At 39.8% G+C, this 72,089-nt stretch overlaps 2 protein-coding genes and 1 non-coding gene across 3 annotated transcripts; 1 reads left to right on the top strand and 2 right to left on the bottom strand.

Moving 5' to 3' along the window:
* The first annotated feature begins 3,885 nt into the window (after positions 1–3,885).
* On the top strand, positions 3,886–22,887 carry PTK6 (protein tyrosine kinase 6). Its single transcript, XM_001376074.4, has 8 exons — positions 3,886–4,356; positions 7,291–7,412; positions 11,413–11,576; positions 14,522–14,675; positions 15,336–15,497; positions 16,283–16,464; positions 20,799–20,952; positions 22,125–22,887. Exons 1-8 carry the CDS (start codon positions 4,121–4,123, stop codon positions 22,310–22,312), a joined length of 1,362 nt encoding a protein of 453 aa, XP_001376111.1. The 5' UTR covers positions 3,886–4,120; the 3' UTR covers positions 22,313–22,887.
* Positions 20,095–20,201, bottom strand: LOC130456577 (U6 spliceosomal RNA). Its single transcript, XR_008915648.1, has one exon. It is a non-coding gene; the product is annotated as a U6 spliceosomal RNA (small nuclear RNA).
* A 2,792-nt stretch (positions 22,888–25,679) lies between the features above and the next one.
* PPDPF (pancreatic progenitor cell differentiation and proliferation factor) lies at positions 25,680–32,430 on the bottom strand. Its single transcript, XM_056812825.1, has 5 exons — positions 32,099–32,430; positions 27,733–27,817; positions 26,937–27,014; positions 26,528–26,624; positions 25,680–26,149 (listed from the first exon to the last, which is right to left on the bottom strand). The coding sequence occupies exons 2-5, from the start codon at positions 27,785–27,787 to the stop codon at positions 26,035–26,037; spliced, it is 345 nt and encodes a 114-aa protein (XP_056668803.1). The 5' UTR covers positions 27,788–27,817; positions 32,099–32,430; the 3' UTR covers positions 25,680–26,034.
* Positions 32,431–72,089: the final 39,659 nt, after the last annotated feature.

Consider the following 72,089-nt stretch of genomic DNA (forward strand, 5'->3'; position numbering starts at 1 on the left):
ATGCTCACCTCTGGAAAGGTAAATGAGGTTATCAATTCCTTTAAGACCTCAGATCTTTATCACCATGGAAAAGGCTCTGCTCTTCTTAGCCCAGAATTAGCATAGTGGGTATTCTTATGTGTTCTTGGTTTTTACTTTTATCCAGCGACTTCCAGAAGAATATGTTTCTTACTAGCCAAGTCACTGAGACATGCAAATTCCATTCCTCAGTAGGTCCAATAATTCAAATATATCTTTCTTTGGGTAATTCTGGGATTTTGATACATTGTGATCCAAGTGAGACCTTGTCTTCCTATAGGTAAATGAAGACAGAAGATGTCAAAAGGAGCATAGTTGATCTGTTACTCCTCCTATAGCATCCCATGAGAAATCCATCAATGTACATGTAAATCACAGGAGTCACAAAATAATGCTTGAAGCCTGCCGAGTTCTTTAGAGAGCTGTCCAAAATGTTGTTGGAGCCCCAAGTTATCTGGAGCTCCCTTCTAGACAGCTTGCTGAGCATCAAGCTGTTCAATCATTACCTACCTGGCAGGGGTTGGGCATTGGAACGAGGAGGACCTTGACAGGCATCAGAAAGTACTGTCCTGTCTCATTACAAAGGGGCTAACATTTTCTGGTGATTGGAACAATCACTGGGGCCAAGAGAAAGCTTCCCTCCTGGGAGGTTTGAATTAGGCACAAACAGAAGCAAATTGGATTGGGAAGTAATTTTTTTGGAATGTCAAACTCCAAACACGATAGGCAGATATGGGAAATAAGGGACTGGGGAAGAGATTTGAAGCTAAAAAAAAGTCTATCTTCTCATAGGAGTTATGCTAGAAAGGAAGAAAGGAAGGAAGGAAAAAAGGGAATGAATTTTACAAATTTTGTCTTCATAACTGTCCCAGGAGGTAGGTTCTATTATGATTCATATTTTACAATTGAGAAAACTGAGACAGACAGAGGTTAAATGATTTTCTTAGGGTCATACAACCAATAAGTGTCTGAGTTAAGAGTATATGATATGCTTATTGAAAGGAAATGTATGTTTCCCTTGCATGACTTTAAAAGCAACTGAGGCACAGATTATAGTTTTCTCTTTCTGAGTTCATGACTTATAGAGATCAATTTAAGTTGCTGCTGATATTTAGCTTGTAGAAGACTCAACTGTGATATGATAGTTGTCTTCAAGGGTTTGAAGGGCTGTCATGTGGAACAGGGCTTAGACTTGTTATGTTTGGTTCCAGAGAAGTGACTGAAATTGTAAATAGAAAAGGTTTGGCTTTGTATCAGGAAAAATTTCCCAACAATTAGAGCTACCCAAAAGTGGAATGGGCTCCCTGGTGGTTTCCCCCTTCTTGAAGATTTTCAAGCAAAGGCTGAATGGCACCTTGTTTGTTTTTGTATTTTTTTATGTAGTTGGATTAAATATCTGTTGAGCACCCTTCCAGCTCTCAAATTCTGTAATTATGTGTAAATTCCTTTTAGGTCAAAGGAAATCAGAGGAGAGATAAGAATTTTAATGGGAAGTGGGAGGACCCAAGCTATATTTGGAGGTTTTTCCTAGACGTTCAAGTAGTGGGAAACCAGCCAATTTGTGACAAATTTACAAAATTTTGTGAGAGTGATTTTGTATTTTAAGTCCTAGAATGAAACTGAATCAATAGGTACCTGTGCCAAAGTACTAGGAGGAAGGGCTTCTGGGCATTGAAGTCTAACTCCTTGCTTTTCCTCCTCCTTTGTCCAGGGAGAGGGAAAGTGCTTCAGTAGAGGGGTATGTCCTTTAATGGTGGTGGTGGTTGTTGTTGAGTTGTTTTTTAGTCATGTCTGACTCTTTGTGACCTTATTTTGGATTTTCTTGGTAAAGATACTAACTAGAGTGCTTTGCCATTTCCTTCTCCAATTCATTTTATATACATGAAGAAAACTGAGGTAAACAAGGTTAAGTGACTTGACCAGAGTCACATAACTAGTAAGTGTTTGAGACCAGATTTGAACTCAAGAAAACAAGTCTTCCTGACTTCAGACCTAGTGCTGTATCCACTGCACCACCTAGCTGCCCTGTCATGGTATGGTTAACCATATGAGCTAACAGTCCCTTTTCATGTGGAGAGTGTCTGGCCCAACTCCATTGACTGATGAGCTTCTATTTAATATAATCATTTTGTCCCCATCTTTCCATCTTATCCACAGTGAAAGCCTGAAAGACTTTATAATGTGTTCTATTCTCATGATCTACTGGTAATTTGGTAATATTGGCAAAAAAGGAAAGGAGGTTAGTTTGAAATGACACCTTCTTGATGTGATCTTGCTGACCTTCACTCAGTCAATGACTCAGTCAACTAACCAACATTTATTAAGTGCCTGCCACGAACCAGTCAGTCACTGTATTAGTAGTCTCTGAGGATACAAAAATCTCTACCATATACAAAGTTACATTTTATAGATGAGGGTGCAACATGCAAATATAGGTATTTGCAATATATATACAAAATGAACACAAGAACTTTTTCTGGAGGGGAGAGATCAGGAGAGCCTTAATGTAGATGGTGGTGCTTCAGCTGAACCTTGGACGGACTTAGGGATTCAAAGAGACAGGTGTGAGGACGAAGTGCATTCCAGTCATGGGAGCAGCCTTTGCCAAGGTACAGAGATGAGAGAGGGAGTGTTGGCTATGAGGAACATTAAGAAATAGACTTTGGCCAAATCACAAATGGGATGTATAATTGAGAGCAACAAATAATAAGGCTGAAAATGTAGATTGGGACTAGGTTATGAAGTGCTTTAAATACAAAATTGGGGAGTTTATACTTGATCCTAGAAGGTATAGGAAGCCATTGGGGTTGATGGATGACAATGGTCAGATTTTAGGAAAGTCACTTTGGCAGCTGTGTGGAAGACAGAGTTGAAGTGGGAAGAGAATAGCCATTTCCTTTCTTAAATACAAACTATACCTTTTAATAAAAGGTTCTCAAATGGAACAGAATCATAGGACTTACAAATAGAAAGGAACATTGAGATAATCAAGTCTAGCCCCTTCGTTTTATAAATGAAATAGACCAATAGAGGTAAAAAGACCTTCTTAAGGTCATGGACACATTAAATAACAATGCTTTATGGTTGGAAAAATCCACTTTGTTTTTCTGACTTTAGAGAAGAATGAAAGCCTAAGATCTGCTTTCAGCAACCAAAGGGCTGTACGAAAGGAGGGAAGGTAATAGGACCAGATGGAACAGATTAGCAGGAAGAGTAGGTTCCAGGGCACAAAGATGGTATGTTCTCGAGAAAGAGCAAGATTTGGATGCCAGCTGTAGGAGTGAGTGAAGATTAGCCAGACTTTAACACTGATTCTCCTGATTTTTGATTCATAATTTACCTTCCCCCAGTCACTCGCCAGGTTTTGGTGATGCTTCAGAGATGATTTAACATGACTCACTGAAAATGACTATCCTCCCTGGTGCTCAGAGAAGGCTTACAGAGGGATACAATAAGTTCATTACTTTGACATAGTTTTTGTTTCTAAAATGATACACCTAGCTATTCAATTCCTTCTGGTTCTTTTTCCTACCTCAACCTCCTATTTGTCTCTTTCCATGAGTCCTTTGGTGAGTAGTTCATATCTCCCTGTTCCTTTTCTCCACCCTTTACTTCCTTCTCTTCCTTCTCTATCTCATGTCGTACCCTGTAACCATTTAGAAGTGACTTTAGGCCAGAAAGAGAAGAAAAACTAATAAAAATTGTAAATGTAAAAGCAGAAGGTCAGAGGTTTGCGTGAGTGAGTATGGGGAGCTTTGAGTCTTGGCTCAGTTGTTGTACTTTCTGATACTTTGATGACAAGGCAGTGGCCTACCTGCGATTCTGCTGTTGTTGAATATCAGTAAGGGAGTGGCTCTCAGGGCAAGTTGCCACTTAAGTCATAAGGAAGTGGTGCAGTTTTTATGGGGAGAGCATATAGCAGGATGAAAGCAGTCACTTACTCCTAGTTGAGCTCTATCAGGGGGAGGTCCAGAGATCATCTGGGTCAACTCTCCACTCTGAAAATACTTTAATTTCTCAGAGGATGAGAAATGTGTTCTGAGTGGAACTGCCCTGAGAGAAAGGAGGATCCCAGAGTCTGAATCCTGAAGTTCCTTTCAATATGGATTCAAGAAGTCTTTCCCATTTAGGTCCCAAATATCTCTACATTAGTCTCTGGGACTTTGAAGCTCGTACTGAGAATGAATTGAGCTTTCAGGCTGGGGACCTCTTTCATGTAATGGAAAAGAAAGAAGATTGGTGGAGAGTCACAAAGCTTGATGCTACTGGAAAGAGCCTGGAGGAAGGCTATGTCCCCCACAATTACTTAGCAGAGCAAGAGACAATGGAAACTGAACCGTAAGTAAGACCCAACAGAGGGTAAGGAGCCCTTGGCTCGTTTATCTCTCATAATGTTGATGGTGGGTCACATTCTGGGGTGGAGGGTAGCTTCCAGTGGGGCCTCAGTTGCTCCTTCATCATTGGCAGTGGGTCTTAGGATCATAAAATGATAGATATGATGCTTGAAAAGACCATTTTATAGATGAAGAAACTGAGTTTTAGAGAGGTCCAAGGTCAAGGAAAGATTTGAACTGAGTCTCTCTAATTCCAGAGTTAGTGCTCTGTTTCCATTACTACTGATCCAAGAGAAACAGATTGGTCCCATTAAACATTCTGCAACATTTTAAAAGGAAAAGCCAGAGAAGTCTGAAAGCAATTGGGCCTTTCCCTGACACTTTGGGAGGATGGTTTTTCAAAGTTGGCAGTTGTACCTTGAGCAGAGAAGGGTTCAGGTGTCCCAGGGGCTGCTAGTTTGATATTCTTCTTGGTTACTGTCTGCCACCCCAAGGAATTAGACCCTGCATATTACTGTATAACACTTGGCACTAATGTGAGTACTATGACTCTAGTACCTTAAAGAACTGTGATTTCACCAGCCTAGATTCTCCCTTCACCAGTATGGATTATAACTCCTCTCATGCCTCAGAGGAGAGCTTAAATAATTATAGATGATTTAATTGTAGGAAAAACATTATAAATAAAAAAGATCTGCCAGTGCTATCATCATAGTGAGGTGCCTGGGTGACTCATTGGATAGAGCACTGGGCCCAGAATCAAGAAGACTAAAGTCCAAATCTGGCTCAGTCACACTAGCTATATGACCCTGGACAATTCATTTAACCTCTTTTTACTTTAAGCCATTGGAGAAAGAAATGGCAAGCCACTCCAGTATCTTTTCCAAGACAATCCCATATAGGTTCAGGAAGGATCAGATATGTCTGAACAAGAGCAACAACAACATCACTGTAGTATTATTATAGAGTTGTTTGCAACCCAATCCTCTTTGGCATAAAAATGAATGAAGGTGAAAAAACCTTGGTGTAAGAGGCAATGTAGTATACTAGATGTTGGATCTGGAATTGGGAAGGCTTGGGTTCAAATCCTACCTATGATATTTACTGTGTGACCATAAACAAATCATTTAACCTCTCTGAATCAAAGACATTTAGTCTTATATTTCACAGGACAAAGTAGGGAAAAGTCTGATGCTTTTAGAGCTTTATCAGTTACTTATAGTTTTATATTTGGGTCTGGGAGGAGATGGAGGTACTAGCTTTGGGAATATCTCCTTCAGAGAAAAGGAGGAACTTGTCCCACTCTATTGTCATTCAGCCATAGTGGTCCAGACTTCCTGGTGAAGGATGAATGAGGACCAGTTGGTATTGGTTTCTGAGTGAATAGGGAAGCTTGAGATATGGAGAAATTCAATAGTGACTTTTGAAAGTCAAGAGAAAGAAAGATGTTGCAGAACTCACTTTCAAAACAACCATAAACTGGAATCTCAACCTAGTTAGTAGGGGAGGGAAATGGTGTTGTAATACCTTCCAGCTCTATAGGGTGGAGGAGAAAGGTGGAGAAGGCTGTGTTGCCAAACACAGATAGCTGTGCTGGTGGGTGACCACTCCTGGATTTTCCCCTCCTACATGGCTTCTTCAGGACTTCTGAGGAACCGATGCATCACTGGTAATAACACATAGATGAAGGATGCTGGCCCAACTACACTACTGTACTCAGGTGTCCCCAAATTAATTAGCAAATGAGAAATTGGATGTTTAAGATTGTATAGAGATGAGACCTGGGAATAGCTTTTCTTCTTCTCTATGTATGTAAACCCAGGAGCCTCTACAACCTGAGCCCTGATTTCTTTATGACCCTCTTGGCATCATTTATTTTCTCTTATGTTAGAGCCAGATGAACATTTATAAAAGACACTTGCTTTGACAATTTGATGACACAGCTCCTAGAGATTCTGTTGAATGCCTTCTGCTCTCAGGGAATACTGACTGTCAGTAAGGAAGTCTGAATTGTCTATGAAACTAATATGGAGATAAGGGTTGAAAAATCGTGCAGTTAGTACCATCCAAAAAGTTCAAAAAGGTAACACAAGCAATTAAAAGGCTTGGGGATGAATATGCTTGAGACTGTGAAACCAAGGCTACTTTCCCTAGCTAATGGCACTAAATCACTTTGTGGTTATTCCTGAGACTTGGAGACTGATGATATATCTGAAGGGGCTAGTAGCTAAAAGAAAGCAACACTTCCATAGTCACAGAATGTATATGTTTGTGCTCTCCCCTCCTCACCTCCAAAGCCTCCAGCCCCATGTGTTAGAACACTTTTTATGACATCTTACTGTCCTATCTCACCTCCATTCTTGATAACCTATTCCAATAATTATTCAATCATTTTCCCTTGGAGTACAATCTATATCAGAATTATATGATTCTTGGGTTATTGTTTAATATACCTCAAGTTTTCCTTCCTTCACTCTTGTAGACTATGGCTCTTCCACTCACTAGTTGTGTCTCAGTTTCTCCTAGTCTCTGCTCTGATGTTATCTTGCCATTTCAGATTATAAGGGGAAGTTGGTAGTAAAGCACGTAGGAAGAATTCATTCCATGTGGTATTGGTCTTGGGGCCAACTCAGGCCAGGGGCAGAAGTAGGTGATTAGTGGTGAATAGTAAACACAATAAATATTGGTTGAATTACATTGAATTTGCTTTATAGTCTCTCCAAACAGAGCTGTACTGTCACACCTTCTATCCCATAAACCACTAGGGTTGCTTCTGGACTGATATTTTATCATTTTAAGTTGGTACTATGACCTAGTAGATAAAGGATCAGAGAGCCCTTAGTTAGAGGGCACAGATGACCTTTTTTGTGGACCAGGGCATCTATGAAGGATTTGGTGTTAAGATCACTCTCTTTTTTTCTTTCCCTATATCTTGCAGATGGTTTTTTGGGCAGATCTCTCGTTCTGAAGCTTTGCATAGGCTCCTTGTAGAAGAGAATGGAACTGGCACCTTCCTCATCAGGATCAGTGAGAAGCCAGGAGCAGATTATGTTCTCTCAGGTAAAACTCTCTTCTTTTTATAATAGAACAGGCCATTGACTTGCTGACTTCCCTCTGGAAGCTGTTAGTATTTTATTTGGCCCAACTATTTGTTAAATTGATTGCCTCATTGCCCCCAATTTACCTGTCCTCCTACGGTACCGCCACCAATAAAAGAGAAGTGTTACCTTGATCATGCAGGACCCTTCTCTTGCTCCTTAATGGTAAACTAAGAGAATTATATTTCCCCAGACAAACTGGGCTACCTTAAACATGATATGTAGACAATGTGGTATGCCAGGAAGAATATTGGGCTTGGACCATTTGAATCTTGGCTTTGTTCCTTTCTATCCTTGTGACTTTAAGAAATTACTCCAATATTCTGATCCTCAGTTTCCTCCTCTGTACAATGAGGGCATTCGTTTAGATGCTCTTTAATATCCCTTTCAGATCTAGATGTCTAAGAGTTTCATGGTGCAAAGTAAGATTTGGAGTCACGGACTAGAAGCTTCAATCCGGATTTATTACATCTGTGAACTTGGACAAGTCATCCCACCTTGTGTGTGTGTGTGTGTGTGCGCACGCACGTGCATTTTTAAACCCTTATTTTCCATCTTACATCAATACTAAGCAATGGCTCCAAGGCAGAAGAGTGGTAAGGGCTAGGCAAATGTGGTTAAGTGACTTGCCCAGATCACATAAGCTAAGTGTCTGAATCCAAATTTGAACCCAGAATTTCCCATCCTTAGGCATGACTCTCTATCCATTGAGCCATCTAGCTTTTTCACTTCTTTTGACTTCAGTTTCCCTGTTTATAAAATGAGGAAGTTGGACTAGATGACTTAAGTCATTGAGATAGAACTGGAGGAAGTCATGAAATCTTGCTGACTGGGGCTATTATAAATGTGTGCTAGCTAATCTTGACTAGCTCTAAGAACAGTAAACCAATTTTACAACTTCTCCCTAATTATTTTCCTATCCCACTCACTACAGGAATGGTGGTTCCAAACCTTTTCTTTGGTCCTTAAGCTCACTCTCTACATATTCTCTCCTGAGGACTTCACTTCATACTTCACAATGAAAAATAATTGAAGCCTTTTGCTGAGAGCTCCTTCTCTCTCCCCCTTTCTTTATCTTATTCCTTTAACAGCATTCTACACTATCTCTTCTTTCCCCCCCCCAGATTTGATAATGAAGTAGCTCTTCTGTTTGCCAACACCAATCTCACTACATGGATCCTTGATCTCTTCTCTACTCATCTTATCTAGTAGATTGTTTCCACCATCATCCTTACCCTTTAATCTTATATTTTTATCAATCTGCTGATTTATTCTTTGCTGTCTACAAACATTCCCAAGAGTCTCCTGTTCTTTAAATACCCTTAGTAGATAATAACACGTTCATTCACTCTCTTTTCTCTATCGAAGCTAAACTCCTTGAAAAAGTCATCTATAATTGGTGTCTTGACTTCCTTTTACTCTTTTCTAAGCTTTTTGTAATCTGGTATTTCATTTCATCATTCTAATGAAACTACTCTTGTCAAAATTACCAATTGTAAATCTAATGGCCTCTTCTTGACCCTGGTCCTTCTTAGTCTTTTGTTTTTTTAATTTAATTAAATTAATTAATTTAGAGTATTTTTCCAGGATTACAAAAATCATGCTCTCCCCCCCTCCCATCCCCTCTCATAATAGATACACAATTCCACTGGGTTTTACATGTGTCATTGGTCAAGACTATTTCCATATTATTGATATTTGCAGTCTTCTTAGTCTTTTTTTTTTAAACCCTTACCTTCCATCTTGGAGTCAATACTGTGTATTAACTCAACTGGCAAAATGATTTCACAAAATTAAAGTCTGACCATGCCAGCTCCCTCATCAATAAACACCAGTGGCTCTCTAATTAATCTCCAGAATCAAGTATACAATCATCTGTTTGGCATTTGAAACTCTTTACTATCTGACCTCATCCTACCTTTCTAATCTTTTTATATCCTATCCTTTTCCATTCATTTAAAATCCAGATATTTTGCCACCTTGCTTTTTCTTGAACTTGATACTGTATCTCCAGACTCCAAACTTTTGTGATGGCTATTTGCTGTGCATAAAATTCTCTCTACCAACTCTCTCCCAACTTTTAGAGTCTCTAGCTACCTTTAAGACTCAGATCAGGGGGCTTTTTCTAATCTTCCAAGCTGCTAAAGTCATCCTCTCTAAGATTGCTATCTTCCATTTTACATTTATCTTCTATGATCCGATTATTATATATTATCTCTCCCATTAGAATGTAAGATCCTTGAACTCAAGGATTATTTTTACTCTTTCTTGTCATCTCCAGTACTAAACATAGTACCTGGCACATAGGAAATACATATTCAATGTTTAATTGGCTGAGGATCATGATCCCTTCCAGTTCTAAATTTTTGATCCTCTGAATTAAAATAGGCTCTGAAGCCTATTTTAAGCTTCTATGAGTTAAAACAAAAATTTATTGGGACCAGTTAAAAAGTGAGATCTAGATTGTCATTTTAATCTTGATGTCTTACTTGATTAAATATGGTGAGCATTCTTTAAATTCTAAGGGAGCTATGGCATTTCCCAAGGTTTACTCAGATTCATAATGAAATTAATACAAAGGATTATAGAAATTTTGATGCTGGTAGAGTCAAAGTGAGATGGTTTTTAGTATAATAATAATTCAGTTTACCTAATGCAGAATTCTGCACTCAACCTTGGAGGATGCATTGGACAGATGACAATGGGTAGAGCAGTGAACTGGTGGTCTGTTGGAGGGCTTGGGTTTGAATGGGGGCCTTGCTCCTTACCACTTGTGTAAACTGGGAAAGTCACTTTTCTGTGAGCCCACTTTCTCCTCTTTAAAGTAAGGGGAGACAAAGAATAAGATGAAAGAATCCCTGTCCTCAAGAAGCTTATACATTCTACTTAGGAGAGATGACAGATACATAAAGGAATAAATACAAAATAGATTCAAGGTAAAGAGAAAGGAATTTTAGGAGTGAGAGGTGGCTAATAGCTGTGGGGCTCAGGAATAGTTTCATGTGGTAAGTGACCCATGAACTGAACATGAAGGAAATTGGGGATTTGGGAAGGTTAGAGAGGAGGAGGGAGGAGATCTCAGGCATGGGGAACTATTTGTGTAAAGGCAAAAATGCATTGGTCTTGGAATGAGGAAGACACTTTCATGAGTTCAAATATGGCCTCAGACACTAGCTATATGGCCCTGGGAAAGTCACTTAACCCAGTTTCTCATATCTGTAAAATGAACTAGAGAAGGAACGGTAAACCACTCCCATATCTTTGCCAAAAAAAACCCTCAAAATGAAGTCAGAGTTGGACATGACTGAAATGACTGAACAACAATAAAAAGGCAGAAGATAGAGTGTCATGTGCAAGGGACTGTCAGCAAGCCAGATCAAAAGGAAAAGAGAAAATAGAAGGGAATAATATGAATTAAGATAGGCAAAAGCCAGGCTGATGATTTTGTATTTCATGATAGATATAATGGGAAGCTAATGAGAGTCATTGATTTTCTTTTTTAATAGTAGGAAATGACACAATCAGATCTATGTTTTAGGAATATCAGGCAGCTAGATGGAAGATAGAAATTTCCCTAAGACATTGGTCTAGAGTTCAGAATCACTTTGTCTCATAGCATCCTGTTGAAGAAGCTATGAATCAAAGGATTTTCATGATCTGAAAATGAGGAGATAGAGAGGCTAAGGATTTATCAGTTCTTACAGATCCTGGGGGAGAAGCTCCAGCTTCTTGACTTTTTACAAGGGACCCAGCTGCCTCTTCCACATTTCTGGACACAAATTGAAAGTTCTTTTCTTTTATCAATGCAAAATCCATTCCCTCTAAAATCGTGTAGGCTATGGACACCAGTTTGAATTTGTGCTCATCTACCAGTTTGGGCATATTTTATCTCCAATTTTTGAGAGTATCTGTCATATGTATGTGTCTCTTTTCTCTCCTTTTCTCTCTCCTGGATTTAAAAGTTCGGGATAACCAGACTGTGAAACACTACAAGATCTGGAGGAATGCTGAGGGAAAATACTATATGAACCAGACTGTGTCCTTCCCCAATCTTGCTGGCCTAGTGCAGTATCACAAAACTAAGACTCTGTCTCATGGCCTGAGGCTCACCACACCCTGCTGGAAGGTAAATTGAGGTCTGGATCAGGATTTTGTTTCAAGTCTTTTCTGGGAGAACCATCTCCCTGCAACGGGCTATGAGTACCCAGAATGGGCTATTTTCAGGGACTTGGAGAACTTTTGTGGTAAGCAATTTGCCTCTAAGCTTAGCCACTGTGTTCTGGTCCCTCAGCCAGTCCGACTAGATTTACAAAGCTTTCCTGCGATGTCTTTCTCACCTCTGCCCCTGCTCCCACCTGATTCTTAAACTGTTTTATGTCTTATGTTGGTGAATTTTTGTTTGGTTTGTGTTGTAAGATTGGGATGTGAGTCCCACTGACTGTAACCATGCAAGATTTTTTTCTCAATAAAATATGTCAAATACAGAGAGAATCTAGAATCAGCTGGTCTTTTAGGCTGTTGGAAAAGGGATGTGGGAATTGTGGTGGAGGGGCATGGGGATCTTCATGGTGCAAGAGTTTGGGAGCAAGAGAAGAACTGGAACAGGTGCAGTGGGTGGACCTGGGATCTTAGCCTTCACCTCTCCCTAGACTGGGCACTGTTGAAAAATCATTCCTCCTCTCTCATCTTAGGACTCTTGTGGTCTCAGTAGACTAGGGCCTACTAGAGAAGGAGGACAGGGGTGGGTGGAAGAATCAACAGATTGATTTATTTAGAATTCAGTTCTCAAATTCAGCATGAATCTCCATTTGTACATAAATGAGGAAACTTCCAAGATGCTTTCCCAATAACCAGTGGTGAAATTTGGAGAGCAAAATCTCTCTGTTCCTGAGATTTTTGCTTAAAGAATCCACTTAGCATAGTCTGGGACTTAATTGGTGTTATATAAATGCTCATTATTATTATTCCATTACTAGAGATAGACTCATCATGGAACATCTGTTAAGAAAAGTCCATTTCTGCTGAGAATAGGTACCTACATAAAACTGGGGAAAGATGAGAGGTCTCAAGTGCAACCTTATTGCTGAATATTCTTTCATTTTGCTAGGGAGCACCTGAATTTAGAAGTTTACGTAAGTAAACATCAATTCCCTGCAATAGATATATTTAAGTGCTATGGGAGTGCAGGGTAGTTTCTCGGATGCAGGAGAAATGATGATTAAAAAATAGGCTATCCTTGTTCTCTAAGAGCTTATCTTTTATGGGGATGAAAGTAGGGTGGTGGGATAGTTTCTACCACATGTAGACAGATAAGTAAATATGAAGTAATTTAAAAAGGGTGGAAGAATATTAGCAGCTATGAGGGTGGAGCAGATCAGGAAGGTAGGATGTTACACATAACCTAAATTTTAAAGGAAGGTAGGGCTTCTAAGAGCTAAAGGGGAGGATTCCAGACATGAGATATTACTTGAAAAAAAAGACATGGAGGCTAGAGAAGAAATGTTATGTTCAGACCTGTAGAATAGTTTGAACAGAATGGAGATAGTACAAAGGGGAATACTGTAAAACAAAACTGGAAAGGTAGGTGGGTATCAGATGGTAAAGGACTTTAAATGCAAAGCTAGGATTTCATTTTTTATTTGGCAGGCAATAGAGAGCCATAAATATTTATGAGTGAGGTGTGACTGGGAATAATAATTTTAGCAACAGTACAGAGGATGGAATGGAACAGGGAAAGACTAGAAGCAGTGAAACCAATTAGGAAGCAACTACAATAAATATTCCAGTCCAGAGGTCATAAGGATTTGAACTAGGATGATGGCTGTGTGAGTGCAGAGAAGGGAACAGACGAAGATGAAATAGAATGATAGATTTAGAGTTGGATGGGTCCTTAGAAGCCACTGGGTCTCAGTCCCTCATATTATAGATGAGGGAGTTCCCTAAGAAGATTTAAATGACTTGCTCAGGATAATGTGACTCGTCTGAGGTGGGGGTTTGAACCACTGATTTCAATTTCAGGATTCTTTCCACTATAATACATCCCAAAGGGTGGTGTGGAGATAGAATTAACAAGACTTGGGAACTTATCGAATATGTGGAATGAAGGAGAGGGAAAATTTCAGGATAACTCCAAGGTTTTCAAACCAGGTTACTGGAAGACAGAGTTCCCTCATTAGAAACAGGAAAGTTTAGAGGAATGAGGGGTTCAGGTAGAAATATGAAGTTCTCTTTTGAACATATTTAATTTAAATTGTTTCTGGGACATCCAGATGGAGATATCTAGCCAATAATTGGCATTTCAGGTCTAGAGCTCAGGAAAGAGATGAAGACTCTTTATATTGGTATAGAAACCATCCACATCAAGAGAATTGAACCCATCAAGAAAATTGATCACTAAGGGATGAACTGAAGAGAGAATGAAAACATAAATTATTAGGTGCCTATTATGTGTAGTCCTCTATAGGCTTAACCTACATACTTGCCAAGGGGATGATATGACTCTGAGATTGGTACTGTGCTGGTGTGGATGTTTAGGACATTTTTCAAAGGTAGATCAGATTAACATGAAAAATTTGGACTTCATGACAATTTGGAACTCCCAAATAAAAAAAATGGTGCCAAGATAAGAAAACTAATGGTGGCTCTTTAGAATTGACACAGAAGCTATTTCTTTTATTACTCTCAGTAAGGGTGAACATATAGGAAGGTTCCACAAATGTTTATTGAATGAGCTTCCATGGCACATTGTTAGAAGTGCTGAAATAAAATTTTTGGACTTAAGTTCCCATCCTGGCTAATACTTGTTATCTGTGTGACTTTAAGCAAGTCACTTGTCTTCTCTGGGTGCCAATTTTTTCATCTATAAAATGGGGGAATGAGGTGACCTAGATGATCTCTGGGATTTTCCAGCTTTACAATATCTGATTCCTTGGTTTCAGAGGAGTCCAAGGATGAATCTAAGCAAGGTGTACTCATTTGGCTGATTGCCAACACTTATTGAGAATAAGTTCTTAATCATGCTCTCTTCCCCTTGGGTGTAACCAGCCTCCAACCTGTTCTGTGTTTCTATAGCATGAGCCAAAACCATTGCCCCACTGGGATGACTGGGAAAGACCCAGGGAGGAATTTAGTCTGTCCAGGAAGCTGGGCTCAGGATACTTCGGGGAAGTCTTTGAAGGATACTGGAAAGGGAAAGTCAAAGTGGCCATTAAGGTTATTGCCAAAGGTAAGTCCTTTTATTCTTAGCTGGACAGGCATAATTTAATTTAGGTTCCTATTTAATCTATAATTGCATATGGGTAGTATTACTTCCTTGTTGGGGCATTTCTCTCTATATTCTTGTTCCTACTATTCCTCCTACTTTTTTCTCCAAGTCAGAGAATTTCCAGAGAATCTTTAAGAAAAAGATTTTATACTTGCATCCTTGATCCCATCTTCTCCTGTCTCCTCTAGTTCATCCTTTTGATCATTTTGCTCTCATCTTCAATCTCTTTTTATTGGCTTCTTTACTGCTGCCTACTAAAGCCTAGATCTCCTTCAGAGGCATCTAAATGGCCCAGAGGATAGAGCACTGAAGCTATGAGATAACCTGAATTCAAATTTGATCTCAGATGCTGAGAAGCTGTAAGTTACTTAACATCTGTCTGCCCCAGTTTCCTCAACTGTAAAATGGGGATAGTTAAAGCAATTACTTTATAGGGTGGTTGTGAGGATCAGATGAGATAATATTTGTAAAAATCACATAGCACAATGCTGGGCACATAGTGGGTACTGAATAAGTGCTTCTAGCTGTCCCAGGGGGAATCTTTTCCTTCCTCCCTACATAGGGCGTGTACTCAGAAAGCCTAAATAAATTCAATTTATGTTTGGCTTTCTATTTCTGTAGATGACCTGATGCACCAGAACACCTTCTACTCAGAGGTTGAGGCCATGAAGAAGCTACGCCACAAACACATTCTCTCTCTGTATGCTATCTCTTCCACTGGGGACCCTGTCTACATCATTACTGAACTGATGCCCAAAGGAAACCTTCTAGAACTCCTTCGAGGTAAAAGCAGGGGAAATAGCCAATAGACCAAGATTTGGCCTACAAAACCCTAGAGCTGGAAGAAGGGGGCCTGATAGAATATACAGAGGTGGCCCAATAGAACGACCTCCCCATTGACTCAGGAGTAATATCCTCTAGCCCCTGGTTATATCCTCAGTCCCTATTTCCCTAACTCAGAGAATTCTAACCTGAGCTAAAGAGGCAGGGAGTATAGTGAGTGGAAAGATCTCTGATAGTAAAATCAGATTTAGATTTAAGTCCTGTCTTGCCATTGGGCCTGAGCAAATCAATTCCCCATTCTGGACCCAGTTTCTTCATCTTTCAAATGGAGATGCTAGAAAAGCACACTGGGTAATTTTAAAGTACTTTCTAATTCTGACATTTTTTTTTATCTTGGCTCTTCTATATACTACATATATGGCCTTGGACAAGTCATTTTATTCCTCTGTTTCAATTTCCTCATCCATAAAATGAGGACCAAATGGTTGGAATCCTGTCACTGTAAGATCTCACATTCTTATGATCCCAAGAAGGAAAAGGCAGAAAAATAAATGTCCCTCTCAAAGACATTCTATAATTCATGACAAAGCTTAATATGATGTAAATTAACAGAATTTAAAATTATCCATCTTTTGAGTCCTCTCCGTGGATATAATTCCTTCCTTCCTTCTCCTCTTACTCTACTGTATTTTGTTTCATCCCTATTATTATCATTTTTATTCCTTGATTGCCTATAAATAGCTGTGCCAATGAGCAATGGAGACCTTATTCTTTGCCTCTCACAGATCCTAAAGGGCCAAAATTGCCCACCACAGAGCTTGTGGACATAGCATCTCAAATATCTGAAGGCATGTGCTACCTCGAATCACAGAATTATGTTCACCGAGACCTGGCTGCCAGGAATATCCTTGTGGGAGAAAATAATATCTGCAAAGTGGGAGACTTTGGGCTGGCCCGACTTATCAAGGTAAAGACTTCAGATCCAAAAGCCTCCATTTCGAACTTCATTTCCCACCAGCATACACAAAAACCTAACTCCAGGGTGCTCCTTCCTCTATTGCCAGTTTGGTTATGATCAGGGCCAAATTGTGTTCTTCATGTCCGGTGTTATTCATCATATCGTGAATGCAATTTCTATCCCTGGTCTCTGGTATTATATGGAAGAAGGTTGATTCAGGGGAGAAAAATTGTGTTTCTTTGTTTCTGCTTAGGGAAATGACCATAGCTCCTGGGAGCATTGAAGTACAGTGGAAAATGTGTTATATTTCAAGTCAGAGGACATTGGCTGAAAACTCAGTTCTGCCATTTTGCTATTGTGTGACCTTGAGCAAATCACTCATGAGTCCCAATTTCCTCATCTATAAAATGAGGGTGTTAGCCTAGCTGGCTTCTAAGGTCTCTTCCAGTTCTAAATCTAAGATCCTATGACTCCTGACTGATGGGTAAGCTGTCTGTAGTGGTGGCCAACTGGATCTTATCTTTCTTTTTCCCTATAGATACTCTGCACTTTAACCAAATTGAACTACTTCATTGTTTTCCAAACTCGACAGACTTTCCTGCCTTCTAGGATCTAGTTCACACTGTTTATTCCAAATGGGATGTCTTCTTTCCTACACTTAACCTATTTAAAATTCTTATTGTTATTCAGTCATTTCAGTTGTGTCTGACTCTGTCACCTTATTTGGGATTTTCTTGGCAAAGGCACTGGAGAGGTTTGCCTTTTAGTTCTCCAGCTCATTTGGCAGATGAAGAAATGGAGGCAAACAGTATTAAGTGACTTGCCATGGACAATACAGATATCAACACCCCATACTTTATTCACTGAGTCATCTAGCTACAATTTTATTCCATCCTCCTTGAGGTCAAAGTGGACTTTAAGTATCTATGTAGTCTCCAGATTTTAAATCACAAAGATGAGTCTTCTTGACTTTAGGCCTTGCACTCTCTCCTTTGTGCCACCTAGCTGGCCATTCAAAATTCTACCCAACCTTAAAAGACTGATTCACATTTTTCCTCTTCTGTAAAGTTTTTATTAACTTCTTTAGCATAGGGTAATTTCTCCCTCTTCTGACTTATTCTAGTATTTATTATCTATTTCAGACTACCATCACATAAAATTGACACCTAGTTATCTTCTCTGTGAACTGCTACATTTCATCTGCTCAGCTAGATTATAAACTTATTTTTTTTTAAGCCCTTACCTTCCATGTTGGAATTAATACTGTGTATTGGTTCCAAGGCAGAAGAGTGATAAAGGTTAGGCAATGGGGGATCAAGTGACTTGCCCAGGGTCACACAGCTGGGAATTGTCTGAGGCCAAATTTGAACCTAGGACCTCCCGTCTCTAGGCCTGGCTCTCAATCCACTGAGCCACCCATCTGCCCCCCAGATTATAAACTTCTTAAGGGCAAGAATTATTCTTCTTTAAACCTGCCGTACTTGGTGCAATGCATTTCAATGAACTGATTCAATTCCATAAGCTTTTATGAAACATCTACTTTGTATTGGTCACTGTTTAGGATAATTCCTGGCCTCATGAAATTTCAGATTAGCAGAGGGATAGAACATATACAGAAATAGTTCTAATACAAAATAATATGTGAAGTACATTAGAGAAATAGGAACACCAGAGAGGAAAAGACATGACTATTATGGAAGTCTTCACTACACAGGTGCCATTTGAGTTGGTCTTTAAAAGATGGGCAGGAATTTACCAGGTTACTGTTGGGGTCAGTGGGTCAATGGGGAAAATGTTGAGGCACAGGAAACAAGAACTTGGAAAGGAGAAAACATGGTCATGAGTGAGAGATTGATGGTGGAGTCTACCTTATCTGGAACATAGTGTTCCTTGAAAGAAATAAAATGAGATAAGTCTGGAAGAGTAGTGCAGTATCACTGGTGGTGACTATGGAGGACCTTGAGTACCAGGCAAGGTGTTTGAATTGTACCTTTGGTAGGTAATAAGGAATTAAGTGGTGCAGTGGATAGAGTGCCAGGCCTGGAGTCAAGAAGATTCATTTTTTTAGGTCATTCTGACTTCAGACACATACGAGTTGTAGGATCCTAGACAAGTCACTTAACTCTTTGCCTCAGTTTCCTCATCTGCAAAATGGAGACACACTGGAGAAGGAAATGGCAAACTAATCCACCATTTTTGCCAATAAAACTCCAAGTGGTTTCACAAAGTGTTGGAAATAACTGAAAAACAACTGAACAATGATTACAAAAAGTAATAAGGAGCTAGAGGACATATTTGAGGAGAGAAGTAACATAAACAGATCTATATAGGAAGACCAGTTGATACCATCTAAATTCAGTATAAGACTCATGTCTGAAAGCCTTGGGAATCCCATTTCCACCAAGAGATGCTAGAAACAGCATGGTGTTACACTGATACTATTTTTAAGTTTAGGAAGAGTTTTCACAACAATTGTGTCATCTGACTGTCATATGAACCCTGCCAAGTAGGTAGGTAAGGTTAAGTCACTTGTCCATGATCACAGTTAAGAAGTTTGAGACCAGATTGGAACCCAGTCCCTCTTGACTCCAGGTCTGGCACTCTATATCTGTACTACCTAGCTGCCCCTTATCAAACATTCATTAAATACCTATTATGTGCAAGGCACTGAGGACATAAAGATAAGCTAGGGCAAGGGCCTTGCATTTAAGCAATGTATAACCTAGTAATTTGTAAGTTTCTGTAATTCTTGTCCCTGGCCCTACTATACATCCTGTTCCTCTTCTCTACTTTTCAAACCTTGGTAGTCTATTTCCACTTGAAAAAAAAAATTTAAGATTACGCTCACAAAAATAATGTGGAAATAGATTTAATGCTAATATATGTATAACCCAGTGGAATTGTTTTTCAGTTCCAGAAGGGGGGAGGAAGAAGGGGAAGGAAACAAGAAGAATCATATAATCATGGGAAAATATTCTAAATCAATTAATTAAATAAAATTTTTAAAAAAACTTTTTTTTTCTTGGACCTTAAAATTTTTATTTTTTCCCATGGTTATATGATTCATATTCTTTCCTTTCCCTCCTCCCACCCCTCTCTGGTATCCAATGAGTAGTTCCACTGGGTTTTACATGCGTTGTTGATCAAGACCTAGTTCCATATTATTAATATTTGCACTGAAGTGATTGTTTCAAGTCTACATCCCCGATCATATTCCCATTGACCCATGTGACCAAGCAGTTGTTTTTCTTTGTGTTTCTACTCCCACAGTTCTTCCTCTGGATGTGGATAGTGTTCTTTCTCTAAGTCCCTCAGAATTGTCCTGGATTATTGCATTGCTGCTAGTAGAGAAATCCATTACATTTGATTGTACCACAGTGTATCAGTCTCTGTGTACATTGTTCTCCTGGTTCTGCTCCTTTCACTCTGCACCACTTCCTGGAAGTTGTTCCAGTTCACATGGAATTTCTCCAGTTCATTATATCCCTTTTAGCACAATAGTATTCCATCACCAACAGATACCACAATTTGTTCAGCCATTCCCCAATTAAAGGGCATCCCCCCATTTTCCAATTTTTTGCTACCACAAAGAGTACGTCTATAAATATTTTTATACAGGTCTTTTTAAGAAAAAAAATTTAAAAGATAGCATGCTTCACAAATTTGTGTGTCATCCTTGTGTAGGGGTCATGCTAATCTTCTCTTTATCATTTCAATTTTAGTATATGTGCTACTGAAGTGAGCACTGTTTTCACTTTTAATGCTATAGTATTGGAAAATTCCTGGCTTTTCATAAATATCAGCAAGAATGGTCCCTTATAAACAGTGGCATAAGATGTCAGCCCTCCAGATTCTGTTGGTTTAGTTCAACAGTTCTAAATAACTAGAAAATGGAAATGATATGGGTCTTGCAGTATGTCTGCCAAATGACATTTTTTTGGGAACTTCCATTTCAAGTGTTGTCAACAGTTAAACAGCCTTTATAGTACTGAAATTCACGTAGGGTTTCTGAGAGTTGACAGTTGCCCTGAGACCAAACATTCTGGGGCAGCTAGGTGGTGCAGTGGATAGAGTACCTTGCCTGGAATCAGGAAGACTTAAATTCAAATCTGTCCCCCTGATACTAACTAGCTATGTGACCATGTGCAAATGACTTAACCTCTGTTTGCCTCATCTGTAAAATACGGATAAATAATAGCACCTTCTCTTGGGGTTGTTGTGAGGATTGAACGAGATAATAATTGTAAAGTGCTTAGCAGTGTCTGGCACATAGTAGGTGCCATATAAATGATGCTAGCTATTATTACTATTCTCTGTGGCTCACAAAACTTTTGTGTTTGCAGGATAATATTTACCTTTCCTATGCACAGAACATCCCCTACAAATGGACTGCACCAGAAGCCCTCACCTATGGGTTTTATTCAACCAAATCTGATGTTTGGTCCTTTGGAATTCTGCTCTATGAAATTTTCAGTGGTGGACAGATACCTTATCCAGGTATAATATTTGCCAAACCATCAATAAAAGGGGAAAGGAATGCAAATGGATGGTGGTAGGGAAGATAGTCCCACATTGCAGGTATCCAAGTCCCATGAGTGCTTACTGCAAGGGTCCCATAACCTCTGACATAAATATGCCCAAGAATCGGAGAGAACTCAGAAAATACCATCAAGGATTCAGCTCTTGTTACTTCCTAGTAATTGGTGTACTTTCTGCTAGGTAGATGAAAAAGCATAGCCTAATACACACCTGATTTCCTTCTCCTTTCGGTCAACAAATTCTGTCTAATTCAACAGTGTAAAGTCCAGTTTAAGAATATTTGTTCAGGGCCTGGGCTCCTCTGCCTATTTTTATAAGTCGCCTTTAGATACTTTCAGAATGAGACTAGTGGCTCTTTTGGGGTTCCTGGCATCAATAGATCAATTTCCCATGGATCAACAAGAGGAAAAAATGGGTTCTAATCTCTGATACCCCTAAGGCAAGAAGCCAAAGGCAGAGGAAAGATTTTTTCCTCTTTGACCCATAGGTCTGGTTGACTCAGGGTTCAGTTTCCTTAGACTCCAGTGGAAAAATGGAATACAATGTATAGTATGTTATTTGTCTAGTCTTTTGGAGCTATGAAGACATGCAATCTCTTGTTTTTCACTTTGCTTTAAAGCCTGAGGATGATTGCTCATCATCATCAAATGAGAGGGGGCAGCTGGGTGGCTCAGTGAATTGAGAGCCAGGCCTAGAGATGGGAGGTCCTAGGTTCAAATCTGGCCTCATACACTTCCTAGCTGTGTGACCCTGGGCAAGTCACTTGACCCCCATTGCCTAGCTATTACCACTCTTCAATACACTCAATCAATACAAAGTATTGATTCCAAGATGGAAGGTAAGGGTTAAAAAAAAAAAGATTCCAAATGAGAATGGTAAACAATCTTCAACTCTCTTAGGGGTTACAGTAGTATAGTACATGACTTGGTACCAGGGAAAATCTGGGTTCAAATCATATCTCTGACTCATATGTGGAATCAATTTAATCTTTAGACTTAATTTCATGTGTAAAATAATTAAATCTGATTTGTACAATGTTAAAAATGCAGGTAATTATTATTCATTATACCCAGAAATTCTTTAGTCTATATCTGCAGCTCTCTTCCTTTCACTTTCCTTCTCTTTTTTAGGGATGTCCAATCATGAAGCTCATATGAAGGTCCTGGATGGTTTCCAAATGCACTGCCCCACGAAATGCCCACCCTCCATCTATGACCTCATGCGTAGATGCTGGCATCTGACTCCTGGAGAAAGACCCTGCTTCAAAACCCTCAAAGAAAAACTCATTAGTTTCACCAATTATGAAAACCCACTTTGAGCTGGGGGCCTGCCTGAGAGATCCTTCCATGCTTCCTTACATACCACCCAAGTCCTCCACCTGGTTCCCTAAGAGCAATCTCAACAGTCTTCCTTCCTCGAGGTCTTCAGCTTTGGACCTGCAGAAGATTCATGGGGATTGCCCCTGAAGGCAATGTGGTCTAGTGGAAAGAGTGCTGCTGGTCAAAAGACTGGGTTTGAGTGTGGGCTCCAACATTCACTAATTGCACAGACTTCTAAGAATTACTTAATTTTCTGGGTCTCAATTTCTTCTCTGTAAAATGGGAATACTATACTCATGCTACCTCTCTCACAGAGCTGTTGTGAGGAATTCATTTTTAAACCTTAAAGCTTTATGGAAATGTCTGCTGCTGTGGTTGCTGCTACACCTTGCTCCAGACTGGGCCCTTCCAGTTGGGGCCATGGATTGTGTGTGCAAAAAGTCACTTGAATACTAAATACACTGGGGTCAGAACATAGATGTTCTGCAAAAATGTCTAAAAGGCTAAGCAATTAATTTGTTTCTATTTCATTTACTAAGACTTTCCTATTACAAAATGAATAAATTTCATTGATGATAAGACATTAAGAGCTCCCAGACTCTTCTCCAGAGAGACCCTAAGTGACAGGGGATACTCAGAAAATAGAAGCTCAAGTTCTCTGAGGCTTTCAGTGCCCTCAATTGAAACTCACTTAGAGGCCACATGCTGCAGTGAAAAAAAAAAACTTCTGAGGCCCTGGATTCAATTCCTAGCTACTTACTAGTATAATCTAGAGCAAGTCATTGAAAATCTCTGTGCCTTAGTTTCCTCATGTGTAAAAGGAGAGGGGTTGTATGTGATGCCTCTCTGGGCACCTCTTGCCTCAATTTGAGTTGAATCTGTGCCATATCATTGTTCATACTGTTTGGAAGGGAAAAACTCTGGCCCTGGGAAGGGAATCTTGGGATGAATAATAAACCTATCCAATGGGGTTAAGAGGTTAATCTTGATTCTTTATCATGAGGACTTACTATCTTCTAAATTGCACTTTGGGCTAAGGGCCCAATTCAGGCTTTGGATGGGTGACAGCCTGAGTCTAAAATGAATATTTCATGGAAATCCTTGTAGTCCTCCTGGTAGCCAGGTTTTTTTTAGTCCTGACCCTTCTAAAAAACTCAAATATCTGTTAAAAAGCAAGATAGCTACTTGGGAGGCAATTTTTGTTCTTCTGGTGAATTGTAATATCTGGACCATATGGTTGTTCACGACTTAGATTTGGAATCAAAGAACTTGAGTTCAAATCTTGTCTCTGCCACTTACAACCTCATTCAAGTCATATAATCTCTTATGGCTTTAGTTTCTTCATCTGTAAAATGGGGGGGGGGGGGATTGGACTTGCTGATCTCTATAAACCTTATAGCTTTAAATCTACCATCTCATGATCCTTTGATGTCAGTAAAAGGTGGCAGAGAAAGTTCTCTAGTGGGGCTGCTGGCCCTCTGGGGTTAGGGGAAGACTAAGCAGACCCTGAATCTATGGACATTTAGGCCATTACTAAACCTGGAGATAGGCTGGCTTCCTCAGAGTAGACAAGTTGATTTGAAACATTTGCCTAGATTCCTAAAATCTGGATCCAAGAACAAGAAATGTCGATTATGGCCTGAATTTTCTTTTATCCCATTAGTGCAAGACAGTGAATAGGTTCAAATGGTTCATTGACCATGAAAATGTTTCCTGGACTCAACTGAGAGTGAGCTAGGATTTGAGTCAGCTTTCTGATAGCAATAGCTGCCTGTGCTGAGATTAGTCATTTATGGAGAACCCTTCTCTTCCTCTCAAATCGCTGGGCACTTAAAAGCAGCACATCCTACTCATTCTCTTACCTGTGCCTTGAGCCAGAAAAGCAAGCTGCTAGGCAGGTCCTGCTGGTGGCCTGGTGGAACTCGTGAGTTGCTTCATACTCAAAGCCATTGGTTCCACTTTGCTCTTATGCCAGGGTAGAGTACAAAGCAAATTAGGTCAGTCATACCTTATGGAATACTGGCCAGTCAAGGGCAGTTGGCTGGGCAGGGAGAGTGGCCCCATCCAGGTGCCAGTGACCAGCACTGACAGAGACACCACCTGGCTCTAATATAACGATTGCTATTTATAAGCAGGAACTGGGTTTAAGTTAAAAAGGAGTCATTTGCTCTCCTGCCCTAGAATGTATTTAACTAGAGGGCAGACCTGCACCCTAATGGGGGCTTGAGGAAAAGTCAGTGTCCTGGATAGGACAGTAAACTTTCCTGGATCATTGTAGCTTTGACTAGCATCTACCCCATCTCTCTTCCTTGCAGGGAGCAACAGAGAATCAGTTTCTAAGGAATGCCCCTAGAAATAATTTAGTCCAAATGTCTCATTTTTAATAGGAAAATAAAGCCCAGAGACGGGTATGACTTGTGCAGGATCACACAGTTAATCAGTGTTAGAGCCAATAAGAGAACCCCAAGTTTTAAGGTTCAGGACAGCATTAACTTTTAAGGTGATTTAGCAAGATTTGAGTTAAAGCTCTAAATGCCAGGGGAAGTGGATTAGGAAGTAGAGGGATAGTGAATCCAGAGCGAAAGCTCTCTCTTGCCAACAGTGCTTTTAAGCTTCAGAAAGCAGGGGCTTTTCATGCACTGTACAGGTTCTAACAATGCTATAAATCAATCATACTTTTGAATGCATTAGGGGAACTTGTTTAAATAATCATTTCATAATTTGAACCCATCACCCCTCCTTGTTCATCCATCTTTTGCATAATTCCAGACTTTTCAAATATTTACCTAGGTTAATGCCCAACTAGATTAACTGCATCTGCTGAGTCAGGGCTGGCCAGTTGCTAGGACTACACAAGAAAGGAGAAAGGTGCATAGACACTCACTCCAAGGGGCTTTGACCTTCCTGGCTCATGATGTATCTGGTGGCACAGTATATAGAGTGCCGGACCCGCAGTCAGGAAGACTTATGTTGGGGAACCCTACCTTTCTAGTCTTTCTAGGGGGATATATAGCAGATAACCCAGGTCCTTTGATTCTTTGCCCTAGGATGGTGAGATCCTGAGTGGGGTCTGTGGTTAAGAATACAGCAGATAAATGCACTGGGCATGTCCCATGTTTTGGTAGGATTGAGCCCCATCCCTCTGTCTTTTTCTCTTCTTTCCTGGTCGCCCCACTTCTCTCTTGCTAATTGCTTTCTACTTAACCCCCTGAATCTACAAGTTTCCTTTTTAAGAAATTGGCCTTTGCATCTGGCTTAATTTCCAGGTTGCAAATGGGTGATTAGAGCTACTACTAAGGGAAGAAATGGTCCAAACCAAAAGCATGTTGAATAAGATAGGGAAGTGCTCCACTAAGGCACACATCATTAAAAGGCTGCTCAGAGTTTATTAGTTTCTGTTGAGTAACAAAGTAAACAAAGTTACTGAGGCTGCTGGAAAGCACATAGGTGATTTGGATAGTAAAAAAAAAAAAGTAACAAGTGTGGTTGCTTTTGTTTTTTGGTGTTTTGCTTTTGTTTTCTTTAAAAAACACACACACACAGCACAACTACTTCTATGCTTAAGCAGCCAATCTAATCTAAAGGAAAAGGTGGGAGAGGAAAAGGGAAGGGAAGGGAAGGGAAGGGAAGGGAAGGGAAGGGAAAGGGAGGGGAGGGGAAATGGGCTCTGATGCCTAGCGCACTTCAGAAGCGGTGGGGAGCAGCAGGAAGGTGCTGCTGCTCATGCAGAAGGCCCGGTGGTGGTTTTGCTGGGCTCGCTGACATGCCGCTTCCTCATGGCTTCCTGAGCCAGGTCACAGGTGATCGTGCCATGAGCAACCTGGAAAGTTCCTGAGCTGCAAGTGAGGGATGAGGGAGAGTCAAACATCTCTAAATCCCAATACGACAGAGCGCCAGCACCCCAAGAGGTGCTGGGTTAGGTAGTCCTTCTCCACCACTACTCCTACTCCTCCCCATATTCTCCAGCCTGTCCCAATTCAGATTTTCCTGTATTTCATGCTTTAATAAATTCTTACTCATTGCAGAGTTATAAAAAGGTAACTACTGGCGGCTAATAACCAGGATATAAAAAGGCAGGATTTGGGGGGGGGGGGGGATAGAGTGGGGCTGGTGTCAGTATTAAGGTTGCCAAAATGACATTATCTTTCCTAAGTCACACTCAACTTTTCCCTCCCTCCCCCTCAGGTTCCAAGCCCACTCTGTAACTCACTTACTTCTCTGGGGATTCCAATACAGTTGTCATGAATGGATGACTTGACTTCCCGAAGAAGAAGCTTGCCCACCAGTGGCCTGGGTCTGATTTGGGAAGACCTAAAACATGCAAGGCAGAGTCACTCATTCTGGGAGCCACTGAGTAGTTACCAATATACTATTCTGTAGAATCAACTCTCCTTTTCCCCTTCACATCCTGTACTTTTCCCCAATCCAAGGAGGAGGTGAAATCCCAGCCCTTTTTGCCTAACTGGCTGTTGGAGAATTTGTGTCAGCATTAGGAGCACCAATTCACCTTCCTTGCACGTGATTGCTATTTGGTTCTTAGTGAATCCAATGTCAAACTTTGTTTAGAATTCATAGAGGAATAGGCATGTTCCTCAGAAGAGTTAATAAGGGTCCTATACTCACCAGGATGGTGGGGGATCACTTCCCCAGAGTACTCAGCACTTCCACAGGAGCTGTTGCTGGAAGTGGAACCCAGACGCCCTGGGAAGGAAACACGGTGTCACTAGTGCCTTCTTCCCTGGAAAATAGTCTTCAGTCCCCTCTGGGTTACTGGGCTGGTTACTCATGGTCCCCCTAAACCCTGGAATTTCTTCACTTCCACTGAGGCTTGAGGAGCCCTCTTCCAGGAGATCAATCATTTACTGTGTTTGTCTCATCTTGAACCTACTCAAATCAGGGCTCCAAATATATGGTTATGCTTACATCACAAATTGGTGTCAATTGTAAAGATCTGCAAGGTTGTATGCCATTGGTAATACTGGTAAGAGTTAGGGGGCATACTCTAGGAGTTAAAGAGAGTTTACAGAGTGCTTTCTTCCATTCATTTTTGTGAGATAGGTGGTATAAGCAGGATTATACTTATGTTACAGATGAAAAAAAAGAAGCTCAGAATGGTCAAGTGACTTGCTCAAGGTCACATAGCTACTAAATGTGAAGCCAGGACTCAAACCTGGGGTGAGTCTTCTGTCTTTGAATCCAGTGGTCTTTCCACTTATACTCTGATGCAAGCCCTGACATCTTTGCACCAGGTTTAGAGTTCAATTTAGAACTAGGGGCTGGACATTTTCTTTTCATAATAGACTTTCAAAAGTGCCAAAAGAAATCCCCAGTCCTCCTGTAGTAGCTTGGTGCCCACAGGCACACTGGACCCTACAGAATTCTAGCCCTGTTAGGGCTTGATGTCCCAGGGAGGCCTTACTTCGGTAGTAGTCATGGGTTGCTACAAGTGAACCGCTGGACGGGATTGCTGCCATGTTGCTTGTTCTTCTTGTGATGATGTATATCTGCAGGGGAGACAGTCATGATTCTCAGATGTACTTTGGCTCTCCCCATAAATGATAGGAAGATTTTTCTCAGTTGTTCTATAATTGTTCCCTCCTCTCTATTGACCTGGCTCAGTGGAGTCTGCAGTTTCAAAGAGGTTAGATAGTATTCTTATGTGGACCCCAATATCTGATAGTTTGAGTGACTCCACAAGGGGAAAAAGATAACTGTAAAATTTCTACCTACTTCTATAAATAGTTTAAGACAAATTTTGACTTCATGGTCTAGACTTTCAGCATGCTGGCCCCCCTCATCCTTATAGATCTCTTTTTTTAAACATTTACCTTCTGTCTTGGTATCAATTCTAAGACAGAGGATCAACAAGAGCTAGGAAATCAGGATTAAGTGACTTGTCCAAGGTCACACAGCTAGGAAGTATCTGAGGCCAGATTTGGGCTCCTGAATCTAGGACTGGCAATATCTACTGTTACCTAGCAACTCCCCCCTCCCCAACTCCAGGAGACAATGACTTTTTTTTTTTTTGGAGACATTATAGGATACCTCACTTCTACTTTGCTTAGAGATTCTACAGTGTTAAAAATGACTAAGACTTATGTTTTTGGCACTAATTCATCTTGGAAATTAGAAAACTGGGGTGGTTTATAGAATATTTTCCTACAGTAATGGCAAAGGTGGTTCTCTCAGGGAACTGGAGCCTTCCCTCTCTCACCTCCATCCCAATTTGCCAAACTCCACCAGTGCATGTTACCCTGTATTTGTCCCCTTTGCTTTATCAACTTGACCATCACCCTAATTCAAATCCTCTAGCCTGGACCTGTATCAACTACAGGGTGATTCTAAAACAACTGAACTTTCTCAAATTTTGCTAGATTATTAAATATTTACTAGATTATAAACATGCCACACATCCCAGATTTACTCCAGAGTTACTCTTACATTTTTTTGTCTTCTTTTAGAGAATTCTGGTTTTCAAATGTCCAGAAAACCTTCCCGGATGTTTATCCTGTAGGCTAATATTCCCTCTCTCCCTTATCAAAATATCCCTGCATACCTTGAAGCTCTCGGTCTACTCATATACTAGAGAATGTGTTCGTGCACGTATCTAGAGAATACGTGCACAAACACACATTCTCTCCACTCATCTCCCCCCTCCTCCCAAGGTTCCTCCAGGAATTTTCACTTCAGGCTTCAGACCACCCTTTATTTTCTGCCTCTTCACAAAGTTGGGGGAGGGCACCTTCTCAGTTCCCTTTTATGCCTAGTGCTCCACTACCAGGATGTGAGGTCTTTATCTATCTTTCCTTTTGCTCGTATTTGTGCACAGTGCTGGGCACTTAATGAATGCTCCTTGATTAGACAAAGACCCTGAATAATGGACGCCTAAGAAATGCTGGTTAAAGAGAATCCTAGCAGCTATCCCCTCAACAGTAAGAGTCCGACTCTTCCTAGGAAGAGGAAGTCTGTTTTTTCATCAAAGACCTTGGCGGCAAAGCATAGCATTTTCTTTTTTCTTCTGGCATGACAAAACCAGAGAATGAAGCTGCTCTCCTCTCACATCCCCACCACCCTCCCCACATTTAGATACCACAGCAGCAACGTTTAGAGGGCTTTCGTCCTTAACAGCCTGTTCTCAGGCAACAAAGAGGGCCTGAAGAAGAAACAGAAGTGCATTGTTTGGCCTCTTTGCCTCGGTCAGCGCTTTCCAAGCAGAGAAGTGAGGCAAGCCCGCCTCTCCCTAATTCCTCCAGACAATCGTCTATTATCTGTACCACCCCGCTTTGAGGCTCCTCCCCCGAAGCCTTATATAACCTTAGCGGTCGGGGGAGGGGAGACCCCACCCAGAACTCCATCAAACCGGTTCAAACTGGCTCAGAGAAACCCTCTGGCCCTGTGCCCGACTTGCCCAGTACTGAGATGCCAGCCCTAACAGAAAAGAAGGCCAAAGATGTGGGGGAAGGCTCGATGTCTAAACTAGCTCTTCCCTCCAGTCCCTTCCCAGAGCAACTGACTGAGGTCCGGCAGAAACCGGATCAGTCTCTTCACAAGGGACAGAAGAGAAGGAGCTGTTGTTCTCCGGAGCAGCATAGCCCCGCCCAGCAGCCTCTAAAGGAAGCTAAATCAAACCAGAAGGGCAAAATCTGTACAGGGCTAGATAGGATTTAAAAGATGTAATTCCATCCTTTGGTTTAGCCAGATGCAAACAGCTGGGAAGGGACCCAGGTTATTATGCTTAGGTGATTTTAAGTATTACTCCTCTTCCATCCACTCCCTTTCTGTTGGGCCACAAGCTTTAAGGATGTTTTGGTTTTTTATTTGGCGGGGATACCCTGCTCAGAAACCGACCCCGCGAGAGATAAGTCTTGGTTCTGTTTCCGGCATCCGGCCTTTCTCTGTCTGAACTGGTAGTGGTTGTGTTTCCACGTGGAAACAAGGAAGCTTTTTTTCCAGGGCCCAAGGCCAACTTTGACCTAAAAAAGCACAGATCCAGCCAACTGAGACCAACACGTGGGTGGGGGTGGGAGGGAATGGTGTCCCCTTCTAAAGTCCATATTTGGGAAGCAGCTCGGAGCAGACAAAATTCCTGAGGTTGTCACGAGGGGCCAACGGAACAGGTTTTGATAAAAACCAACAGAGGCATTCAAGCTTCCCCGATTTCCCCAGTACCTAGAAATGGCGAACTGAGTGATTGAGGGTGTACAAAGGGGCTCAGGCAAGTCCTAACACGTGCTGTGGGTGAGGAAGGGCAGGGTGCCCTCCATTTACTTCCTGTCCCTAGTAGAGGGTTCCTGGGTGGGACGCTACGACAGTTCCCTCCTCACTCTAGACAGTAGGGCGGAGGCCAGAAGGAAGGCAAACAAAGATTAGGAACAAGTCAGAAAGACCAAAGAGGAGGTAGGCGGGAAATAAAAAGGTAGCGATCTCGGAGGGAGGGGGTCCTAGATAGGAGAGGAATAAGTGGTTAATATTCTTTTCTCCCACTGGGCTCCTGATCTACATCCTTTTAGGTAAAAAAACTTATCGTGCCCGTTCCCACAGTCGACCAGGAACAACAGAGAAAAAGCCCGCAGAAACAAGGTGTTTATAGTAAGCCAAGCCACCTAGGAAAGACCGATTATCGCCTAGCGCCTGGCAAACAGCTAAGCCAGAAGCACCTTTCCAATTTCTCAGATTCTCGGTAACCGTTGGAGTGTCGATTTCTCAGGACGCCTCTTTTGGGGACTATATCTCTAAAAGGGGTCTAGATGATTTGTCTTCCTCAGAAAGTACGTGCGGTGTAGTCAAAGAGTAGGTTGGACCTAGACCTTAGAGAATCTGGGCTCGAATTCTAACTTAACCACGCTTTACTATACAGAAGTTCCGATTCTCCACAGCGGACAGCGCCTCTTCTCCGCTGGTCCCCCTTTTCCTCCCCTCCCCAAGTTACCTTTCATTTACTTCAAAGGGGAGGGGGTTTTGTCTTTGAAACTCCAGTACTAGTACGGAACTAATTTAAATATACATTATATAAAAATGCATTTATTATATATATGAGTATATGTTGAGAAGTCAACCAAGACCCTTTCTGGGCCGATTTTCCTTATCTTTAAAATGAAAGGTTCAACTAGACAGTTTCTTAGGCCCCTTTCATCTCGATTAAATTTTATTATGCTCAGCCAAAGCCTAAAGTTTCTCAAATCTATTCTCTCCTGAGCCTGCCATCCAGGAGCCTTGAGGATTCTTTTTTTAAAAAATGTGAGCATTTACTTGGAACTTTTACTCGTATTGTCATTTTATTTCCTTATGGTAAGACTTAGAGTAGTAGAAGTAGGAAGGACTTTAGAGATCATCTGGGTGCTTCTGCTTCCATTTTTAAATAAGGAAAACTGAGACCCAAGGAAGTTAAGTGACTTGCCCAAGGTTATGCAAGCGCGCAAGAGTTGCCCGAGGTAGTAAAGCAGAGTCAGGATTCGAACCCAAAGATTTCTTTCTCAGCGCCGCGCGCTTTCCACTCGGATACACTGGCCCTTCCACATGTATTTCTTCCCTGGAACTACCTAATGAAAACCCCAAACGCCCTGGGTCCTTTGCTTTTCTCTCTAGACAATCTTTAAAATGGAGTCTGGACTCGGCTCTGCGAGGGTGGGGTCTCCTCTCCTCCACTCTTGGTCTCACTCTAGCCTCCTGCTCTGGGTGCACAGCACCAGAGAAGCCAAAACTGAGGGGCGGGGGAGGAGGGGGTGGCTGCTCAGTTCTTGGAAGAGGGCTGCAGCTAGTTCTCTTTTTAGCCTAGTCCTGCTTACCTTAGTGGCGGCTCCCGAGCAGCCCCTGTCAAGCAGTGGGCTGCGGCGGACGATCACTGGTGACTTGGCTCGGGAGAACGGGGCGCTAGGCCACAGAGCCCATTTGTAAAGGAGATCACGGGAGGATACTCCACGGCAACGGAAAATGCGAGAGTTCTTTGGGTTTGGCTCTCGAGGGGCAGGGCAAAGACTTATATAGGGTGGCGAGGGGGGCGGGGTAGACTCCCGTCATGAGAGGTGGGAGGAGCGAACCCCGAACCCCGCCTGCCTCCCCTCCCCCAGCCCCAGTTGAGCCTCAGCTCCACTGCGCTCTGGGTAAATGGAAGACCCAAACTCCTTTGCTGGAGTTAGTGGGAAGAGGAGAAAGACTTCCGTCCTTCATTCACGCACCCAGAGGCCTTTGAACTACTGGACGGCTGCTGGGAATAAGAGGATGTGGTCCAAACATATCCTAAACTGAAGGAGCTCTTAGAGAAGAATCATTTCAAAATTTTATAAACCACTCAAACCGGCCACTGTTGGACTCGGGCTTCTCTGTGTCTCTACAGCTAGCTCGAAAAACTTGCAGAACTGGACAGAACCTGATGCTTTCAGGGGTCCTTTGGATAGAGTTCTGGGCCTGTGGGCAGGAAGACCCATCGTTATAACCGCGTTAAAATCTGGCCTCAGACACTTACTAGATGTGCGACCTGGGAAAGTTACTTACTGCTGTTTGACTTAGTTCCCCATCTGTAAAATGAGCTGGAGAAGGAAATGGAAAACCACTGAGGTTTTTTCAGAGGCATTCAGCAGACTGGTACAAATCCTTCTAGCATGGAAGATCTGTTTTAGCATTCATAAAACCCCTAGGTGCAAGCTGACCAAAAAACCCAACATGTGAAGGCACCTCCTGACATGCCCAGGCCTGGGAACTGGGTTGCTGGTGAGAGACAGGAATGAGGGGGAAGAGAGAGTAGCACAGCTGAGTTAGGAACAGGGTCCAATTTTTCCCCCACTTTGGAGAAATGTATTTTAATTTATTGAAACACTTTTATTCTTTAAAATAACTAGTCTGTGCTATTTTAGTTTTGGATGTAAGGAGAATCTTAGGATGGATCAGGTGAAATCTGGGGGGCATATTCTCTGTTATTTTAGTCCTTCAGTTCTTTCCTCCAAGAGTAGCCTTCTTCATCCAGCGTATTGGTATCTTCCTGACCCTCTTTGGACTGGGGATGAGAATAGAGCCAGAGTTAGTGCTAATCTCCCAATTCTCTGGTAGTTCTGAAAGTGAAGAAAGCAACAGAACTAGGGCTATCAGTTTCAGAAGCTGGTGGACTTGGACAAAGGAGAAGCAGGGGCTCAGAATGGGAAAAGGGCAGGGAGAGTAGGAGCCCCAATAGGGTTTTGGTAAATTCCCCAGCAGTTTGAGAAAAGGGAAGGAAATATGTGTATTGAGGAAGAGGGTGGCTATTCAGCTTCATTCAGAACCCAGAAAGATTCCTAGTCAGTCTGTCTTGGATTAGATAACACAGATTAGGAACTCTGGGGACTGTCTGAAGAGGAAGAATGTTTAGCAGAGAGAAGATGCAGAGAGAATTGTTGTTTCTGTAATCAAGTATGTGAAGAGCTGTCATAAAAGATAGTGCAGACTTTTTTTTTCTGCTTAAACACAAAATTGGGAGTAATAGGTATATTTTGCAGGGTTGCAAGTTTGTTTTTTTCTAAACTCAATTTTATTTTATTTTAAATGATCTAGAATCAATTTTCTCTCTTTATCTTCCCACTCTGAAAAGAAGAGGAAAAATGCCACCCTCAAAGTTACCATGTTGACCATGTTAAAAAAATCACATTCTTTATACTACTACTAATCGATCACCTTTCCATTAAAAGGTGGGTAGCATTCTTCTTCATTATCAATTCTTTGTGATCAGAGTTTTTAGTTCTTTCAAAACTGTTTTTATAATGTCATTTTAATTATAAATTATCCATCTGATTCTGTTGATTATACTCCATATCAGTTCACACAAATCTTCTGGATTTTCTCTGCAACTGTCTCTTTCATCATTTTTATAGCATCATAATGTTCTATTAATTCATATCCCATAGTTTTTTCCTGCCATCTCAACTGATGGGCATCTCTTTAGTTGCTACTTTGCCAGGACAAAATAAGCAGGCATAAACATTTTTGTGCTTTTAGAATTTTTGATATTTCTTTGATCTCTTTGGAATATATGCCTAGTAGCAGTATGCCTGGGTCAAAAAATATGCACAATATAGTAACTTTTTGAATCTAGTTCCAAATTGCTTTCTAGAATGACTGACCCAATTCATAGAGCCACCAACAGTGGTGTATACAGTACATTTTTCCTTACAACCCCTCCAAAATTTGTCATTTTTCTTTGTCATCAGTTTTTCCAGTCTGATGGATATGAGGTGGAATTGCAGAGTTACTATAATTTTCATTTCTCTAATTATTAGTGAATTAGAACTTTTCCCCCCACATACCTATAGATAGCTTGGCTTCCTGACCTTTTCATATCCTTTGACCATTTACCAATTGCAAAATAGTTTTTATTCCTATAATTTGAATTAATTCCTTACATGATGTAAATGTTTTCTCTCCCAGTAAACTCTTTCTCTTCTAATTTTAGCTGCTTTGGATTTTTTTGTGAAAAAAAGCATTTACTTTTTATGTAATCCAAAGTGTCCACTTTTCTCCCTGTGCTTTTTTGGTTAAAAATCTATCCTTATATATTGATCTGAATTTTCCTGAACAAGGAACAAAAATCCTGAATAAGGATTTTCTTGTCCTTGTAATTTGTTTTGATGTGCAGTTTTGTATCTAGAGCAAATATAGATAAAATGTTGGGCCCAGAGTCAGGAAAACTCAAATTCAAATGTGAGCTCAGGTACTTACCACCTTTGTGACCCTGGTCAAGGCATTTAATTCTGTTGGGCCCAGTTTCTTCATCTGTAAAAGGAGCTGGAGAAGGAAATAACTACTCCAGTGACTTTGCCAAGAAAAACCCAAATAGGATCAAGGAGAGTTGAACACCACAGAAAAGCCTGAACAACAACCAGATCCATTAAAAAAAAAATCCCCTCCTCCTGGATTACATATTGGTATAACTTTAAAAACAACATCCATTTGGAGATTAACTTGGTATATCTAAATCTAATTTATATTGATGTCCAGTCTAAAAAAAAATTTTTTTGTTAGGTTTTGCTAAATGCAGAGTCCTTATCCCAGTCCCAGGGGGGCTCTGGATTTATAGAATACAAAACTTTATATTTATAGAACACTGAAGTTCATTTGCTTTTGTATATTGTGTAACTAATTTGTTCCAGTGGTCAGTCTCTATTTTAAAACCATTGTCAAATTGTTTTGATGATTACTGCATTGTAGTTCCTTATGGGGCCTCCATTTTAGGGATAAGGTCCATGCCCTTTCTGGTAGTTTTTCTGATTCTAAGGACTTTACCACCATGATTCAGCTGTTCTCTCACCTTAAAACTCTCTTCAACACTTGGGACTTTCTCACCCTAAAATATCCTTCCACCATGCCAGTCCTCTTTTCCCATTGGTGAACTCATTTCAGGACCTCCATTCTAGGCATCATGGCCAGCCATGCTTCATTCTTTTCCCATTTGTGCTTCTGACTCAAAGGACTTCTCCACGAGATTTTTTTTTTCATTAGAATGCAAGCTTATTGAGGGCAGGGATTATCTTCATTTTTGTTTGTATTTATATCCCTAGTACTTGGCACAGTGCCTGGCACATAGTAAGTACTTAAATGTTTGTTACTTACCTTTGCTGTTATTGTTCAGTCGTTTGAATGGTGTGGGGTTCTTTGTGACCCCATTTGGGATTTTCTTGGTAGAGACGCTGGAGTGGTTTGCTATTTCCTTCTCTGGCATATTTTACAGATGAAGAATGGAAGCAAACAGGGTTAAGTGACTTACACACAGCTAATATGTGTCTTCCTGACTTCAGGTCTAGCATTTTATTCATTGTGCTATCAGGAGGTTAGGGTCTACCAGGAGTTCTTAACATTTTTTGGGTAATGGACACCTTTGACAGTCTGGCAACTGAGATCCCTTTTTAGAATAATGGTTTTAAACGAACACAATGAAATACAAAGGATGTCCTCAACTAACAATATCAGGCAAATATAGAAGAGGGAAGGGTCCATTTTTCTCAATGAAGCATTGATTATAGTCCATTGATTTTCTTGTTCTTTTCCTTTTTAAATTTTAAACCTTTACCTTCTGTCTTAGAATCAATTCAATGTATTGGTTCCAAGGCTGAAAAGTGTTGAGGGCTAGGCAATGGAAGTTAAAAGACTTGCCCAGGATCACACATCTGTGGAAGTGTCTGAGGTCAAATTTGAACCCAGGACCTCTTGTCTCTAGTTCCGGGCTTAATCCACTAAGCCACTCAGCTGCTTCCAGCTCAGAGATTTTCAATGACATTTAAATCAGATGATTCTTTAAGCCATTGAAACATGTTTATTTTCATATTTTGGATAAATAACTTAATCTTTCATGACGTGCCATTGTACAAGACCGTGCTATTCCATCTCCATTTAGGAATTTTGGTGAGTTCAGAGCAATTCTGATTCTCAAGATATTAACATATTTATCAAAACTTTCCGTTCTCTCAGCAGTTACAAGACTTCTAAGGCTAGAAGCAACATTTTTGTGAATGCTTTATTTTTAATTTTTAAATATTATATATTTATAAATTACATGTAATAACAAATTTTCACACAAGTTTTCCCAAGTTATATGATTGAACTTATCCCCCTCTATCCATTCCTCCTCCCTCCCAGTGCTGGCAGGTGATTTGATTTGGGTTATACATATAATTGTGAATGCTTCATTGTCTGGTAAAAATACCCAGAATTAAAGACTTAACTGGGCTTCTTTGATAGCAGTTTCTATAAAGCCTTGCATGATAAAATGAATTTTTTGGTTTTTGTTTTATTAAATGGGATCTGTCATAGAGTGAAGGGTAATATATAAATCTTGGTAATATTAAAAAAACCATTTTAAGAATAAAAAATAAATTTCATCAGTAAAATTATCTTTTTCCTACCTTGAGCACTCTAGTGTTTATATTGTCTTGCTTATGGTGAGTGTTTTTTCTTCTTAGCAATGGTTAGCAGCTATTTTTTTTAACTAAAGAAGCCTATGCTGCCTTGTAGAAAAATCAATAATGACTTCTCTATCTGCCAGTTCCCTTTGAGCATCTTTGCTTGTTTTCTGAGATTTAATTAGGCTGTCTTCTAGCAAGAGTTAGACAGTTCAGGACAGTAATTTTTTAACCCCACTTTCTTTTGTGTTTAATGAAACTGATCCTGTTTTGTTGGATGGTCCCCAAAATGTTTGACTTCCCTACAGCAATAGCTACTACAGCATTTCTAACAATTTTTTAAGTGCCTTTTTTAAAAGTCACAACTTTTGTATGGAGTAATATATTATTATTATTTTATGGAGTATGTTTTTTTTTTTGTTCATTCCATCTCTGCATGTCTTAACTCTATGTGGTTTTCTTGGCAAAGCTATCACAGTGGTTTGCCATTTCTTTTTCCTGTGTGTCCCTATTTTACAGGTGAGAAACTGAGGCAAAGGATTTAAATGGCTTGCCCAAGATCATTCATCTAGTAAGTGTGTGAAGCAAAATCTGAACTTAGATCTTCCTGGTTTCAAGCATGGTACTCTATCCATTTCACCACCTAGCTATCCCATGGAGTATGATACATTCTTATGAACCACAGAATTAAAAACACACCCAGAGAACAATGAAATCCTTTATATCTGGTATGAAATCTGCTGTTCAACCAAAAGAAAACTAATTAAACTCATTTCAGTTTCACCTGGCCAGATATTCTGGGTCAACCTAAAGTGAAACCATATCACAATCAGTGCTCTCCCTTGTTATTTGCTGAATTGCAAATACTTCATTGATGCTGATTGATTGGTTGACTCTCCAGGCATGGTTCTTTTGGTTGTTCAGTCTTTTAGGTTTAAAAATCTAAATCAAGGGCTCAACAAATATGCAATTGAAACTAGAGCCCTAATTTGAATTCCCATAACCTAGCTTAGTCCCCCAAACTTTTAGTTACTTTACTTTGCAGAACCCAAATTTCCTTGAATCCTACAGAGATGGCTTCAGCTGGGCCTTCAGGGATGGCACTCCTTAGGAGTGAGCGACTTACACTGTTATAGTGGTCAGTTTGGTTTTGTCAAGTCATTCCCATTATAGCATCAGCCCGACCAGGATGATCCATACTGGATTCTTATTTCATAATAATAGAGGGAGACATGTAGAAATTGAGGAATTTCTCCTGTGGTCATATGGTGCCACAGGCAAGGTCCAGCCTCACTTGAGGGGTTCCCGACAGGTGGCAAACGATCAGTCAAGAAAATAACAAATGGAAGACAGCTTAATCATTACAGCCATGGGATTGCTTTGCATCTGATGGCTGCTCTGCCATCCCCAGGCCTGGTGTTTATTTTTATACCCATTTTCTTAGCACACAGATACATTATCCAACACACATGTCCAAAGAGAGATAATTGGAAAAGTGATACATTAACTTTTAACAAATCACTTGATTAACATTCTATATTCTTGTATTGTGATTACAGATTCTTGACAGCATAAAGGTTCCACACAAGATAAATGATTTCGTCACAGGTGGCTTAATTTTCTCATTACCCTGTGAGAAGTTTTTGAACTTACAAACAATCAAGGAAATTTACTTATTACTTTTAATAAAATGGAATAATTAATCAACAATTCTTAAAAGACAATTCAACAATCATACCATTGAGGTTGAGGGGTACTGGGAACACAATTCGAATTTAGACTGATCATTTTTCAGGGTTTTTACTAGGTAATTTCTGAGTTAATGATTTGTGTAATCGATTCACTGAGGCATATTGAAGCTTAATGTACCTATACATTTTGTATGGGCCTTTATGATTGATTTGTGTGTTGGCTTCATGAGAATAGGTTTCTGTAAGTGGGAAAGTTTTGGGCTTGGCCTGTAGCTGTGGTTTCACTGGGGATTATGTACCTAAGTAAAAGTTAAGCCATGATAGTCTTTTGGGATAGGGTTTGAGGATCTGATCTTTTGGTGATGTTTTAGAAAATTAGGGTATAGGTATTTTGCTCTTGCATTACTCCTTCTGAGACTAGGGGGAATAATAATCATGCCAATTCCATAGGTAAGGGGCATTGATGAGAAAGGTAAGGGGCATTGATGAGAAAGGTCATGCAAGAGGGACTGAGTGGGCAATCACATGTTGCCAAGGGCCACTCTGTGACCTCCTTAGCTACCAAGCCTGACTCTGTCAAGGCGTTGTGGCCTGATGGCTCCCAGCAATATGGCACTGGCAAGACTGGCTCACAAAGAGAGCCTGCCATCACCCTTACCTCCCTCTGCCAGAAAGGGATTCTGTATCATTCCTCAGCCATTTGGGAATCAAGGAGACTTGTAGAAGGGGAAACCCTGCCTGACCTTGTTCCCTTAAAGCTTTTTTTCCCAGAGGAAGCTAAGATACCCTTTCTGGAGTAACATTCAGCTGAGGTGCTGACTGCTCTGAAATACCTTGTTCTTTCCGGTCAAAGGCTATGAATGTAACACATTATTGAGCAACAAATTATCAGAGCAGGAAAAACAAACAATAAAAACCTCCCCAAACTCTGTCATCAGCATTTGGTAACATTTATCCTTCTAGGATCCCTATTCACCAAGGCATGTGTAGGAAAGATGTCAAGTTTCCATTTTTTAGATATCCCTCTTTCCCACCCTCTTAGTTACATTTCTTTGCTTCCTCCTCAATTTTTCCAAATCCTGATGTAATTTTCCATTTATGTTGCATATTGTTTATCTCTTTCTCATCCAATGAGCACTGATGATAAATCCAACTTTGAAAAGGTAGGGGTTGAGCAACAGATGGAAGCTAGCAAAAAGGATTGTCTTTGGCTAGGTACTTCATAAACCTGGAAGCCCTAGTTCTTACTTGATGGTGGTTATGAGGAAAATAAAAGTAAACTCTGCTTGGAAAATTGGAAGCATTCTATGATGGCAGGGCAGCTTTTGGCCTTTTGGAGTTTGGGGGGAATTTTTCTATTGCCATTTGTGACCAAAAATGGGATTTTTTGTTTTTGCAGTGTAGTTCTAGACATTGTAGGCATTGGATGGGTTTGTGTTAGGATGGAAGGATGTCATTGACTTCCCTAGTTAGGGAAGGCAATAAGGACACCCCCTCTGTATCCCTAGGATTAAAGAACACGACTAAACTTAATTTTTTGTAACTACATTTTTTAATTAGCCATTTATCACATGGAGGTAAAGTGGTATAGTAGAATGAGTATGGGGTTTGATGTCAGAGGATCTTGTTATAAATCCAAGATCTACCACTTTGAGCCTGTGTGACTTTGGATAAGCTACTTAGCCTCTGCAAGCCTCAGTTTTCTCATCTGCAAAATGAGGAGTTTGAACTAGGTTGTTTTTAGGTTTCCTTCTAATTCTAAGTTTTTGATCTAGGGTCTAATGTAGGGTACTTGGTGACAGCAAAGGACTCATGGTGTACCCCAATCTAGGTGATTATAGCAGACATTTATACATTACTTTATGTCTTAAAAAGGGCCATATAAATGCAATTATTGTTATTTCTTTGTTAGCTCTTAAGCATGACCAGTAGGGACAGTGCCTTGCATAAAGAGCCAAGCCTGGAGTTGGGAGGATTATTGTTCAAATCTGACCGCAGACACTTCCCAGCTGTGTGACCCTAGGTAAGTCACTTAAACCCAATTGCCTAGCCCTTACCACTCTTCTATAAAGTCCTAGAACTGATACTTAATATGAATTCTAAGACAAAAGTGAGTCATTTAAAAACAAAAAGTGTGACCAGTGGTATGCTAGGAAATGTTTAACAACTGGTTTCCTGGTGGGCTGGGGAGGAATGTACACTATGACACACTTTAAAGTTTAACCTGCACCATTAACATTTTTTCCTCAGTTTAAATTTAACTAATCAACAAAACAAATTGAACCCTAATTTATTGGCATCTGTAATTTTTGAGGTGAAAATGCTAATACTGGAAGTTTAACAATTGACTCCAGCATATCCTTTAGTATAATCCTGGTAGACCTTAGAGATTTTCTAATTATAGGCATTATGGAATGGTTTGATGGAGTGCTGGACTGGGAATCAGAGACCTTGGTTCAATTTCTACTTCAAATGCTGATTAACTTTTTAACCCTCAACTAGACCTTTACATTCTTTTAACCCTCGTTTCTTTTTCTGTAAAATGGGTTTGAGATCTATAGCACTTGGACTAGACCTATGATTTTATCTGAATAGGGAGCTCCCAGTAAAGAACTTCCACTTCCTAAGCAGATCACCATCTTATCTGCAATTTATAGTATTAGCCTTTAGAGCAGGGGTCCCCAAACCATGGTCCATGGGCCACATGTAGCACCCCCAAGGCCATTTATCGGGCCCCCACTGCACTTCCAGAAGGGGCACCTCTTTCATTGGTGGTCAGTTAGAGGAGCACTGTATGTGGCGGCACCTCAAAGCAGCATCGCTCACATACAGTACTATTTCTGGTGACATCCTTTGCCTGGTTCCTTGCTCTGAGAGAATGAGGCTCCAGGCAAAGGATTATGTGGCTTCACAATGGAAGGCATCAGCATGGTGAGGGGAGATCTGGGGGAGGGGATTCTGCACTGTGTATACTGCTGCCCCTATAGTGGTGGTGGTGATGGGCCTGTGCAAGGTGTGACAGGCCCATCACAGCCAGTGCTGCAGGCTCTGCTATCCCAGACAGCCGTATACAGATTTGTTCATAGTTTTTTTTAATAGTCCGGCCCTCCAGCAGTCTGAGGGACAGTGAACTGGCCCCCTGGGTAAAAAGTGTGGGGACCCCTGCTTTAAAGGCATTGATCAACTGAGCCCAAAGGGACTTGGAGTATTTGCCTCTCCCCATTCTATACCCAGTTATGAGGTATGGACTGGGTTGGTTGCAGGGAAGACTGCCTCTCGGAGTCATTTTTCTCATACTCATTATTTCATCAATTCCCCTACTAGTCATCCCCAGGACAACCTTGTTAACATAAATTTGGTAATGGCTCACAAGACAAGAAGATTAATAAAAAATGTAAGAATTAAAATTAATATACAACAATTAAAATATTATATTTTAAGAGATTTATTAATAACCATCAGAAATAAAGGAACAAAAGGGATACAAAATAAAACCACATGCCCATGGCTAATTAGCCAGTTCAAACCCTCACTTACCACCACCACCACCACCACTTAAGCCAAAGATAGGGAGCAGGACCTCCCACTGAATATTTATTCCCTGTCTATAGGAAGTATGTAATGACAGGAAGTCAGTGGGTTCCCTGGAAATGTCGTTCTTTTTTAGAGTAACAGATTTTCAATTGTACAAAAAGTATACAGGATAGATAATCCCACATATAAAAGATAATACAAAGTGCAAAAGAAACAGCACATACAAACAGAAAGATTAAAACAGAATTCAGTAAGTTACAACTAGTACAACTCCTATTACAATCCACAGGGAAGACAGTATTTAAAATTCATCAGAAAATATGCCCTATTCTGCAGCTTCAGCCCATCATTACTCTGTTAGGAAGAGAGTAGCAATCCTCATCACTGATTCTTTGGATTTATGGTAGATCATTTCATTGATTAGAGTTCTTTAGCTTTTCAGTTATTTTTCTTTAGAATTGTTATTACTTATAAATGTCTTCATTTTGCTCACTTTATTCTGCATGAGTTCATTTTTATAAAACTCTTCCTTTCATTATTTCTTACACTGCAATGGTATTCCATTATATTCATATACCATAATTTGTTCACCTATTCCCCAGGTTATTGGCATCCTTCTCCCTTAGTTTCCAGGTCTTTGCTATAACAAAAAGAGCTACCATAACCATTTTTGCATGTATGGGTTCTTTTTCTCTTTCAGATATAGGCATCTCTTGCGCACATAGCTTAGTGACTTTGTGAAATAGTCCCAAATTGCTTTCCAGAGTGGCTGGACTATTCATAGCTCCTCCAAAGGTGCATTAGTATATTAATTTTTCTGCAGCCCCTCTAACAATCATCATTTTTTTCATCTTTGCCAATCCGATAGTTGTGAGGTACAGAGTTGCTTTAATTTCCATTTTCAGAAAAAGTCAATGTGAAAATTTGCCCCAAAAGGGGGTAGGTAAAAGGCAAGAAGAAGGTCTAGGGATAGGGTTGGCAAAAAAAAGAAAAAGAAAAAGAAAGAAAAGAAATGAAAGAAAAGGTCATTGAAGAAAAATTTTAAAATGCATAGAAACATCTAGAATCACTGAAAATTAGAACAGTTTTGAAAATATGTGAATTTATTACATATTTTTAAAGGAAAAGCAATATCTTCACAATAGATATTTGAAATTTCATGTGTAATCTTCTTTTTTTCCTGCCAAATATATAGAAACACATTTTATTTGATATTTTTTAAGTACAGATTTAAGAAAACTTCAAATATCATAATCTATAGAACTGCTAATTATTCTTTCTGTCTTGGAGCTACTCTCTCAGTGCACTCCAAACTAAACATCCTTGTTTTTGCATTCACATGTTTCCACAGTCGGTGGCTCCTGCTTCAACCAGCCACCTGAATGTATGGCAGCAGGCCATTCTTATGGATACTAATGCCATTGTACTCAGTCCTCTGGTCCTTTTAGACTCATAATGTTTGATACTTTCATCTCAGAGTTGTTGCTTGGTCAGGATATGAGCATTTATAAGGAAGAAGACTTGCTTAAGAAGGGCAAGTGCTCAAAACCAAATGGTGGCCAAGTGGGAGATAGAGATGATTATGCTCATTTTATGAGCAAAAAGGAAGAGAGAGGTAAAGAGTCAGGTGGATCTCATCTGTACATCCACTGAGTCATCCATTTTGCCAGCAGCCAATTAGGAGACTTTTGACTCAAATTGTTGGTCCTTTACCTCTGAGACACATGTGTACAGAAATGGACTCCAAAGTTTGTTTTATGGCCAACTGGAAGCAGGCAAGGAATATTTGTATTATTCTGTACAGCTTACATAACTTGGTTGTAGAGAGTGGCCAAGGATACTGAGAAGTTAAAGGACTTATCTGGTGGATAAATTTGGGTCAGTCAGAACTTGAATGCAGTCTGTATATCAAAATGCAAATCCAGGTCTTCCTAACTCAAGGACCAGCTTTCAATGCATTATACCATGCTTCCTTTCTATCAGTAAGATACCTTTATAGGATTGTTGTGAAGATCAAAGAAGCTAATATAGGTGAATTGCTGTGGAAGCCTTAAAGCTTTATATAAAGTTGATTTTTTAAAAATTAACACTATATAAAAGCTCTGCATATACAACATAGGGATAGGGGTTGTCTTACAATCTTAGAAATTCCAGAAAATCTGGGACAATATACGAATGGTGTCATTCAGAATCTCTTCTAGCATGCAGTTCATAATACTATAGAATAAGGGTTTTGTCAAAAGGAGAGAAATTCTTCCTTCCTCTTCCACTCTAGGAAACTTAGATTAAGCTACCATTTATTCCAAAGATATATGTAAATTAATCAGAGTCACCTATACTTTCTAGGGTGGACATTTTTTAGAAAGGGACCCTATTCCACATGTCCCTTTAGGGGCCCTGTAGCTGCCTGTTGCTGAAAGGGGAAAAGGATGACAATGGTGACATATCCCTCTGCCTCTAAACTTTCTGCCAATTTTCCTAGCTCTGAAATTATGTTCTGCCCATCAAGAACAATGAATCACTGTAGAATTTTTCAAAACTTCTTTCTCCTCAGTCTTTTTCTTTTTTTTTGTTCCTTAAAGCTCTCATCACCAAACCAGGGGCACTATTGGGTTTTTCTGTTCTTGAGGGCCCCTTCTGAGGGGTGAGGGAAGAGACAATATCTCCATACTCTGGATGGATAGCTAGTCAAGAACTAATATTTATGCAATGCTTTAAGGTTTATAAAGTGAGATAATAGTTGTATCTCACAACTATTATCTCATCCTTACAACATTGATGGGAGATAGGTGCTGTTGTTATTTCTATATTACAGATAAACTGAGATAAAAAGAGGTTACACAACTTAGCTAAGGTTAAACAGCTAGTGCATTTCTGAGGCTAGATTTGAACTTAAAACTTCCAGATTCTAAGTCAAATGCTCTGAACTTCTCCCAACCCACATGTGTTTAGTTCCTATCTTGAATGAAGTTAGCCTGTATCTTATTCCTCTGGAATTTTAGTTACACCCAAGAAGGGTTAGGGGGAGGTTTTTCTCTACTGCTATTAAGTTCTTCTTCTGGCAAGTTTTCCTCAATAATAAATTATCTATAATCAGTGTCAAAGTTTCATTTAACTAATTAACATTAATTGACTTTTACAAAGGCATATTTACTGAGAAGATAGCAAGAGCAAAAGTTACAAATCTTTTCCCCAACACCTAGGAGTACACTCACCATTGTGCCACCTTTGTCTCTGAGAAAAGTGTGTTCAAATTGATCTTACTTTCTACATAGCATTTACCCAACTAAGTTCACTTCTGAATTGAATTCATGGTAGTCAGTGGATGAATACATCCATGTCTGAGCTACTCTTGGACTGGGTACAAACAAATCACTCTTCAGGGCCTTGGTTGCTACCTCACCCATACTTTTCCTCCCACAAATCCCAGCATGGACACCATCTCCCTAGCTTCTGGTGCTTGCTATTCTGATGTTTTGAAGCTCCCAAGGTCATAGCTATCTCTAATACTCCTCCATCTAAAATTAGAAAGAATAGAAACCACAAAGGCATAAGTAATAGCAAACCTATGCACTCACAGCTCATGTGGTAATTGAGGGGTATACTGGAGCCAGATAAAACCAGTTCAAGAGAGGTGATTTTTAAAATTTCAGTTTGAGCATTTATGTCTTGCAAATAAGCAAATCAGCATTCATTTTTTATTTTGTTAATTGTTTAGACTTAAGAAAAAGATGATATTGTTAATAATGCAGATTAAAATTAAAGATCTGAGACCCATTTCCCTACTGAGGGCTTAAAAGCAATTCTTTCATCTTCACTTGAATACAGCCAGCAGGAAAGAGCAATAGTAGGTTGGTTAGTGCCTTTTGACGGCTCCTCACTTTTGACTCAGTCACCAGACAAAAGTCTGTCTTCACCCTGAATGGACTGGCACTAGCTACAGAGTGTTCCAGGGTCAATTTGGGGATGGCATCAGGAGAGCACACATACTCAGAAGAGCTAGGTTTATTGGCCGATCTCCTATTACATCTATAAGAGGTTAGCATGGAATAATATATATGCACACACACACACAAAATACACATGTATGTCTGTATTTTCTTTTCTGCCCCTCCTGAATTGCCCCCTTCTCCATTTAATTCAATTCAGTTCAATTCAATTAATAGGACTATACATTTAGAGTTGTTTGAGGATCTTAGTGGCTGACTTCTCCAAACCCATTATTTTATAGATTAGGAAAGTGGTGGTATGACCCTGTAAACCCTGCTGCTGGGGAGGCTAAGGCTGGCGAATCTGGTGAGTTTAGTGATGTGCAGTATGCTTAATTAATTGGATGTCTGTATTAGATTTGGTATCAGTATGGTGAGCCATTGGTGGTTGGGCTTGGTTGGGAGGGGGGACCAAGCTGCTTAAAGAGGGATGAATTGGTTCAGATTAGAAATGGATCAGCCCAAGGGGCCAGTCAGTAAGATCAGTAGTGATACTGGCTGTGAGTGAGGGTTTCATCTCCTGCCTGTGCAAGATAGTGAGATCCAGTATATAAAACAGAAAAAGACAAACTATATATATGATGTCTATATCTATGTCTTTATTGTAACAAAAAAAGGGTAGTCTGGAGGCTCATCACCTGAGTTATAAGCATTTGTTAATAAAAAGAGAGATGAGAGAGAAAGAGATAGACACAGAGACAGAGACACAGAGAGTCAGAGAAACCGAGACAGAAAGATAGAGAGACAGAGACAGAATGATAGACAGACAGAGAGAGAGAGAGAGAGAGAGAGAGAGAGAGAGAGAGAGAGAGAGAGAGAAACAGAAAGGCAGATAGACCCCCACACACATAGAGACAGAGATAGAGAGACAGAAACACAGAGAGAGACAGAGACAGAGAGACAGAGACAAAAACAGAAAGGCAGATAAACCCATACACACATAGAGACAGAGACAGAGAGAGAGACACACACACACACACACACACACACACAGAAAGAGACACACACACACAGACAGAGATAGAGACAGAGACAGAGAGAGACAGATTTCCTTTAAGGTAATATCAGGTTCCATATTTCAGCCTAGTGTGGACACCTCCATGCTGTGTGGAGCTTCCTAAGCATCAGCACAGGGAGTCAGTCTGTTCAAAAGCAGAAGTCAAGACATCCAGAGAGCTTCACACCTGGATTTAAGAATCTTTCTAGCTCACTTACTTTCACACATCATGCAGGTGTGGTGACATTCTGCTGGCTCTTCCCCCTTAGCTCAGGATACCCACAGTGGCACTGGCTCTGCCACTGTCACCCACACTAATTGCTCACTCACACTGATGCCAGGGGGTGCCAAGGCTTAGACTCTGTACTTAGGATGTACATCCCCTATATAATTTTCTCCACACAATCTATGACAATAAATCAGGCCCTGATGGCTAGCATTTGCCAATTTTCAAGGCTAATTCAAGGTCACCAGCTTTCCAAAGGCAAGTCATTTAACCTTTGTTTGCCTTTCATTTTTTGAAGAGGACCAATGACATTTGAGGGTGATGTCTTGATTTGCGCATAAGTTGGATTTAAGAGAGGCAGAGTTGTACAAAGCTATCAGCCACACTCTCTGTTCTAGAGTCATCAAAGTCTAGTGTCAAGAAAAAAGTCAGGAGCCACTGGTGATGGTCCAGAATGCAGTGAATGACCTTGGTTAAATCTTCAATATCTGACCAAGCTCTAAGAACTCCATAGTGCCTGCTTCAGCTAACTTCATGAAAGTTGGAACAAATTGTTCTCGTCCATTCATTCCCCTTGGGGAAAATCTTCATATGCTTGGGGTAGACATCCTTTTAATTCACTGAGTTACCCTCAACCTGGTTTAACCCATCTGCTGAATTTTTTTTTTGATCCTTGCCTTTTGTCTTAGAATCCATATTAAGTATCTATTCTAAGACTGAAGAGCGGTAAGGACCAGGCATATGGGGACTTGCCCAGGGTCATACACTAGGAAGTATTTGAGGTCAAATTTGAATCCAGATCCTCTCATCTTCAGAACTGGCTCTCTATCCACTGTAATACCCAGCTGCCCCATGTTGAGATGTGTGCTCATGATACAGCTTCTTGGAGCCATAAGTGAAAATGGAATGAAGAAAGATGGACACCAAAGATGTGTGAGCAGCCTGGAAAGGGCATGACAAGCCCACACACCAGAGGTGCTAGTCTTTCTTGAATACCCTTTAATTCACTGGAAATGGCACACCACTCTAGTAACTTTGCCAAGAAAATCTCATGTATAGCATTGCCATGCTATTGTTCATGGGTTCACAAAGACTCAGAGAAGATGGAACAACAACAAAGCATCATTCTGTGTAAATTTGTAATAATAGTCACAGATTCTAGAAAAAGTTCTTAATTCTTAGAAGTTCTTTTGATATATAGATATGGCTAGCCAAGGAGGACTTCTACCTTTTCCCCATCAGGACTTATTTTTTTGCTGAGACACTTTGCTATCTGTACTCTTTTATTGCTTTTCTGTAATGAGAATTCCCTGGCCTCTGTTTCCATTCTTTTTATCTTTTGAGGAGGAGTGACACTGCTCTAAGCAGATCTTCCTTGGATCTTTGTAGTGGAAGAGTCTAAATGGGATGGACTTATACACAACTCAGCATGATGATGCCAAGTTCCGTGTTTTTAGGGTCCGAGGTGACCTCCATCCTGGGTCCTATCTCTATTTTTGGTTCCTTAGATTTCAGCCCTTTCCACATCAAATCTACATTTCTCTGTTGGGTGTATATCGCATCAATGAATTCATCTAGGCCATAATTGAAACATTGCTATGTGATATGAGGAACAAGTTTCAACTTTGGAGAAATATGAAGCATTTCATATTTCCTACAAGTATTACTTCATATTTGGTCAAAGAATCTATAGCATTTCACAAACTTTTTTCAATATTATTATTCCATAAGTCCTCTGTGTGGCCCAGGAACTTAGCTAAGTATTGGTTTTCTAGGAATTCAATATTCTTAATGCTCTGATCAGCCTCCATATTCATGGATATGGTACTAAGTGTCCTAAAACAAATATCAATATTTAAGCATTTAACCATGCAAAACTCGTTTCAAAACTACTGGTCTATTCTGGAGGGCAATTTGGAATCATGCTCAAAAGGCTTTAAAAAAAATGATCCAGGGGGCAACTGGGTAGCTCAGTGGATTGAGAGCCAGGCCTAGAGACTGGAGGTCCTAGGTTCCAATCTGAGCTCAGACACTTCCCAGCTGTGTGACCCTGGGCAAGTCACTTGACCCCCATTGCCTAGCCCTTACCACTCTTCTGCCTTGGAGCCAATACACAGTATTGACTCCAAGATGGAAGGTAAGGGTCTTAAAAAAAAATGATCCAGTAATGCCACCCACTGGGTATGTATCCTAAAGATTTGAAAAAAAAAACTGGGCAGGAACCTATTTGTACAAAAGAATTTATAGCTGTACTTTAATTTGGAAAATGAGGGGATGTCCCTTGATTAGGGAATGGTTGAACACATTGTGGTATCTGATGGTGATGGAATACTATTGTGCTCAAAGGAATGATGAATTGATGAATTTCTATAAGAACTGGAAAGACCTCCATGAACTGATGATGTGCAGTGAAATACACAGAACCAGGAGAACATCATACACAGAGACTGATACCCTGGGGCACAATCTAATGTAACGGACTTCTCTACTAGCAGCATTGCAATGATCCAGGACAATTCAGAGGAACTTATGAAAAAGAACCCTATCCACATTCAGAGGAAGAACTGTGGGAGTGGAAACACAGAAGAAAACATGTGATTTACCATTTGTTTATATGGGCATATGGTTTAGGGTTTTGGTTTTAAAGGATTACCTTATTACAAAAATGAATAATGTGGAATTTGAGTTATTTTATACATGTATAACTCAGTGGAATTGCTTGTCACCTCTAGGAGGGGGTAAGGGAGAAAACATGAATCATGTAACCATGAAAAAAAAATTTAAAAGTAAAAAATAATTATAATAAAAACAACTAGTCTAACTTACAAGGAGAACACACTAGAAAAATGACTTTAATTCTGACCAGAAAATAAAACAAAATAATATAGTAATTTTTTTTCAAGGAAGCTCTGAGATACTAGCATATCATTAGCATATCCAAGGAGTGTCCTCAGATATACCTCTGGGTAGCCTAAAGGAGCCCCTCCAAAATAGTACCCCCTCTGGATTACCAATTCTGTCCCAAGTTGATGTCCCTGGAGGGACAGGTACATTGGTTCAAGGTACTTTGGAGTTTGTATTCCTAAATCTACATTTGGGGGCTACAACCCCCCATGTGTTTTTACCTTCACTCTAGGGAGCCAGAAGACACAACTAGCTCCAGTTATAGACATTTACTGAAACAGCATAGTATCGTATGTATATGTATGTGTCACAGTAGTGACAAACCATTGTCTTCCCATACAACTCTTCCCACAAATACAAAGTGTCAGTGAAAAGTTTTCAAACACATTAAGTATGCTAGTAGAGAGACACATACTCTGGGAACTCATGTTGCTAAGGATCTCCCATCTCCAAAGCTATAGGGCCCCAAGGGGTTTTTCTCTTCTGAATTAATATCCTTTGTTTCCTTCTGAGTGCAAAGCATCTTCAAGGGATTGTCAGTCTGATGTGAGGCTGGAGTTCCTATTGTTCTCCAGCTTGGCTGAAAGTTTGGATTCTTGTACTGCTATACACTTTTGGAATTGACTAGGTGGTTCCGTGGATAGAGTCCTGGCCCTAGAAGTCAGAGACATCTGAGTTAAAAATCTGGTCTTAGATAACTTCCTAGCTGCATGACTCTGGGCAAGTCACAACCTCTGTTTGGCTTAATTCACTGGAGAAGAAAATGGCAAACCACTTCAGTATCTTTGACAAGAACATCCCATGGACAGTACTGGTGTGATACGATCCACAGGGACACAAGTGAATGACTGGACAATATGCATTTTCAAACCAAACCAGACCCATATTCTAAGATCAGCAGTAACTTCCCTCTCCAGTTATGCTCTCTTGAGCTTTTACATTCTGGACACTGAGATTTGCCCTCTCCCCTGAAGCAGGTTTCCCACCTCAGATTCTATTCTTTTTCCTGTGTTTGATGAACTGTGCACAAGTCATTTGATCTCTTTGGGCCTGAGTTCCCTCATGTAAGACTGCTATCTATCATGGTGCTCCTCCCTCCTGCAAAGCCTGGGCTTGACTGGTCCAGGGGAATGGTAAAGTTTGAGCTATGCTTCCCTAGGTGGAACTTCCCGGTAGTTTCTGGCTCTGTTGATGTATGTCTTCCTAATCACTTAGGGGTCTAAAAGGTCCCCCCCTGTCCCACATAGGTTTGGTTTACCTCAGTGTTGGTGGATACAGTCTCGAATCACCACACTTTGTCCTGCTGGACATGCACATATCCAGATGGAAACAAGGAGAGTCTCTCCTGCTGAAGCTTAGTATCCCTTCCACATCTTGACTTTCCCCAATATGGCTTCAGTCTATCTCAGATTGGCATAAGAAATTAAATGAGAATTTTTGGGGAGTTTTGTGGAGGCCTCAGATGATATACAAAGGCCAGCAGATGACACAGAACATTTTAGAAACTCAGAAATGCATAAAATAGATGTATAGCATTATAAAATATACAATATAAATATATTTTATCTTTTAATGCCATAAATATATGTATATATATAATTTCTTTTACTCTAAACACTCCATAAAAGAAAAAGAAAACATTCAAATTTCTTCTTTACTATGAAGAGAAGGCCAAAAATATTTATGGGGATTTTTCAAATTGGACCCCTGACCTCCAGGTTGTAGAAGGGATACTTGTGCTACTATATCCTTGATGCATATTCTTACTTCATTAGGGCTAATTAAACTTCTTTTTATTAACTATTTTCAGTGCCCTACACATGCCCCATTTTATCCCCGTATCAAATCTGAATTAACAAGGTGCTGGAGTCAGGCCTGCCCCTAATACCTCTTCTATTAAAAAGAGTTTGGCTTAGATCATTAAAATCCCTTCTAATTTTATTCATATTTTTATCTGGAGACTCTAGGCCTAAACCTTTGCTACTTGGTGTAAAATATCCCCATTTCTCTTCTCATGTCTCTTGCCTTTTATCTTTCTGCTTACTACTTTGCCTTTGTCCCAGTCTTTGTCACTCCATTAACAATGACCTCTTTTATTTTTTTAAGCCCTTACTTTCTGCCTTAGAATCAATACTAGGTATCACTTTCAAGGCAGAAGAGCAGTAAGGTCTAGGCAATGGGGATTAAATGACTTGCCCAGGGTCACACAGCTAGGAAGTGTCTGAGGTCAAATTTGAATCCAGGACCTTCTGTCTCCAGGCTTGGCTCTCTATCTACTGTCCTACCTATCAGTGCCAACAATGTCCTCTTGCTTTCCACTATAGAACTTAAGTTCATTTTGAATAAGTTTTTGCATCTCATGGCCATCCCTAGTGTAAGAGGCGAATGAGTTCTATTTCTTTGTTTCCCTAAGGACAAAGGGCTGATGCAAGTCTCTGCACAGCTTATATCAACTCTATGGAAGTTTTTTTCCTCTGATACCTCACCATGGTGTGGGGGTTCCTGATTGTTAGGCCATAAAACTAAGGACCAGCCTGCCTAAGTTCAAATAACCATTTCCCCCATTACATTCCCTTATCTGCTCTTGTCTGTCTTATTGCTGGACCTTCATGACCAGAGACCATATCATGGCAGATATCTCGTTTAATTAATTTTTACCAATCACATGTAATAACACATTTCCATGCAAGTTTTCTGCAGTTATATGATCCAAATTGTCTCCCTCCCTTCTTCCTTCCCTCCTCCTGGAGCTGACATGCAATTCAATCTGGGTTATATGTGTATTATCCTGCAAAACATAACTTGGGAGACATTTTACTTTTAATTTTTTGAAAAATTAAATTAATTAATTAAGAATATTTTTACATGGTTACAGGATTCATGTTCTTCCCCCTCTAACCTCCCCCCACCCCCGCCAGCCAACGAGCATTTCCACTGGGTTTTACATGTGCCATTGATCAAGACCTATTTCCATATTATTAATATTTGCATTAAGGTTATTGCTTAGTGTCTACATCCCCAATCATCTCCACATTGATTGGGAGACATTTTAGCTGAAGCCCCCACTATAGGGGTCCTGAATGTGGAGTACCTCTCAGGGCCTAATATATCCAAGCTGACCTTAATCATATATCAGGGTGTGTGGGCTGTGCAGAGGAGGTCTAGCACCTCTGGGGGGAGGGCCTAATGAATCCCTTTCAGGGCTGCTCATCTGCCTTTAGTATCCACCTTTTTACCCAACTCTCACTTGCGGATCCTAGAAGTTGTAGCATGTACAGTGGCCATGCCCCAATAAAACTGCCTTGGCAGACAGGCTGAACCTGGTTGAGGGGAACTGATGGGCCTCAAACCCCTATCTGTGAGTAGAGGGGCAGCACGACTACTGCAAGGAAATGAAGACTCTCCTCAGCAGAATAGGTGGATAAGAACTATTTATCCCAATGGTTGTGATGTCGACCAAAGGTTATCTATTGCATCCCAGGACATCTCCTGCCATCCTGACTTTTGTCCTCCCAATGGACTTCAAGACTGGAAGACAGAATGAGGCTGATGACTTTGTGTAGCTCTGCCTCACTTAAATCCAATTCACTCTCAAGTCAAGAGGTCACTTCATGATGTTATTGATCTTCAAAAATGAAGGACAAACAACAACAGTCATATATCACACTACACTGCCCTCTTCCTCCCATGTTGTCACTCCTGCCCTCTCTCTTTCTTGCTCTAGAATCATAATCAAACCAATGTTACCATTGCTACTAGAAAGGGTCAGTCTTCGTTTTTATTGTGCCTTTAACTTCCTGAAACTTTCTACAACAAAACACCCTTTCTGGGCCACCACTTACCTATATGTGTGGGCTCTTTCTTTTGGAATATAGTCTCTGAGGGCAAGGCTGATCTAGCTTTTGTATTTGTATCCCTAGTGGCTTAGCATAGTACTTGGCACATAGTAAATACTTAAAACTTTTTTTTTATTCTTTCAGTCATTGTAGAGGCTTTTCACCAGAATATAGCTCCCAGTTGGTGGACTTTTTCCTGACACAGAAATTGGATAATAAGTAACTATCTAGTCATGGAAGGGTTAATATTTGCATTGGTGGAGGGAGACTCAAACATTGATAAAATTTAGATCTTTAATCAAAGTATGGAAAATATAGCATCAGTTTCTTTTTTTGTCCTGTACTCCCCTTTCCCCATGCAGAAAGATACTCTTATATTCATTATACAAAGAGCTTAATTATAATAACATCTCATAACATTTATAAAGGGATTTTTTTTTTGAGGAGAGGAGTTTGCAAGATCCATTTCAAGGGTTCAGCAAGTATACAGCAAAATATAGTGATCAAGCAAGAGCTCACACAATGAAACATATCCCTAAGGTCTGCTGTTCTGGTCAGACCTGTTTGCTAGCATTACAAGAAGAAGAAAGGACAATAAAAATGAAGTTAACTGGAAGCATATAATTGTTTAAAGTTTGTAAGGCATTTTATAAGCATTTAATTGGATTCTCATAATAGTCTTTGGAGATAAGAATAGTTATAATCCCCATTTTTCACATGAGGAAATTGAATTATACTACTTAACCTTATAGATAGGCATAGAGCTTGAAGTGGGTATGCTGGCATACCTTGCTCTATTTGGTCTTTCCTCAGTGTATGCCTAAGAAAGATTAAATGACCATCTGGCCCATAGCCACACAATTAGTTTGTATAAGAGAGTGGATTTGAACTCAGTTCTATCCTGATCCCTAATGGAGAACTCCCAGATAGACTATGAAGTTGATTTGAGAATGTGCCTCAGTTCTTTTGTCTTCCAGACTTTCTCTGCTTGCTCTGGCTAATCAGTTGCTCTTTTGAAAGTTAGACATGTGGTAGTTTTTATGGCTCAGATGGAAAAGTAGGGAGAGAAGCTATAAAATCCATCAGGGAGTGTTTCCCATGTTACTTTTGGCTCCATTTCTACTGACTTTCTCCCCTGTACCTTTGAAACTATGAAAAAATGGTGTCTGCCTATTTTACAAGGGCTAAGAGACTAGAGGAGGAGAACAGGACAGAAGTTTTATTTGGGTAACTGGCTTAAGAATCACATTGCTTATGTGCAGATTGTGAAACATTTAGCACGTCCCCCTTCCCCCCCAAGAGATTATGGGGTCAGGGGTCTGATTACATTAAGAGGTAGACCAGGCTGTGCTGGAACCAACTTTTAACTGTTGAAAGCTGATGGTTAAATTTTCACTGTGAGCATATATCCCTCAGAAATCAGCAATTGCTATAAATTAGGGCTTGATTTATTGTCTTTTGATCATCTACACTTAAGGTGTTAATAATGCAGATTAAACTTTTAAAACCATGTGCATACATTCTCCATGTTCCCAGCTCAATTGTTAAACATTTACCAGGACACTCCCAGTTGCTCTGTAAACATGGCCTATGCTCAATAGAAGTTCAGGTGGAGTCCCAGGGAACAAAGTCATCTCCAGACAGCAGATCTGATGATTATGGACTATTAGTACTAATTGACTTTTTTTTATAGCACTTAAAGTTTTGCAAAATACTTTATGTAGATACCACAAATAAATTAGGGGAGCATAGAATTGTTTATCTGGGAGATCTATGGAGAAGGGAGGAATTTATGACCACACAAGAGATAGAGAGCATTACAAGATGTAAAATGAATAATTTTGATTATATTTAAAAGTTTTTGTGAAAACAAAACCAATATTAGAAGGGAAATACACTGGGAAAACATTTTAATAACAAATTTCTCTAATAAAAGCATAATATCTCAAATTTTAGAGAATGAAGTCAAATTTATAAGAATATAAGCCTCTCCCCAATTGACAAATGGTCAAAGGATATGAACAATTTTCTGATGAAGAAATCAAAGCTATCAATAATGATATGAAAAAATGTTCTAAATCACACTTAATTAGTGACAACTTTGAAGTACCACTTCAAACAGACTGGCCAACATGACAGTAAATTAAAGTGATAAATGTTGAATGAGATGTGACAAAATTGGGATACTAATGCATTGTTAGTGGAATTATGAACTGATCCATTCAACCATTTGGGAGGGTAATTTGGAATTATGCCCAAATGACCATAAAGCTGTGCATACCCTTTGATCCTTTAATACCACTACTGGCTCTATATTTCAAAAAGAGGGGAAAGGGCCTACTTATAAAAAAAAATCTATATCAGCTCTTTTGTGGTGTCAAAAAATTGAGATTATCATTTGGGGAATAGCTAAACAAATTGTGGCATATATTGGTGATGGAATACTATTGTATCATAAGAAATGATAAGCAGGATGATTTCAGAAAAAGCTGGAAAAGACCTATATGAGCTGATGTAGAATGAAATAAGCAGAACTGGGAGAACCTTGTACACATTAGCAGCAATATTATAGAATGATCAACTGGGAAAGACTAAGCTACTTTCAGTAATTCAATGATCTGGGACAATTATGAAGGATGGATAACAAAGAATATGAGCCCCCTCCAGAGAAAGAACGGATGGATTAGGATGCAAATCAAAGTATACTGTCTTCTTCCACGATTAGTTTATTTACAGTTTTATTTTGGGAGTTTGGTTTTGTATGAGTATTCTCTTACAACAATGAGCAATATGGAAGTATATTTTGCATGATCATACATGCATAACCCAGATCAAATTGCTTACCATCCTATGAGGGATAAGGGAGAGAGGATGCAATTTAGATCTTATAATTTCAGAAAAACACATGTTGAAAATTGGTATTACATGTAGCTGGGAAAATAAAATATCTTTTTTTTTTTTAACCCTTACCTTCTGTCTTGGAGTCAATACTGTGTATTGGCTCCAAGGCAGAAGAGTGGTAAGGGCTAGGCAATGGGGGTCAAGTGACTTGCCCAGGGTCACACAGCTGGGAAGTGTCTGAGCTCAGATTTGAACCTAGGACCTCCCATCTCTAGGCCTGACTCTCAATCCACTGTGCTACCCAGCTGCCTCCTAATAAAATATCTTTTAATAAAAAACAACAACTTTACATTCATTGTCTCATTTGACCCTCAAAACACCACTGCTTCTAGGTCACCCAACCTCAGCCTATAATTTCATTTGTAACTATATGTTTAAATTTATCTTCCCAGACTGTAGCAATTGAAGGCTATATTTGGAGAATTCATTTCTCATTAATGAACTTACACTATCTCATTAATTAATTAGCTTACTGCTTCTTTACTGACTACAAACATGCCCATATCTCACCATCCTCAAACCCTATCCCCCAAACTTCCCTTAATCCTTGCTAGCTATTATCCAATATCTCTCTTTCCTTTTGTGGCTAAAAACTTCTTGAGAAGGTTCTACAATGGGTACCTCCACTGGCTTTCCCTTCACTCTCTTCTTTCTACCATCTGGCTTCTGATTTCTTGGATCAATAGAAACTGCTCTCTTTAAAGTTGAGAATGATCTCTTAATTGCTAAATCCAAAGGCCTCTTCTCATTTCTCAGCCTTCATCTTTCTGTAGCCTTTGACACTTAGGATTACTTTCTTTTTGATATTTTCTTCTCTCTGGGTTTTCTTGACACCACACTCTCCTTGATTCTCCTTCTGACAGTTTCTTCTCAGTTTGCTTTGGCAGATCTTCATCCAAGTTATACCTGCTAACTATTGGTATCCCACGGAGCCTTCCTGGTCCTCTTGCCTTCTGTGCAATTTCATTAGTGATATCATTATCTTCTATAGCTTCAATTATCATCTTTATGTTGATTATTCTATTCTCAAATCTACTAGCCCTAACCTCTGAACTGAGTTCCAGTTTCACAATTTCAATTTCCTATTGGACATCTTGTCCTGGATGTCCTATGGATGTCTTAAACTCACTATGTCCAAAACAGAACTTATTATATCCCTCACCCCATCCTCTCCCTTCTTCCTAATTTTCCCATTTCTGTTACCTATTTTCTATCACTATGAGGGTTCTACTATCTTCCCAGTCATTCTGGTTCTCAATCTAGAAGTATTCTTTACTCTTCACTCTCTCTCACTGCCCCATATATAATCTGTTGCCCAGGCCTATTAATATTTACTTTTATTGCATAAGCCTTTTTCTTTCCTCTGACACTGTCACCACTACTCTGGTGCAAGTCCTCTTCACTTCATGCTTGGATAATTGTAATAGGTTGGTCTGCCTAGCCTAGCACAAGTCTTAGCCCGTGGAATCTCCAGTCCATTTTCTTAGCTGTCAAAATGATCTTAAAGTGCAAAAGTGACCATGTCATCACCCATGTATTCAATAAACACCAGTGGCTCTCTATCACCTCCAGGATTAAATATAAAACCTGGTGTTCCAAGCCCTTATAACCTACCCCCTACCTTTCCAGTCTTTTTAATAACCCTTTCCAACATGCACTCTGCAATTCTGTGACCTCCTTTCTCTTCCTCAAACAAGATCTTCCAACTTCCAACACAAGGCATTTTTGCTGCCCTCCCCCCAATTATATTTCTTTCCTTCTTTGACTTCCTGTCCTTTCCTTCCAGTTAAAATCTAACCTTTTCCTATTTATCCTGTATACCTATAAAGCTTGCTTTGTATATATTTGTTTCTATGTTGCCTCTAATTAAACTGTAAACTCCTTGAGGACAGGTATACCATTGTTTGTTAATTGAAATTGAACTGACTCTCCATTAATTTTAGTGATTGTAAGTGTTTATTATTTTCAATGTATCCTGTACATAGCTTCTTTTGACATAGTTTTTGTTTACATAGTTGCTACATAGTTTGCTGTTGTTGTTGCATGTTGTTTCTCCTAGTAGCCTGAACTCCTTGAGAGCAGGGATTATCTTTTGCTTTTTTTTTTCCCCTACAGCACTTAGTATAATATCTGGGACATATTAGGTACTTAATAAATGTTTATTGACTGACTAACTAATGAAAGATGTCACTTTCTCTACAACTATAAGGACACTGAGCTATCAAGTGATTTGCTTGGGGTCATTCAGTCAGTATATGTCAAAGGTGAGATTTAAACCCAGGACCACCTCTCTGTCCACCATCTTCTGCTGCCTCGATAATTAAATACATATTAAGGTGACTGAGTATATAATGTGATGAACGGAACCAATAATCAATGGAAAAATACGCCCATATAGCTATATCTTAAAACTATTTATAATATATTGACCATGAGCAATGTTCCAGCCCAAGTTAATTCAAACTCTCAATATATTTGTAGTTAACTCCACTTACCTGGAAACTCAGTTTCAAATCACTCAACTCACTCCTGATAATGATTAAATTCTCTTAAATATATTCATATTTCTCATTAAGAGAAATATGGGCCAGGTATGGGAGGTATGTTTCTTGTAACTATCAAAGAAAAGACAAAGGTATGGGAGGCACTTGTGGCTACGTTCTTCCCAAAGGAGCCCCCTCTGGCCCCACTATTGAAGAAGTGGATTAATGGCCTCCTCCATGTGGGATTAGAGGGCCTTGAAGAGCCCCTAGTCCACTTCTTGCCTCTTACCCTGTTCTCCTAGCACCTGTTGTACCTTCTAAATTGACTGCACCTGTATCTCATTTGTCCTTGACCATCCTAGAAGGATTTTGGTGGAGATTATTTTTCCCTTCCACATCTCACAATCCTGTTTTTGGACACTGGAATAGTACTCATAGAAGAGCAAGGCTCCTGTTGGGCTAGTTAGGTGAATTTGAATTTCTGTTCATTTATTTTTATCTAGCCCTGGACTTTCTTTTCCATCCAGGGGGATTGAGTTATTTGTTACTAAATAAATTTGTGCTTAAAGGAAAAAAAAATACCCTTGTAGGTAGGTAAAAAAATACCTCCCATGCCTTTGTCTTTTCTTTGATAGTTACAAGAAACAGTCTGATAGCTTCTCTTAAGCTCGTCAGAGAATTATCTTTGCAAACTTCCCTCTTAGGATTTACTCACAAAATAACACTCAAGGCAGGTTTTCACTCCCATCCTCATCTTCTTTCTATCTGATGCATTAGCCACTACATAATTTAAATATTTAAAAAGAAAACAAAATCTGTCTCCATTGGGTGAGTCACTGCCCCCTAAGCCTTTTCTTAATTGACTTTTTAGTAAGCCATTTTCACAACGAACTTTTAAATTGCCAACACAAAACTTTTTTCCTTCAACATTCTATCTTTGTTCTTACAAGCTACAATAACTGTGTCTAAGCTCTTAGCTAGTTCTTAAAAAGACTACTACATTTTCCATGGTCTGGGAAATCAGGGTTACTTCAAAGCAAGGGTTACATTTGTTGATGGGCTGACAGTGAACATGTAAAGAAGATACAATGTGCCTACTATGCCTAGTTAAAATAGGCTTTGGGATGCTTTATTTGATGCTTTTAAACCCTTTCAGAGAAAGATGACCTTGGTGAGTACAAGGAGCATGAGGAAGGCGTTTTGAAATGTATTCATTAAAAAACTATTTACTAAATAATATTTATGATTTCGATAAACTGAGTGACAATAAAGGAGGAGTGATCTGTATTCTTATGTATTTCCGCCATTCAGATTTATGGCCGAGGTGGGAGGAGGAGTGGTGGATTCCAAGGGATAGACAAACGAATATGCAGAGAACTCCTAGGTGCTAGGGGAAGAACAAAAAGTTTAGATAAGGCATGCTTCCTGCCCTCTTGTAGTATATAACCCAAAGTGGATAAGACACAGATAATTATGTATCTAATTCTAATCTAATCTAAATCTAATCTAAAAAATATATATCACATATATAGGAAAGGGGAAGAGAATAAGCATTTATTAAGCATCTACAATTTGTAAGGCATTGTGTTAAGTACTTTAAAATATTTTATTTGATTCTCATTACAACCCTGTAATGTAGGTGCTACTATTATCCCTACTTTAAAGTTGAGGAAACTGAGGCAGATAGAGGTTAAATGAATTGCCCAGGATCACATAGCTAGTAAGTGGCAGAGGCTTGAACTCAGGTCTCCCTTATCACAGATCTAGTGTTCCATTCACTGTACCTACAGCCCAGAGACAATCCCCCACAGTTCCAAATCATGGATTCCCATCAACTGGGTTCAGTTTTAGAGACTGACCAACAAAAGAGTTCTTATCTTTGATATTATTCTTTGGCTCATTGTATTCATTTGTAATCACTCTAAGAATATCTCCTTATGTACATATCTAAATATCCTCAGATATGGATAAAAGGGATTACCAACACCCATATAAGTGTTCAAGTTAGCACATGCATATTAGGATCGGCCCAACCTTTATTTCATCTCGAAGAAGTCGCAGAAGACACAAAGGAGTCATAATAACTCATGAACTGTCAAAACATATATGACCAGATAGTTTATAGACCATTCAGGAAAGAAAATGAATTTAGGGTTGCTGTCACCATAGTCCACTGCAATTTAGGTGAATCTATTTCCCCCATAGAATCCTACCTAGATAGATAGTCTTAAAGAGTGGATAATGTGCTAGACTTAGAATTAGGAAAACAGGTTCAAATTCTCTTTCAGGTACTTACTAGGTTTGTGAATCTGGGCAAGGTATTTGACCTCCCAGAGCTTCAGTTTCTCCATCCATGAAATGAGAATGGTATGTGTAGTGTTTAGCTCACAAGCCTATTTTGAGAGTCAAATAAGATAATTTAAAGCACTTTGTAAACCATAAGATACTTTAGAAATGCTAACTATTCATACTGAATTTAACTAATTAGTTAATTATTCATTAAAATTTTATGTTGAATTTAACTTCAGTAATGTCCATTTTATTAGCTTTGGCCCAACATTTTATCTCACCAAGAACTTTTAGATTCTGACCCTATCATCTGACATTTTAGCTATCTCTCCCAGTTTTCTGTTATTTCCTTTAGTTAACCTGGACTAGGACAATGGAATTTATTATTATTATTATTATTATTAACGTCTGTGACATCTAAAGGCCTCCCACTCAGCACTTCCATAAATGCTCAGAGTTGTTGATTTGATCCTTGTAAAAACTCTCAATAAAGATTTATTCAATAGAATCCAATGAAGCTGGTGATGCAGGGGTTATTACAATGAATTCATTTCACAGAATGAGAGGTTAAGGTATAACAGATTATGAGAAAAAATTGCTTCCAACTCTAAGAGTTTCTGCAAAAGATAATGTTTATCTTTCCATGTAACCCCCAGCACTTACCACAATGCCTGGCACATTGTGGTCATTTAATAAATGATTATTTACTGCCCAAATGGCATAACTTGGGGGAAGGAGTTTCCTTCAGTTTCTTCTATTTCTATTGTACCATCTAATCCCACCTAGCTATTGTGGTGTGTGAGCAAGCATGGTGTATTCAATAGATCATTCACTTTTGCATCAGAAAGAACTGAATTTAAGTGTCATCTTTGATATATATTGGGCAAGAAGAATAGTTAAATATGCACAGGACCTCACTGGTCCTAAGAAGGAAGCCCAAGGAGCAATGCTCCATCAAAGAGGGCTAAATCAGAGCCTAAAGGACCAGGAGTTCAAATCTCAGTTCTGCCATTCCCTACTGGGTAAATCATGTAGCTTCTCTGGGCCTCATTGTTCCCCATTGTAAACTGATAAGATTAGATTTAAATGTCTCTTTAATCTAAGTAATTTCCTTCACTCAATCTTTGGCTATTTTACATTGGGAATAAAGGCCAACCAAAGTTGGATGGAGTTTGCTGCCACCTAGAGGGGAAATCTTCATCTCTAGAAATTAATTTCATCCAGTTTTCACCTTGGTTCATGCCTCCTATACAGTACAGTTTAGTATCCACTGAAAACGATAACTCAAGGACCCACACTGATATATTTCTATTCCTTCCTCCCCTAAGCAGACTACATACTAAGGCAAGGAATAAGACATTTAATTATAGAACATAGTTTTTAAAAAAGGGATAAGAAAGCCTCCATACACGTAAGGGTATTGTCTCCCACAGAGTCCCATAAACCAACGGGAAAAGGGGAACACAGAGGGAATATAATAATATAATATAACATATATAGTATACATATAATACAATAGAGAATATAATAATAATAATTAATTTTCATATAGTGCTTACCATGCACTAAGCACTCTACAACTTGTATCTCGTTTGATACTGGAACCTTTGGAAGTAGGCGCTCTTATTATACCCACTTTACAGAAGAGGAAACTGAGACAAACAGAGGTTAAATAACTTGCCTAGAGTGGTACAGCTAGAAGAAAGTGTATAAGGATCTTCCCCGCTTCTGCCTGGTGTTCTGTGCACTGCGCCACCTAGGGGCCGCAATATGAATCACTTGGAGGAACTCGCCTCTTGGTAACTGGAGCCGGTTTCCCCATGAGGCAACTAATGACTTCTGATGAGGTCACTGGGCAAACTCCTTACTCCGCGGAGCGGGGTGGAGTCTTTTGCTTATATTTGCTGCACTGTTTTCTGCTAGCATCTATTCTAGCATGTTTTCTGTTGCCCACTTCTAGTCATCCCCTAATGAAGTACTCATCTCTGTAGTTATCTTCTGGTCTTCAGCGATAATTTGGCCCCTTCCTCCCTAGGGAAATGGTTCTATCGGCTCTTTTTGCGCATATCCCCAGGGGTTATTTCAGTTTGGTTATGACAAACATCACCTCATCTCTGGGCCTCTTTCCGAAAAGGGGCACATAGACTTTATTTGCAAAGGTTTCTTCTGATTTCATAGGAGCCTTAAAATGAATGATTGTGATAGAGTATATCTTTAGGCTTCACTGAAACGAATTATAGGACTGGAAGTGACTTCACAAGTCTCATCCATAGCCTCTGATTCAGAGAATCATAATAATAACTCGAAGAGCTCACACTTAAATGCTGCTTTATGGTTTACCAAGCACTTTCTCCCAACGATCTGGTAGTGAAAAGAAAACTGAGGTCCACACATTAAATAACTTGCTCAGGATCAGAAAGTTTTTAATAACAAAAGTCATATTCAAATGCAGTTCTTTAGACCCATCCCAATTAGCCCAGAGAGGTAGATCCAAGATGGAAGACCCTTCATCTTCCTAACATCATATTTTAAATCTTCACAGAAATAAGTTTTTCCTATTATTCAATTGAAAGTCCTTGTAATCTAATATAAAGACCATGTCATTGTATCCCTATTAGCCCTTTTTTTTTATTCCTGTAGAATCTGGGGGAATTGCTATATGTGTGGGATATTAGAACATTGAAGGATTGTTTGGAATAATGGCGACTAAAGACCAGCTTCTCTAAGGGTAGAGAATAGGTTAAAAAGCCAAGAGAAAGTAGGTCAATTCTAGCACACACTCTGTTTTTAAGGCAGCTGATACTGTATCTACAATGTAGCTACACATTTCTTTCTACTGAAAGCAGATAAAAAATTAACAGTGAATAAATGACTCAAAAATGGGACATAAAAATTTACCACAGCCCATTATGTGGTGAAACCTGTTGACAAGCAATAGGAGCCAGGGCCATTACCAGGCGAAAATCATCTCATGGGATTTCTCCTTAAGAGCAGAATAAACCTCCTTGCAGAACTAACAAGAAGAGATATAATGCTAAAATCATTAGCATCATTTAGAATTTTCAGATGCATTCATTGCAAAGCTAGAACTCATTGTACAGAGTCCAGTCTAGGTATACCTTGTGACATACTATGCTGGTATTTGTTAACACTGACTTCTCTTTCCCCAGAGGATGAATGATCAAAAGATATGAAGAAGCATTTCTCAACAGAAGAATTGAAAACTTTCCAGAGTCATATAAAATATTTTTCTAAATCACTCACAAGAGACGTGTAAACCAAAATAATGCTGAAGTTTCATTTTGTCCCCAGGAAGTTGGCTAATGTGACAAAAGATAGGAATAATCAATGTTGGGAGGATTGTAGGAAGGGAGGAATGTGAACACATTGTGGAGCTGTTACTTGCCCTAATAATTCTAGCAAGCAATTTGGAATTATGCAAATGAAATGGCTAAAATATCCATGCCCTTTGACCCAGATATCCCATTGCTAGGCAAGTACTCCAAGGAAGTCTCACAAACTTCAAAATATTTATGTCTTTTTGTGTTAGTAAAAAACTGTAAACAAAATAGATGCATTGACTGAGGAATAGTTAAACAAGTGGTATTACTATGGTATAAGAAATGATTACTATGAAGAATATTAAAAAACATGGGAAGACTTATATGAATTGTTGCCAAGTTAAGTAAGTGGAAAATAATGCACAAAAGTACAATGATGTACAGTAAACAAAAAGAACAACAGAAAATGGAAAGTAGACATTGCTAATTATGATGAATAAGCTTAGTTGTGGAGAGTAGAAAATGAATCTCCTTCCTTTTGCTGTAAAGATGGGTGTGGAACACTGTAAATCCATGTTGATAAACTGGTGAGTTTTGCCCAATTGATTAAAAAAATTTTCTTTTAAATTATTTGTTATGAGGAATGACTTTCTGGGGAGGGGGAAAAAGGAGAAAGGGTAATATTTGGAAATGAAAATTATATAAAAACAAAAGGTATTAATTCATTAAAATTTGTTATAGCAGTTCTCTTTGTGATAGTAAAGAACTGGAAATTGAAGGGGTACCCATCAACTGGGGAATGGCTGAACAAGTTGTGGCATTTGACTGTAATGGAATACTGCTGTGCAATAAGAAATGATGAGTAGGCTAATTTTTTTTTTTAATGGAAAGGTCAACATGAAATTATAAAAAGTAAAATGAGCAGAAACAAAAGAACATTATAGAAAACAACAGAAATATTGTTTGAAGAATAACTTGTATATGTCTACCTCCAGAGAAAGAACTGATAAATAGAAACAAGTAAGGCATAGCCCCCCACCCTATCTCTCCATTCTTTCTGTCTCCCTCTTCTCTCTATCTGTCTCTCTCTCTAAATATATATGTATATCTTTCTATCTATATATATTTTAAATTGTTCATTCCTTACAGAGCACTTGAGTATGGCTGTTGGTGAATTGTGTACCAGCCTGGGTTAGCCTAATATTTTGTCCTATTCCAGATGCCTCCTGGGGATTTAGGCCTTCTGTGGAAAAGAGAGAAATTATAAGGCATGCAGCAAGACAAGAAGCAATGGCTGGAGGTTGATCAGCTGTCCATCAAAGAAAGATTCCATTTGGAATGTTATCAGGAAACAGCTGAAGGCAAGAGTCAACTGCTGACTGATTTCTGGGCTTCTTGGCTGAGGGTGGTGACTTTGAGGGAAGAAGCTGGGTTTATATCTGGGACTTGGGATAATCAAGTTGGAGGTGGCCTGGCTGATTTGAAGGCAGAAGAAGAACAACAATAGTCCATATATCTCTCTCTGACTTGCTCTGATTTGTGGTAGTGACTGAATTGCCATTTCTCTCAATATCCTCCAACCTAAGGCTCCCTGTAGATAATAGGGAAATCCCAACCCACTTACCTCCATCCTCCATCTTTCCTGTTTTCCCCAATAAACCCTTACTTAAGATAAAAGAAGATATAAAGTATTTTCATTTGAGACAGCACAAACTCACCCCGAGTAATTTAGTAAGCAGAAGAAGACAAAGGAGAAGGAAGCTGAACAGGCTGAAGAGGGAGTTTGGGCGAGAGAGGGAGGAAACCAGAGGAAGGGAGATATAGAGGGAGGAGGGTAGGCAAAAAAAGATAACTACCTGATCTATTAGTTGTCATTTACCCATCAAATATACCCCACCCCCAATTTTATCTATTATACTTCTTGGCCAGTATGGGATTCCTCCAGACTCCTTGATTCTGTTAATTGCTCTCTGCTTTGGGGCCATTCTTGCCTCACCTTCTGCTGAAATGGGAGAAACTTCTAATTCCCTCACTTTAACTCTCACAAAAAAAGCTCTATTAGGGAGGGAGTTAAAGCAATTGACTAGAACTAATATAGTAGTGATATTTTGACCTTGTGGGTAGGTTTCATTAGTCTGTATCTTCTCATTAGCTTGTATTCATTCATCTGCAGTCCTCAAACAAAAAGGATTGATCTCCAGGAGGTTCTGTGTAAGTGCTATGGAGACAGAACTGTTTAGAGAATCAGAATTCTTGATCTTAGGATTCAATGGATGGATCAGTAGATTGAGAGACAGGAGGTCCAGAGTTCAAATCTGGCCTCAGACATTTCCTAGTTGTGTAACCCTGGGCAAGTCATTTAACCCCCATTGCCTAGCCCTTACTGCTCTTCTGCCTTGGGACCAATATATAGTATTGATTCCAAGACAGAAGGTAAGGGTTTAAAAAACAAACAAACAACTTGATCTTGATTCCTTTCCCAGAAACTTATTGGTCACGTGAGTTTGGGCAACAACATCACTTATCTGAACCACAATTTTTTCATCCATAAAGTAGGGATAATAGTATTTATCTCATAGGGGTTATTGTAAGGGAGGAATTCTATATTTCAAGTAAAATTCAAGTTCTGATTTTCATTTTCATGGTTAATTAGAATTGGCTTGTTTGGGAATATTGGATCTGTATCATACTTCTTGAAAAAGTAAAAACAGATTTTCTTTGATTCTACGAAGCTTCAGGCAGGTCAAGTTTATAGCATTCTCTCCACAAGTCTGGCTGTCTGAGTGCTTCACTAACAAATGGCCATTCATGGCTCTCAGCCCCCCCACAACCCCAGTGACCTCTCCTCCTCAGTCAGGATGACAAGCCTTGAGAGCAAAATTTCTTCTTATTGACCCTGAACTTCTCTTCTTATCCTCATTCCCAGCCTTTGTGCCCAGTGCTTTCTTGCTGCCCTGATCATGAATAATTTGGTTAAATGATTCCCTCTACTGTGTTAGAGACTGAAAATGTCCTGCTTCTGGGGATGTTGATACTCCAGATGACTCTAGGAAGTCTTGAGCTAATCATCTTGTCTCTCTGGGCCTCAATTTCCTCATCTGTAAAATAAGGGGATTGATTTAGATGATATCTAAAATTTATATCTAGTCTAGCTAATATCTAATCCTAGTCTAAATAGAATATAATCTAAAATTGAATTTCAGGTTGGAGAGGTATATATATATATTTTTTTTGGCTTACTTAGTATTATTCAAATTTATAGCCCTAACAATTCCATCTCCAAGTCACAGACATGATCTTTCCTTCTTTGCCTTCCATGTTGACCTTTTGACAATAACCAGGCCTGGGGCCAGCTAGTTGGCTCAGTGGATAGAGAGCCAGGAGTATGGACAGGAGATCCTGGATTCAAATGTGGCCTCAGACACTTCCCAGCTGTGTGACCCTAGGCAAGTCATAACTCCCATTGCCTAGCCCTTATTGCCCTTTTGCCTTGGAACCAATATATAGTATTGATTCTAAGATGGGAAAAAAAGGTGAAACAAACAAATAAACCTGAAAATAACTAGGTCTTTCTTCATCATGGAGGTTGGGGTGCTACTGATATGGAATACTGCATATGATATCAGACTTAAAAATATAGTGATTAGTTTTGTTGAACTGATGTTTTTTCTTCTATTTTAAAATTTTTTGTTATGAGTGATGACTTTTGGGGTGGTGGTGGTAGTAGTCTCTCGGTAACCGAGGATGACGATTGTCTTTGTGTGTTTTTGTGCACAAAGACACTTGTGCATGAAGATTTAAATGGGAATGCACAGAGACAGTCCCACTCTCTCGGTGTTGGAAGCCTGGGTCCATTGGCACGAAAAGTCGTTACACTTGGAGACTTCCTCAGCTGCATTGGATGGCCGTGTTGTCCTTTGTGCTCCAATATGCCTTAAGCACTCCACAGTGCTTTGCTGCATTGCCATCTCAGCCGTTGAACCTTCTTGTTGGTTTCTTCCACCTGTTCCACCGAAGCAGTCTTCACATGCTGGGTGAGCAAAGCCCTGGTTCACCAGGGGTCGACGACCCAATGGCTACCCTCACAAGGTTTAGCTGGCCTGTCGAAGCCGTTGCCCAGGGTGTGGCTGCTGCCGCATGCTAGCAGCTACTGGGAGCCACAAGTGAGAGCTGGGTGTCAGGTGAGGGTCAGAGGCTGGAGAGCTGCCCTAGGAGGGCACGACAAGCCCTCCATACTAAAGATATTACTCTTCCCTGAGCACCCCATAGAGGGGAAGAATACACTGGTGTTTGTCTTTAAAAAATTCCTGAAGAAAAGAATCAAGCCTCAAATGATTCTAGCTACCCTAAGTTCCAAGCAACTTATCTTACTAGTAATGTAACCCTGGGAAAATCACTTAACCTCCCAGAAATCTTAGTTTCCTTATGTGTAAAAATGGGATAATAATAGTAACTACCTCAAAAGGTTGTTGTGAGTTTCAATTGAGATAATGTTTCTAAAGTGCTTTTCAAACCCTAAAGCATTATATAAATGTCAGCCATTGTTATTATTTTGGAAGCAGGACTTGCTTTGGGTGACATACTGGCTCCCTCCTTGTAGAGTTAATAGTCTCCTGGTTACCACAGAAAACTGATGATCAAAAGAATAATGCTTGGTTTCCAAAGGAAGTCATTTCCTCTAGGCTGCCCTCCCACCTCCGGCTCTGTAGCTCTTCATTATGAAGGCCCCTTTTCTAACCAATTAGGCAGCTTATCCTCTTGCTTAAGTTTCCGGGAGTCTAATTGGGGAGGATTCTAAAGGAAGAAGTGATAATTTGGTTAGCAGAAGTACTTAATAAGCTGGCATAAATCATCTGAGGATCCGTTAAGGTGATTATTTATTAAGACATCTTGTCTAAAAAGGGGATAAAAAAATGCTCAGGGCTAAGGGGGCACTATGGGTTGAAAGTATTGCATTGGTTGAATTTGTAGCCCAATTGGGCTGTTGTTTGGAGGATGCTGGTGAGCTGTCCTTCATCCTTACTAAGGACAGGATAAAGAGAAATGTTTATAGCCCGAGTAAATGCAGGGTCTTGTGCCATCACTATGAGACTTAATGAGATTACTAATGAGTTGTTTGGGCTCCTTGCTAGTGTGAACCCTGGGGAGTCCTAGCATACTGTAGTGGAAAGAGCATTGGGTTTAGAGTAAAAAAACAAAACAAAACAAAAAATCAAAAGCAAAACAACCAAAACATCAACAAGCAACCAAATACCTATTTGTGCAAGTTTTATAAATTCCCTAAATCTGTTTCCTCATTTTTATGCAGTTAGTGAGTGCATGCTCAGATCATGTAACATGAAAATACTCATGTGGGAGATAGCAGGGATCTCTCTGGGAGAAGACATTCTGCATTCCCCTACTATGTGGGTGGGAGCAGCTGTTTTCTATTGGTTTCATAGCCAAAATGGGCTGGATCTTTAAAACTACCGTCCTGGGATAGTCTCACTCTCTCTTTTCGGTGGTATCCAGGGGTGAAGGTGTTATTTACCTCACCAGGGTCATCTTACACCAAACTAGTCATGGAGAAAGGCTACCTTCCCTTGCCCTTTACATCTTGGGGCTCCAAGAAAAGGGTCTGAAGTTTTGATTTGCTTCATTTGTCATTTTCAGTTCTAGGCATAGGCAGTGGAATCCACAAAGTCGAGAGCTTGAATCATGGTGGCTTTGGAACCAGGAACCTAAACTGGATGCTACTGACTGCCAAGGAGGAAAATTCTGCGAAGCCAGGGGGACTAGTCCACACTGGAGCTTAGAGGGGCTTTGGCCCTTGAACTTGATGAGATTATGCTATATAGGGATTGATTTAAACTGTGAGAAACTGAAGGGGTGTAGGAGGGATTATACCTTTCAGGTATTGGGGAGGGAAACACCTTACTATGGTTTTTTAAGTACCCATTCCTTTGTAAGGGCAAGTAGATTGACACAGTTTATAGAATACGAAGTCTGGAGACAGAAAGATTCACCTTTCTGAGTTCACATCTGGCCTTAAATACTTCCCAGCTATGTGATCCTGGGCAAGTCACTTAACTCTGCTGGTTTCAGTTTTCTTATCTGTAAAATGAGCTGGAGGAAGAAATGGCAAATCACTCCAGCATCTTTACCAAGAAAACCCCAAATGAGGTCACAGTAAGTTGGCCATCACTGAAAAATGACTGAACAACAATACCTTTGTAAAAGTTAATCATACTATTAAAGGGTTAAATGGTACTGGGTGCTGAAGACCCCTAAAATTAGGGAATCAAGATGAATGGGGACATAAGTCAATGCCAATCCTTCTTAAAGGTACTAGAGAACCCTGCAGGAGGGCTGAAATGTAAGGCAGAGGGCCTTCAGGCAGTTCAGGTCAGAATAGTCATTGTTCCATGCAAAATAAGGGGCTTAGACTCAAAAGGAGTGGAAAGAATGTAGATTCGGAGTCAGACTTTTATTTGAATCCTAGTTCCATTATCTACTATTGATTTGCCTGAAGGCAAATTAACTCTGAGATTCAATTTTCTCATTTATGAACTGAGGAGACAGCAAGCTATGGGCTGAGAACCAAATCCTGCTTTGCCTCCTGTTTTTTATACAACTTGAAAGTTCAAAATGTTATTGCATATTTTAAAAATACAATAAAACTTTACTTGAAAAAGTAAAAAGAAAAAACAACAAACCCAAACCAAACCAACCAACCAACCAACCACTCAGCTCCAGGTCACAACAAAGAAGAAAATAGGACAGATTTGGCCCATAAACTGTATTCCTG

Source organism: Monodelphis domestica, chromosome 1 (assembly GCF_027887165.1).
Source record: "Monodelphis domestica isolate mMonDom1 chromosome 1, mMonDom1.pri, whole genome shotgun sequence".
Classification (NCBI taxonomy): domain Eukaryota; kingdom Metazoa; phylum Chordata; class Mammalia; order Didelphimorphia; family Didelphidae; genus Monodelphis; species Monodelphis domestica.

What these genes read in the sequence shown, in the direction of transcription:
- PTK6 (XM_001376074.4), top strand. Translation starts at nt 4,121, where the DNA reads ATGGATTCAAGAAGTCTTTCCCATTTAGGTCCCAAATATCTCTACATT. An exon ending in GAGACAATGGAAACTGAACC is followed by an intron (nt 4,357 to 7,290) that starts GTAAGTAAGACC and finishes TATATCTTGCAG; the next exon opens with ATGGTTTTTTGGGCAGATCT. An exon ending in CATTAAGGTTATTGCCAAAG is followed by an intron (nt 14,676 to 15,335) that starts GTAAGTCCTTTT and finishes CTATTTCTGTAG; the next exon opens with ATGACCTGATGCACCAGAAC.
- PPDPF (XM_056812825.1), bottom strand. Translation starts at nt 27,787, where the DNA reads ATGGCAGCAATCCCGTCCAGCGGTTCACTTGTAGCAACCCATGACTAC. An exon ending in AACCCATGACTACTACCGAA is followed by an intron (nt 27,015 to 27,732) that starts GTAAGGCCTCCC and finishes TTTCCTTCCCAG; the next exon opens with GGCGTCTGGGTTCCACTTCC. An exon ending in AGTGATCCCCCACCATCCTG is followed by an intron (nt 26,625 to 26,936) that starts GTGAGTATAGGA and finishes TGCATGTTTTAG; the next exon opens with GTCTTCCCAAATCAGACCCA.